The following is a 72,089-nucleotide window of genomic DNA, read 5'->3' on the forward strand; positions in this document are numbered from 1 at the left end:
TTCAAATATCAGAAGGGTGATTATAGAGAAGATGGGGATTGTCTCGGACGGCCGGAGCCGACTCGAGGTGATATACAAACTGCTCGGTTGTTTGGGCGGGCTGGTGAATGGAGAGGCAGACAAAGCGTATTGGTTGCAAAAACTTTACTTACACCGCTAGTAGCCACGACGCAGGTGGTCCAGTTGCTTAAACAACTCCACGAGTTGCTCCAGCTGGCAAGGCTTAGGCCAGCTAATCCGTCCACAAATTAAGCCGGCAGGGAAAGAGTACGTCGAAGGATTGCGCTTGGGACGGGAAGAAGAATCGATAGGTGATCAGGCTATCGATCAGCTCAGCCGCAAGTCAGATATCTTTAGAGGCACTCTGCAGTGTGCTCAAAGTTCTCTGACTTGGGCAGAAATCGCACAAAATTTTATACGGCCAGCAAGCCAATTACTAGCCACCACGCAAGAATAATTTAGAACTGGCCAATAGCGGGACACAAATTTGCATGCGAATGGCGGGAACTCTCTTGCACCGGGGTTTTCTGTTGCAGCAGAAAACTTTTGCTACGCAAGAGACTCTCATGTGGCGGGAAAATTCCATCGTGCCGAGGCACTAAAATCATTGGGTTGTGACAGGGATGAGTTTTTCTTTGTGGCTATAGGGGAAAGCACTAAGAGCAATGGCCTCAAACTTCAGCAGAGGAAATTTAGGCTAGAGATTAGGAGGAACTTTCTGACTATGAGGATGGTGAAGTATTGGAACAGGCTACCTAGAGAACCAATGGAATCTCTATCCTTAGAAACTTTCAAAAGCAGGTTACACAGACACTTGGCAGGGATACGTCAGTCAGGGATGATCCTGCCTTGAGAAGGAGGCTGCACTAGATGACTTAATGAGACCCTTTCCAGCCCTATGTTCCTATGATCCTACTATAAATGGGAGTAGTGTCTCATTAAATATATAGGGTATAATTTTCCTTTGTGCATCTAAGTGGCAGTTCACTGACCATCTACCTGGACATTTTTAGTCCCTGATTTATATCTCCATATTTTGGTTGCCCAGGAGGCTAGATTCAAATGCACTCTGGAAAGTTATCTAAATAATGTCTGAGCTATCATGTGGTGGTTTGAATGATTTAGGTTCAAGTCTATCACTGGAAAAGGGAGGTCTATAATGCATGTCTTTGGCCTCCTAGTGAGTGCCCAAACTACTCAGCTCTTAGGAACTAAAATATAGAAAAAAGCCTCGCCATCTGGAGTATAATATGTATTGACCATGTGTATTTTTCAGGCCTTAGACATCAGTACATGTCCACAAGAGGTGTGCATGCATAGCTGAGTATGTGTCTGGTCAGTGCTTATACTCAGCCTATGCACACATGCTTACACATCTGCACTGCAAGGGTAATAGAATTTCCGCTTGCATATAAGTGGCATAAATGGCATTTCTGGCACTTGTAGAGGTAAAAAAAACTGTCACTGAAGACATGCAAATGGGGAGAGGGGTGCATCTACACATGCAATTAATGTAACATGACAAATTCTGTAACAGTTTGCTCTAAAGTCAACTGCTTTTGGGAACAGCATCTACATGTGCACCCAAGACAGCAGCAATTTGAGCTGGAGCAGAACACCTCCTAGCTGGCAAAGGGTATGGTGGTGGTCAGTTCTAGGCTCTGGGTGCTGGTGTTGGGCGGTGAAGGGGCAGGCAGGAGCCAGAGGTCTGGTCCCTGGGTGGCTGGGCTGACTGGGTACAATTTACACCTGGTGGTCACCATATACCACACTTAATGACTCCAATGTAATATAATACTGTCCCTGACAGTACTAGCTTATGGTGGGGTTGTTTAGTTTATTGTGCCCTAATAATGGCACATGTATAGACTGTGGTGCCTTACTGAAGAACTAATTAGTCAAATTCGCAGTAAAGTGCACATGTAGATGCACCCAGAAAATAGAACTCCATGCAGAGGGCATGTCTACATGTGCAGTTAATGCACCTGAAGATTCTGTGCAGAACGTTCAGGCACATTACACATTACACTGTGCCTGGGCTCAAGTCTGAATGTGTACCCATGTCAAAAACAAATTTGCTCCTGATGGGAGCAGTTAAGTCTAGGGCTGCCCTGCCCTGCTCTGCCCCCTGTGGCAGCCAGGGGGAGCTCTAGGCTTCCCTGGGTGCCAGCTTCAGCCTGGCAGGGGGCACTGGGGGAAGCCCTGGGCTGGCAGAGGGATGGGAGGGTCAGGCCTGGACTTGGAGGTGGGGAATCTGGGGACAGCTGCCTTCCTGTTCCCCAAGCAGATCTGAGTCACACAGAAATAGTTCCTGGAGCAGCTCTGAGCCATGGGGTGGGCTTGGAGCTGCTCCAGGGAGCAGATGGGCAGTCATCCCCAGCTCACTGCCTGCCCCTCAGAGCTCCCAGCTCCATGTGGCTCAGAGCTGCTCTGGGGAATGGGCATGGAGCTTTTCCCAGTTCCCCACCTGCCCCACGGAGCTCGGGGCTAACCTGTGGCCCCCTGCTGCCTGGCCTGACTGGAAGCAATTTGTGTCTACACATGTGTTTTGGTGCATTTGTTTAATCTGCCATTTTCTAGTAGGTACTAGAAAATAGTGCATTAGACTAATTTACTGCACAGTAATTGCTGTGCATGTGTAGGCACTGATCCTTTACTGCACATTAGATTGGATTAATGTGCAGTAAAACATCTCATGTAGATATGCCCACAGTAATTTAAATGTACTGTGTCATTGGAGAATTTTGCCTCGCTGGCCTCTTTTTAAGATTATAATGCTTAATGGAAGATATACCTTAACTAGTTCCTGTAAGTGGTCAGTTAATTTTTATTTAATTTTAGCATTTTTACATCTCTACTCCTATGTGGTTGGTTTGTTGGTTGGTTGGTTTCCTCTGCTTTTTGTCTAAATCCATTCAACAAGATCAACTTTGATCCTGCCTACAGCAGTCCATTCCAGTGTTTTCTTCCTGCTGGCATTTGTATTTCAGGTAGCATTTCAGGTTTTGTGGTTGTCACTCCAGACACCATACCCATACTTCAGTTGATGAGCCCATGCAGAGTGTTTTGAATAACACCACTGCCTGCCTTTCACTTTATTGTAGGACTCTGCCTTGCAAAAGGTGTTATGCTTCTGCACAGCCTGGATCATGAGACTGATTGAAGAGCTTATTTTTCCTGCTTTATTCTTTTATCATAGAGGCCCAGATGCCATAAGTATTCGAGTATTACAGAAATCATCATAGATACATTTACAGATAAATAGCCAGCAGACTAGAGTACAGATATTACAAGCAACTCACAGGAATTATTAGGTATGAGTATATGCACAATGAAAGAGAAAAAAAAGGACAATTCTTTCTAAGACCTAATACTACAAACATGGAAGAGGACAGTGAAATTCCAGAGACCATAGGTCAAGGCCCGATGGCCTTGTTACATGTTACATTTGGCATGTGTTATATTTAGATCATAGAAGGCATTAATATGACTTAGAAAGTTTTCTGTGCAGTTGCAGGTTAGTGCTTATTATGATCTAAATATAAATTGTAGTACCGCACTGGAGGCTTGAACCAGCTCCGATGTGATCCCATGACTGGGACCAAAAATGACCTAAATTTAGATCTCAGCCCTGGGATCATAGCAAAGCTTGTTCAAGGCTCTGGTGTGGTGTAGGGGCAAGGAGCAACACCAATACAGTACAGGAGCCTATCCCAGTCCCTGCACCACATGGCAACCAATTCAAGTCTATGATGAGGCACAGCGTGGGAGGTGGGAACAACACCTTTGTGACAGCAATCCCAACTTCTACACTAAACAGGAGCCAGTTCATGGCTCCAGTATGGTACAGGGGCTAGGTGCAACACCTTAAGAGCATGGGATCCAGTCCCAGTTACCACACAACCCTGGAGCCTTGAACCAGCTCCCATGAGGTGCCAGGATTGGGTACCTGGGTTGTTGCCAGCCCCTGCATTACACCAGAGCTTTGAATCAGCAACACTCTAGTACAGTGGTGTGGTGGGAGCCTGACAGCTCTATGTCAAGCTCCCACCCTTCTGACCACACCAGTGTGTTGCTGGTTCAAACTTCAGAGCAGTAAGGAGGCTGAAAGCCTAGCAAACAGCTTTTTGGGGCTTCTCATCCCTTCTTTTTCCCCACCCAGAGTACACTGAAGTTCCCTAATCATATTATATCTGTAAAGCATTAGCTCAATATGCATTAGGTAATATGATCTAGAGATTCATCCCTCTGGAAAAGGCCTAACTTTACTATGCTATGATGACACTTAGCACGTGCTTCATTACCTGAACACTCAGGGCGCCTATATACGTGTATCGAGGCTGCTCAGGTGTGATGTAATTACAGTGTCAGAGCAGACTCAATTAATTGAGTCTGCTGGAATGTGGTAATTACTAGAGCTGTGCGAAGCTTCAGTCACTGATTTGATTCAGAGGAGATTCGGCTTGATTTGGCGGCCAAATCTCCAAATCTGAATCGAATCAGAAAACATAGAAAAAACATATAAAGCTGTGTCTATGGCCAAATCACTGACTCTCCAACTCAGAATCAAATCTTCAGATTCAGATTTGGCTGAATTGAATTGGGACAGTGATCCAAATCAGTTAATTGAATCACTGTCCCCCGAATCCAAATCTAAAGCAAATATTGCCCACTTTGCATACGCCTAGTAATTACCATGATCCAGCAGACTCCAGTGTCATGTGTATCAGTGTCCCTATGCTGAAAAGTGGCGGGGGGAGCACTTTAACTAAAGCTCATTTGATAAGCTTTAGTTAAAGTACTCCTGTTGCCATTTTTCAGCATGGAGCACTGATACACATAGTACTCCGGGCACGTTAATTAAAGTGCGCTCCCTGCTTTCTGGAACATGTGCATAAATGCCTTCGGACACTAGCATTGTAAGTGTAGTTAGCATGTGTTAAGTGTTATGCGTAATAAGGCCCTAATACATCAAAGCAGTTGCAAATATGCTCACCTTGTACATAATGCTATTATATTTGGTAGTCTTAATCACATTGATAATCATGTTTTTCAGTATTTCACTGGGTTCTATAAGATATACTACATTCTAGAGGTTAATTACTAACTGCCACCAAATAACTTATTTAACAAACATTATCTCCCACTGAACTCATTATGATTTATTTGAGTTTATTAATTATTTCAAACAATTTGATGCATTTTGTGTGTGGATTTTTCAACTCAAGGGATTGATCCAAGCACTTTCTTCTACGACTATGTGATAATTGGTATTTAATAAACAGATTATTTTCACGCTAGTGATTTTATTCCCTGACTGGGCATGAATACATGAAAACGTAAGAGTAAATGCACTCCATAGCAATTTAAAATATTATGTCTTTGAACACTTTCACAAGTGATCATTAAACGCCATTGAACATGACCAAGTAAATTCATGTAAAAGATTATTTATTTACAATAAAATGTCATTTACACACATCCATTCTGTTCCATCTCTGCTGCTAATACTGTATATATTACAACTATGCATTTTTATCAGACTTCCTTTCAGAAGTGATATATAACAAATAACTTTGTATCCTGAAACTTCTAACTTTTCCTGCACAGTGTCCTGACCTGTAAACCTTCATGCTGCATGTGAGGTGCCTCCTTAGTTTGGCATTTTCAGCACCAAACTTGTTTTAGTGCTTTGCTAAAGATTAGTTCACTGGTGTTATTATGTTAGAAGAAACACAAGATGACAATGTTGTTATACATGGGCTATGAGATTACCAGGTAAACTGGTCTCACTGTGGAAAGAAAACCTTTATATATGCGGAGCCTAAAGGCCAAGTTCATCACTGGTCAAACTCTACTGAAATCAACAATATTATAATATAGATTAATTTGATCCTAATATGATTCAATATCATTAAATATGATATTAATGCAATAGTAAACTGTAACAGAGGGAAAACAGTTATTTATATTACAGGCTTGCTGTCCTTTTTTTTTTTTTACTATCTGTTCTAAAACAGGAGGGGCAAAAAAGGCTAACATAAATTACAGCTTGAACTTTTGGATTCCTGAACAGTTCTGTGCCTTGTGGCAGTCATTCCTTAATATCTCCCTGTCACCTCTGGAGGTAACTCCATTAGTGAATCATTCCATGGTTTGATTATTCTTAATCCTGTTTTCTATTTGAGGCTTCTCTTTTCAGTCCCTTCACTGCCCTATTGTTTTGCCTTATGACTATTTTCATTGGGTAACTACTTCCAAGGACATGCAAGATTCTGGTTAGATAATTATAATGTAGCCTTCCTAACAGCACAAGAGTCTTTTGTCTTTTGAAAAGGCATGTTATGCCTACAACTGAAAGCAGAGGGACCCATTTCCTTCAGATTGACAATCTAACTTCACTTAAAAGTTTTCAAAAATAAGTATAAAGTGAGTTTTGGGAGGCTTCAAATTCCTTCAAAAGTACAAACCTTTTCTAGAAGAACTGTCCATTTAATTGTTATTGTTAAGATTACATTATATATGGCATCACTGAAGTCTTTATTAATGGCTTTGTTATTCCCAGTGAGACTTTAGATAAAGTTCTGCTTATATTCTGGGAGAAAATGGGATTTATAAGCTCACACAACTGAACCCTGTCAGTCAAATGCTACTGAGGGTAGTATAGATTGTTGCAAAGGCTATAAGTAGATGAATTCTACTTCAGGGATATGTCAGTACAGCTGTGCCATACGATGGGCATAAGGAAAGCACCAAATGTAGTTCATCATTGCAATGCAATTTAGTATACTTCTGGTCCTGAAGTTATCCTCAAGTGCAGATAGATGTGTTATATGTTTAACCCATAATGGTAATGTTGAACAACTCATTAATAGCCAGTGAAGATGACCCGTCATTTTGTGCCTTGTTTCTAAGGTAATCTAATGTGCACATTAGAATTCACTCAGAATTATGATGATTAGGAATTATAATGTGTAAATTGGCTAAGCAGTATGAATTATTGTTGATTTGCATTTATAAGTATATAATAGGGTGAGCAATGGAAGAGATTTAATGGTGCATCAATAACATTAGCTTTGGGTAGCCCAGCAAATTCCTCATTAATACTCTATGAATTTTTTTTTTTATAGCTGTAAAAATGAAAATGCTGCTTCTCATTCTGAAATAAACTTCAATAGTATTAATATTCTCAGGAATTTAAAGTATTGATATGTGTCACATTGGATTCAGTTTTCTCAAACCAGAAATATTTAGAATTTGGAAGTGGGGGGGAGGGGGATTGTAATTAAATGATTCACCTGGATGTATTTTAAACCCTTTACATGATTTCCATGAGCTAGCAAGCCAGTAGTTCATCATTGTGACTGATTATTGGACTGATCACTTCAGTTAACTGTGGGCTATCACTGACAAGAGGGGAACTCAATAAACCATGAATTAGTTTAGAGCTCTATTCAGCTCAATTTGTTGCTATAAGTTACCTTTTGTGAGTTACAATATCCACTTCCCAACTGAAAAGCTCTTACTAAATCACAGCAGCAGCCAATTTCAGTCATGACCCATGCAGGGCTGCCCTTTTCTTTGTGGTATTCAGCTGTCATTCAAGTCAATCCTTTTCATTAAATACACTGTACCCCATTCTATGAAGGCTGGTGAAAGACAACACATTGCAATTGCATATTACTATTCTATAAAATGAGTATGCACTTTAATCCTCATGCACATGTATTCTTACTGATAAACACAATGGTGCTTGTCCTCAAAGTCATATTCCCTTTGGAAGATGAAATACATGAAATGTACAGTGTCCTTCTGCATATAAGGTTACAACAAATAGCAAGAATACTCATAGTCCATTTGTAGTGAGTACTGGCTTTGGAATTCAGAATTAAAGAATTATGATGATAAATGTTCTCTCTGCTTTTGTGAGAGAAAAAAATCTACTACTAGAGATGTATTATATTTTACAATTATATTTTAAATTATATGAAATAAAATAATTGAGGGACGTACATCGTTTGTGTTGGCAATTTTACATAACTTTTGGAATTTCCTTCTATTCAGCATTGATATGATGGAATGCATTTCACTATGTAAAGATACTGCCAAATCAGAAATATATTTAAAAAAAAAACCAACCAAAAAGCCAGTTTATTTTCCCACTCTTGGAAAGCTACATTAAAACACATCATGACTTGTAGTTAAAACTGGTGAGAGACAGTTCTTGTCCATGAAGCTATCAATTCATTCTCTGGAGAGTTGATTAAAATAGATTTTCTAAAATAACAGAAGATGCAAATGTAGACCTTGATCCTAAAAAGATTAATGCAACTGCTTAAATTCCTGGCCTGTGAATGGTCCCACTCAAGTCAATGACCACTATGGGGTTTTTGTTGTGGGAACTACTAGGTGAAATTTGACAACTTCTGTTAAATGGGAAAGAAAATGAGGTGATTATAGTAATGTGTTTTGGACTTAAAATCTATGAATCAGAGTCACTTGAGAATAAGTGACCTCAAGCAGACACAAAAGTCACATGCCTTTCCAGTATTTTTATTTGAGTAAAATAATGTTTTTGTTTTTTTTCCTTCCCACCTCCCTTAATAGATTTTAATTTCTTCTTAGAAATACCGGGACACAGAAGATGGTAAAAGGCAATGCAAAACAAGTAGAAAAGTATTCTAGGTACATATAAAGTACAGAAAATATGATCAAGATATATTAGAATATCAGGAATTTAGACATATCCTGGTAATCTACTAAATTGTCAGGGAGAGATTGTACCTATGGCAAAATAAGGGAAACAATTTAACCAAACCCATTTTCTTCATTTTTTTGTATCTTTTTTTTGTACACATTCCAAGGAGGAAAGTTGTATTGTGCAGAAATCAGTAGGAACCAATTTTGTATCTTTCTGTGAGCTTTTCTATTATGAATGAATCCTCGAGCCCTTTATCACAAGCATTTGTGTCTGAAGTTCTTTCTTTTTTCCCCAATACAAAGTGAATGAACCTTCTCTCATTGTGTATATATGAACTCTGCAACACAAACTATTTCATAGCCACATTTATTTCATGTGTCTGTCCACCTTCTTTGAAAACACTGTTTATCAAAGTTAAAAAAAAAAACCCCAAGCACACAAAAAACCTGCCTAATTCTCAATCCCATCTCCAAAAACAGGATTGAAAGATTTTAGGAAGTATGCATCCTTCTGAAGAGCCTTGGCGCTTTTTTTTCCCACCTATGAAAAGGAACAGTATGCAAATGTCACACTTTTCATAAACATCAGAGTTTTTATCCACAGGAATCCCACAACGTGGATGAGTGCATCAACTATTGAGCTGCTGTATGTAATTGGAAGGAGGGCTTTTCCTTTTGCTACATTTTGGAAGGAAGCTGCAACTACTTCTGTGATCTGCTGAATGTTATGAGGATACCTACCATATCAGATATGCCAAGGGAGACAGGAAAAAGAATGTCAATTTTGTGGATCCAAAATTGACTTGGTTATGAAATCGATACCAAATTGTGCAGCATAGTTAGGACTGTGGAGCTGCTGAGCACAATGAAAAGTGGAGAAGGATCTGGTTCTACATTTAAACCCACCTCACATTCTCCATCCACTGTTCCCCTCTTAATCCTGGTGGTTAAAACACTCCTCTGGGATGTTGGAGGCAAGGGTCAAATCCCACCTTTGCCGGATTAGATTTAGACATAGGCCACATCGTGGCGCTGCTTTAGCTACTGGACTGTAGGGTGTCCTGAGATGGGATTCTCTCAATCTCTCCTGCTGAGGCTATTCCATTTTGTCTGTAATGTTAAATATTCATTTGAGCGGGGACTGGAACTTGATTCCTCCACATCCCAGGTCAGTGCTTTAACCACCTGGCTTTAGTGTCAATCTCTCACTTTTCCTCTCTCTAGCCTAATGAATATTTATATATGTAAATTGGAACAGCTTTAACAGGAAGCTCTGATAAAGTTACCTGCCAGAATTACCAAAGGGTCAGTAGTAGAGACATCCTCCTGGGAGGTGGGAACCTTGATTCAAATCTGTTGAACCCATGCAAGGATAACAACAGTTCAATTTCTCTTGCTGTGTGTTGTATTGTATGTGAGTTGGCAAGATTTGCTTTGAGAACATCTGAGGCTGCAAGTAGATGTTGCCTTTGTGCCTACATAGAAATTCTTATGGAGACACAAAGCTCAGGAAAATAGACTTTCTTGCCTCTTGTCATGAAACAAATGCCCACAACTGTAGCAAACAACAGTAAAATTAGTGCTGCTTTCTGCAGCAGATATCTGTTTATTTTATGAAGAGAGAGCATAGGTAGCCTGAAACTGCCTGTGCTCTTCAGTCACCCTGAGCAGGCCATCCTGGGCAATTCTGTGCCACCTGGGAATTGCCCTGCAGTATTGAGCCCCTGGAACCCCAGAAGCACCTGCATGGGTTTCTCCACTTACAGAGGTACACCCTGGGATTCCCCCAGCAGAGGATTCTCCAGGTGCTGCACCCCAGCTCAGGACAATGGGCAATGTCTGTGTCACCCAGTGAAGCAGAACAGGTATGCTAGGACACATCGTGGCACAGCTGATCACACTCTAGCCTAAGGGACTGGACCCAGCAGATGTGACAGTCTAGGAAATGCCTCAGAGACATAGGCAACAGGTAGGCACCAAGCTACTAAATAGTGTCAAGTCTTGATGACTTTGCACATGCCCAGTAGGAGAAATTCAGGAACCTAAAGACTTGAAGTGTCATGACTAGTGGGCATTCAGGATAAGTCTATGAAGTGTAAAGCAACACAATACAGACATACTGAGCATGTCAACACTTTTGTGTTGTAACTGCTTAGGTTTCTCGTCTTTTCATGGTAACTGTTAGACTATAACAAACTTACAAGGAGCAACTGCTCAGACAGAAAAGTCATCCATCCTTCCTTCCTTCCTCCAGGGAAGAATCTTGGGCTCAGCTACAGAGATACTCAGCATTTCTAAGAACCTGGCCCACATTTTTTCAGAGTAGCTAATGCAGAGTATAGAGCACTAGACATTTTTATGCTTTACATTTGTCTGCTTTCCCAGATGGTCTCCTAGCTCTACACATTACTTTTTTCTTCAGTTCCCTTCAGGCAAAGGGGTTTTCCCAGGTTTCCCCATTTATGACTGTGTGCATGTGGTCATTAAGCTAGAGAGTATTTAACTGGGCTGGACAGATTTTATAAAGTATTCAATATGCAGGCCACATATTGCAGTGTACAAGATATGCAGGTATCACTGTTATTTGGTATTTCCTTCTGCACCTGTAATTCAAAAACACCTTAAAACACTACTCCTTACCTAGGCCAATAGATTAAAAAGAAATGTTGATGTTTTAGGCCAATCCCTTTTGGGAGTTTGAGAATCCAAAACAGGTTAGCAAAATGTGCAAGAAATAAAATCTCTTTGAATGCTTGTCTTACTATGTCTGCAAAACATCTTGTGTAATGTGTACCAAATTTTCCCAAATCTATTCTACTCTGTTAACACCTAGCAGGAGGTATTTCAGGCAGACTGTTGCTGGTACTTTGTTGAAGCTGGGAACAGGATCAAAATCAACATTTCAAAAAAGGAGGTAATTTCTCAGTCTATTCAGGGAAGAGAGGTTCCCGTGGTCCCTTTCTTTATTCAATTATATTTCTAAAATTCTCAAGGACTGCCAGGAGCAGACTAGTCGATCTTTTTCTGGAAATCCAAGTAAATAAGTATGTGTTGAAAGTGGACACACTAGCATTTTTGCATATTTTGAATGGAATTAAAAAAAAAAATCAGCACAGTATACTCATTCATTACGCTGTGCTTAATAGAATAAAATTTGGAGCACTCATATCCGGATGTTTCACTGCCCCTTTTAATTAGTAGTGTATTGACAAATTAAGAATTACCTACTCAGCTGTTTTCTGCAGCTTTTACTTCAAAGGGTGGTGCTTCTCCACTCAGGTATAACACTTCATCAGTCCTGAACAGCTTTTTGGGAGGGCTGTATGTGAGCTCCAGCTGGCTCACAAATGCTTACCTATGCAATAGTTAAGGGACCAAACCCTGGGAACAATCTGGGTTTTGCTGTACATATTCAAATATCACATCAATATTTATTTGCACAATTAAAAAAAATGCAGTTTTTTTGTACATATTCTGAGTTTTTAATCGGTCCTCCAAAAGTAGGAAACTTCCACAACTTCCGTTAGTGGGTGACTATTTGGAAACACACAACATTATTTTCAAGAAGCATTAATACTTCACCTTATTCTTCCTTAAGAAGTTTTTTTCCCCCCACTAGATTTTGATCTGAGTTAGTTATTCTTAGAGTAGATGAAACAAGAAAAACTTGGACAAGCATAGAGAAGTTAATGGAAGAACATGAGAAAGAGAGACACTATTGTATCTATATCATTATATATTTAAGTTTCTAAAGATGAATTTCTTGATTGGATGCCCACCCTCAGCTTCTTTAGCCAGAACATATTCTTGTATGAATGCAGTAGGTACAAGGACTTAGTTTCTAGTTAACATGCTTCTACTATATTTTCTAAGTATATTGACAGATATAGTAGTTCTCTCTTTTTCCCCCTATCCATTAACACTAAGTATATTTTGTTAGCTAACCTATTTCACATATGTCAGTTCATTGGAACTATCAAAATGCAGTCTAAGACTTCCTAATTGCTTCCTTCCGCAGTAGATTCTCTCTACATTCATGTATGGACAGAATCAGCTGGTCTCCAAAAACAAAGTATTCAAGTTCTCCCTCTGTTTCTTTTATTTAAATTTACAACTGGCAAGGCCAAGGCTGTACTCCACACTGACATTTTCTGTCAGCAGAACGAAAATCTGAGGTGGTTTTGGCAGCTGCATGACACAGATGTTGAGGCTTGATTTTTTTTTTCCCCAGGCAGGGCATCTGGCTAGGTGGCTGCTTGTCTGGCTGGCTCCATTATTAGTGAATCTTTGTGGGTGTATCTACACAACCACAAGTCAAAGCGATGTGATATCGGCCTGCTTGTAAAGTATGTCTTAGCCTTAGGAAGAACTGACATAGTTCTTTTCAATGTGACTTTCACAGTCGCAGCACTGTTTGCTGTTGTTTGCCTAAAAAATAGAATTTACATTTTAAATAAATATCATTTAATTGAAAGGAGAAAGCAGTCTTTTTGTCTATTTTTATTTTAATTAGCCTTGGAATGAGCTATGTCTTGTGCATGACTTCCCTTATATAATATTTTTCCCTCAGACTTGTTTAGCCTCTCAGTTGCACAAAGAGGAAAACATGTCCACAGATATATGCCAGTTCTTTGTAAAATATATCCCAGAATATTCTTGCACCTAATGGCTCTCTAGTATCTTTAGCTTTGTTAAATCTTTTAATTAAAACATGTTAACAAAGCCTAAGAAAAATAAATGAAACTACTCACAAGGAAATTAAATTGAGAAGCTAAGCCCATTTATAATTATTGTATTTCAATTAGGCTGTACTAGGGCTGGGTGAAGAAATAGATAAAAAGAAGCTACCCTAACGCCTGAGTTTTATAAATATTTCCAGTGTCTTGTTTGTGAAGTCCACAATATTAATAACAACCTTTTAAAGCATGCAAGATTTGTCACGCTGACTACTGCACTGTGGAATAAAATCCCAATGCTAGGGTAAAGTATACACATTACATTTACACCGAGCTAAATCTGTGGAATGTAAGTGGTAAGGTTAGAATGTGCTGTAGGAAGTCACATGGTCAGGTTTAATATTGGTTCTTGCCTGTATAGCCCTAACTTGCCGCAATAAGGCTTGCAAGCTGAGGCATGGCTAGGAACAAGGACATGGTGGGGATCTTTACATGTGCGCTGGTGGTTGGTGGGGAGGGGGGCGTGGGAGCAGACTTTACTTACAGCAGCTCTTGGGAGCTGCTCTAATTAAAGTGCCTGTGGCATCTCATATATTCAGTGTCCTGCACTTCAAAATGGCAGCTCCATGAGCTTTACTTAACGTGCCCCCACCACCATTTTGAAGCATAGGGACACTGAATACATGAGATGCTGAGGCTACTGGAACATGCTAATTAGCACACTCCAGCAGACTCAATTAATCTAGTCTGTTCCAATGTGCTGTAATTGCAGTACATCAGAGCAAGCATCCCGCACATTTATAGGCACCCCAAGGCTCTATCCCTGCTCCAGGGCTGGGGGTGGGGGGAGCAATGCATTCTGGGATGCTGGAGGACTGCAAATTGTTCATTTTATTTCAGTGAAGTGGGCTGAAGTTACCTTAACATGAGCCGGGTCCAGAGTTAACCCTTGCCTGAAGTGGCATAACCTTGAGAAACTCAGAGGGCACTTAACACAAGGTAGTGAGGTTTAAAATGCAGATGCTTATGTTTTAAGTGCCCTTATTATGATCTAAGTGTCCAAGGCGATCCTATGCAACTTACTGAAGTGGTTAATCATCTCACTGTTATAAATTTGCACCTTACTTCTAGTCAAAATTTATCAAGCTCTTGCTTCCAGCCTTTACACCTCGTCAGCTTGTCCACTGAACTAAAGGATTCTCCATTATCAGAAATCTCATCCCTCTGAGGGTATCTTTAAACTGTGATCAAGTCACCTCTTAACCTTTTCTTTGGCTGAACTAAATAGACTGAATCTCTTTAGTGTCCCTACAGGTTTCCAACAGGTTAAACCATTTCTGTCCCTCTTTTTCTAAACTCTTTCCATTCCAAGGCATTTCTCACTACCTGATAAAATGGACCAATGTTTGTTGAGATTTTTTTGAGAATTGGGATTCACTTATACTTGGAAGAGATTATCATAACCAATAATTTTGACTTTTTCTTCCATTTAAGATGCATAGTTTTTCTAATTTTGTAAGTAACAATAAAAAATGTCTATACAATTAAAATGGTGTCATTAGATTTTCAAACTGAATCTCTTTTCTATATAATGTATTTAACTATAAAGGCAAAATAATGTAGAAAAATTATGTCAAATGTTCTTTCAACATTCTGATTTTTTTTTAAATTCCCAAACATAAAGCATGCATTTAGACAAACAGGACTAGATGCTATTCACCTATTCTCTTCTAGCTATTCTTGCTAGATGCTAGTCAAGTAAGTGGACTTAGGCCAGTAGGTGCAGTTCTGTTTTATTCAGTCCTGAAAAACAGTTCATACAAAAAGTGGATGGGTCCTTCTTTTTACTGCTTTGTTGTGATTCAATCTTAAGAGTCAAATAAATGTAGATGAATTATTGAATTTTCCAGGATGTGAATAGGGTGGAATAAAATAGCACTCAGGTGCCTAATTCCATTTAGACTCTTAATACGTAGAATAGAATCTGTCCTGAAATATTTACATCTGTCCTGTATTTCTGAGTATGCTAACTGTATCACTAACATCAGTGAGACTAGTCTCATGTATTAATTTAAGCAAGAACAATGCACTTGCAGGACAGTGGTCTAGACTCAAATAAATGCTAAGGTGCTAGTTTTCATTTCACTATTAGTCTTTATGAAACACTACCTGAACTTGTTTTTATTTAATTTATTCTCCAATTCATTGATTTCTTCCCCCCTCCTCCCCCCGCAAAAATTCCAAACTATATTAAATTGTCCACAGGAGTTGCATCAGTGAGTTTTAATGGATTTCAGTATATTGTTTTCATAACTTTTTGTCACAAATAGAAAATGTGACCATTGCCTTATTTTGAAGCCAAATTTACAAGTAAGCAAGATATCACAAGCCTGATCCTTTCTTGATGAAGAAAAATGAAATCCACCCATGAGGTGTGTTTTAGAGCACAATGCCCCCACACTGTTACCCTTTAATTTTAGTGGGGGAGGGTTAATGACCCTCCTCTAAATACTGGACATTTAAGCTTGGACTTAGTCAACTTAACATACAAAAATAAGGCTGGATGGGTCCTCGGCAGGTTATCTAATCCAACACTCTGCTTAAGGCCCCTGGCATATGCTCATTTAATAGTGCAATGAGATCTGATATGCAAACTTAACAATCATGCATGCTGCCATTACTATGTTTCAGTGCAGGAGGGGCCTGGGATCAACTGGTTGTTGGCCCCAGCCCCAGGACGAAACCAAAGTATTGAGCCTGCTCTGGTTAATCTGCCACATGTTCAATTTAAGACATGGTGAAACCCAATCTTTTGCAGAATATTTTTGTAGCTAATTTCTCATTTTGTGGTGCCACTAAATCCTTGAACTTGTGGTAGGGTTAGTATTTATGGCATAATTAAAATGTGGATTAAATTGTGGTTCAAAAATTTGTGATTAAAGGTTAATTGTGTCTTAGTTGTAACATCTACCAGGGGCCTAAACGATCTCAGCTACGTGTTTGTCTGACCTACTTTTGAAAACTTCAAGTAATAGAGTCCATGATTTCCCTTGTTGCAATGCAAGATCCTTACTACTTGTTCATATGCTTTGGAGAGTCTACACAAGATGTTTAGTGCAGAGTTGACTAATTAGCTCCACAGTAAAATGTCACCATCTACATGTGCGGTGCTGTTAGGATGGAGTAAACTAATTAACTCTGCTATAGGATAGTACTGTCAAACACAAGTGCTATCCTATGACAGTTATTTACTCCACCGCTACACATGTGTAGATGCTAATGGGGTTGAATGAGACATGAAGGTGCTCCAAGGCAGGGGTTGCCTGCTGGCTAGCCCCACACTGGAGCACTATCTTCACACATCCAGACTCTCTGCAGCATTTTAAGCTGGGTAGGAGCAACTGAGGGGTCCCCTGCCAGCCAGGGCTCCACCTCAGCTCAATGTGCTAGTGTCCCAGGCACATGTGCAAACATGCCACTAGGAAGCAATAAACTCTGGTGTGAATAGCACCAGAGTTTATTCAATGACATTAATGGCACATGTAGACATGTCCCTTATGAACAAGAACAGTTCAATCCCCAACTATTCTCACTTAGGTTTTTCTTCTCCAGACAAAATAAGCCCATTTTTTGTAACCTTCCCTCACATGTTATATATTCTAGACCTCAAATGAATTTTGGTACTCTCCTCTGGACTTTCTTAATTTTCTCTTTCCTATCTTGAAGTGCAGTGCCCAAGCCTACACACAATACTACAGGTGAAGCCTCACCAATGCTAAATAGAAAATAAGAATCTTTGCCTTGATTGGCACATGGCTCTCATGTTATTACATCCAGTATGCTATAGCCCTTTTTTTGCAACGGATTGCACTATTGATTCACAATCAACTTGAAACTTTCATTAAATCACAGGTCCTTTCTTGCAGTACTGCAGCTGTCCAATCATTTCCCATTTTGTGTTTGTACATTTGGTTGCTTCCTCCTAAGTGCAGGATTTAGCACTTGTCTGTATTGAATTGCATTTTATTTATTTCAAATGACATTCCAAATAAATCCAGTCCTCCACACTGTCTGCTACCCAATCCAGCTTAGTGTGATCTGCAAATTTACTAAGTGTGTGCCCAAATCAATTCTCCAATGAAGGTCCCTCATTCCACAAAAATGTGTCTTCTTGTTTTCTTTATCAAGCCTAATATAATCACCCACTTATCTTGTGAGTACATAGTTACCTCTTTGTACCAGCCCCTGGGAGCCTCTAGCCACTGTGGACACCAGCTGCAAATTACAACAAACTTATAAACTCACATACAATAGCATTTTCTGTTTATTAACTTAAAACTGGGACTCCTGGCTGCTGCAAGGAAGATAGAAAAAGCCTCTCTGACTGTCTTGTTAATATTGCATCAAGAAAATAATTCCTCCCTGATCCTAAAATACAGTTTGTACATCTACATGAGATGTTTACTGCAGAGTAGATGAATTCTCTCCACAGTAAATGTCTCAGCGTCTACATGTGCAGGGTTATTAGGCTGCAGAAAGCTAATAAACTCCACAGCAGGTTAGTACTTGTAAATACAAGTACTACTCTGCTGTGGAGTATTTTACTCCATAGCAGCATGCATATAGATGCTGACTTGGGCAAAAAGGTGCTTCAGTCAAGGGTCTGCCTATGGGTTAACCCCACAGCTGAGCACCCTTATGCCCCAGCCACCCACCCTGCAGCACATTGAGCTGGGTTGGAGCATCCCTGGGTTGGCAGGCTGACCCCCCAGACTCCGTGCCAGCTGGAGCTGTTCTGACGCAGCTCAACATTCTGCTGTCCTGGGCGCATGTGTAAAAGCAACATGCACTGGAGTTTATTGTTTCACATTAATATTCATGTGTAGATGTGCCCAGTTTGGGGTTAGAGTCACATCATTTTGGAAACAGGGAACTCAACAAGGTCTTGGAAAAGATTATCAAGGAGGCCATCCTTAACAGACTAGCTGAAGGCAATATCCTGAGGGATACCCAGCATCAGTTTGTTGCGGTTAGGTCTTGCTTGACCAAACTCATTTCCTTTTATGACCAGGTGACTTATCACCTGGACAAGGGGGAAGAGATCAATGTTGTATACCTCGACTTTAAAAAAGCCTTCAATCTTGTATCCCATGATCACCTCTTGGCTAAACTGGCTAACTGCGGCCTTGATGTCACCATGACCCACTGGCTGGGGAACTGGCTCCGTGGTAGGACCCAGGGGGTGGTGGTCAACAGGAGCCAATCATCTTGGTACACTGTGACCAGTGGGGTCCCACAAGGCTCTGTCCTAGGGCCTATACTATTTAACATCTTCATCAATGATGTGGACATTGGTGTCAGAAGCGGACTGGCCAAGTTCACCGACGACACCAAACTCAGGGGTAAAGCATCCACACGTGAGGATAGGAGGGTGATCCAGGTGGATCTGGACAGACTCATGAAATGAGTGGATGAGAACCTGATGGTGTTCAACACCAAAAAATGCCAGTTTTTCCACCTTGGGAGGAAAAACCTGCAGCATGCTTATAGGCTCGGCAGGGCTACGCTGGTTAGTACTACAGATGAAAGGGACTTGGGGGTCATGGTTGACCACAAGATGAACATGAGCCTTCAGTGTGATGCTGCAGCTAGTAAAGCGAGCAAAACGCTGGCTTGCATCCAGAGATGCTTCTGAAGCAAATCCTGGGATGTCATTCCCCCACTGTACTCAGCTTTGGTGAGGCCACAGCTGGAGTACTGCGTCCAGTTTTGGGCTCCACAATTCAAAAAGGATGTGGAGAAGCTTGAGAGGGTGCAGAGGAGAGCCATGTGCATGATCAGAGGTCAGGAAACCGGCCCTTATGACGAGAGGCTGAGAGCTATGGGACTCTTCAGCCTGGAAAAGCACAGGCTCAGGGGTAATCTGGTGGCCACCTATAAGTTTATCAGGGGTGCTCATCAGGATCTGGGGGAACATCTGTTCACCAGAGCCCCCCAAGAGATGACAAGATCAAACAGCCATAAACTCCACTGTGACTGATTCAGGCTGGACATAAGAAATACTTTCCTTACTGTCCAAGCCCCCAAGGTTTGGAATAGACTGCCGCCGGAGGCGGTTCAAGAACCTACCTTGAACGCCTTCAAGATACATTTGGATGTTTATCTTGCTGGGATCCTATGATCCCTGTTGACTTCCTGCCCCTGGGGCAGGGGGCTGGACTTGATGATCCTCCGGGGGCCCTTCCAGCCCAAATGTCTATGAAATTTATGAAATCTTATAATTACAATCATGTAGCAAATGGAAGTAATGGCTGCCTCTGTGCCCCAGGTGCCCAGCTGTATCTCTATGCTACTGTTTTTTGGGAAATCGTTTTGTAATTGGGTATGTCCCATATATAGCTCCATGTGATAAAAGAATTACAGCATACAATCTAATGTCTAAAAGGTGTTTCTACAGTAGAAGAGAAATTGATAAGTTAGACCCAAGCTCAGCAGAGGAGGTTAGACGTTGACACATGACTGTAAGAATGGTCAATTAAGCTGCTGATCTATATGGTGTTACTCTGTTGAGCTTTTCTCTTTTGGTGTGAGGAAACTGCCAAGTTGAAAGTTTAGTTCAGGATGCATGCTGAAAATACCATATGTACGTTCCCTCAAGATTTCTTGACCTCCATTGAAATCATGAAGCTATTTTAAAATGTTTCAAAGTAAAAGCATCCAAGTATACAAATTTTAGAATTCACCTTTAATTTAGGTCTGGAAACTGGCTAAGTTAAAAATACACATTTTATCAATGGTCAGTCCATCATCCTATTACAGACTAAGATAAAGGCTATCCTCTGTTCCATCATGGTGTCTTGATGGTTTGTCTTGAGGGTACAACATGGCAGGGTCTGGGAGGCTATTATTCAGTCTACCCATAATTTGATACCTGGGAGGTTGGAAGTAGGCAGGGAGCACCTATTCTACCTGCATTATCTTCACAAGGTGAAAATGCAGAGCCTGCACTAGCTGAAGTATCTGGAGCAAAGGCTGGAATATGGGAGGCAGAAGCTCATTCCAGGTTCAAATCAAAGTGCTATGGGGAATTTTTCTTTCCTGTATCATAGCTGTTGATGCAGGGAGGTTGAGAATGTATTCTAGTATTCTTCTCCTTGTTCATACCTTTCTCATGACTTAGCAGATTTTGTACCCAGGGATTTATTTCAAGATGTGTAAAGTCTGATCGACCTGGACTGTCCTCATTGCTATAACAGAGTCTAGTGTTGCTTTTTTCAGATAATCTTCAAAAAGATAAAGAGAATGCAGGCTAATATCAGCACTTCTGTGAGGAGGTGTTCAAGCAGGATAAAAAATAGATCTCATGAAGCTAAGTTTCATTTACTAACTTTTTGGATATCTTCAGGAAATAGGGACCAGTCACTAGGGCTGTGCGAAACAGCACTGTTCTGTTTCAACTTCCATTGCACCATTTCAAAGGGTCAGTGTTTTGTTTTGTCATTTTGTTTTGTTTCAAAGCCCTGTTCCATTTCATTTTGTCGAAACAGTTTCGCTGTTTCAAGGTGTTTTGATGTTTTGCCCATAGGCTATAATGGGGAATCATGAAAATGTGTAATGCTTTGTCATTTCTTGCCCAACTTCAAAGAAAATTGCAAGGATGGTAGCCCCTTCTGAGGGCATGAAGCTTGCCAAGTTTCAAGGAGGTAGGCACAGAGGTTTCTGGGAAATTGTACGTCAAACTGTTCAAAGCAAAACTCATGACACTTGCCAGCAGTGGCAGCCTCCTCTCATCCGGTGCACAGGTCTGAGGGCCCACACCCCCAGGAGGGCTATGGGGCTGTGCCAGACTCTTCCTAGTGGGGTATGGGCCCCTGGATCTACATGACAGATGACAGGAGGCTGCTGCTGCCTGGGGCTAGTGGTAGCAGCAATTTTCCCCAGTGCTGGGTGCAGGCTGTGCCCAGCGCCAGTCCTAGGTGGCAGTGGCAGCCTCCTGTCATCCAGCATGCAGATCCAGGGGTCTGTACCCTTGGGAGGAGTCTGACACAGCCCTGCAGCCCTCCCAGGGGTGTGGGCCCCCGGATCTGCACACCAGATGAGAGGAGGCTGCCACTGCCTCCTGAGACTGGCGCTGAAGCCAAGTAAGGCTGGCTTCAACACTCAAATTGTTTTGAAACTTTTGAAATGTTTCAAGTGCTCTCATTTAATTTTGAAGTGGTTTTGAAGCCTTTTGTTTCATTTTGTTTTCACTGTTTTGAACTTGAAATGTGTCAAAACAGCTTCGAAATGAAATGCCCAGCAAAATTTCCCACAGCCCTGTCACTCACCTGTAAGATGAATCCTTGCCTCTCTATAGCAAAAACCCTGAATACTGCAGGTCACATAAGGACATAATAACTGAGCTCAGGTGACAGCATCAGTGTCCTTTCCATTTCCAGATGCATTTCAGCATGTTGCAGATGTTATTTAAATCCCATAGTGGACTAGGAATCAATCTGAGAATCTACCTGTCACCTTGCACTGATTCAAGGTAGTTAGGATGGTCTGGAGAATTTATGCTATTACAGCTTAAAGCTGAATATGCTGAAAGTAATTGTGTGAGTCTCTATCAAGGATAACTTAAATGAAGTATAAAACCAGTATTAGTGAGATGAGAGCCATTCTCAGAATGTCCAGCAATGGGGCTCTGATATATGAAATATTGGGCCAGATCCTATTTCATCTTTATGTGCCTCAGTGCTATTTATACATCTAGATGTAGCTGCATTAAGTGCCTACTCTGTCTGAGTAGGTGTACAGCTGAATGTAAGTCCCCCAAAATGTGGTCAAAGAGAGAGAAAAACAAAGATTAGGAAGGAGGAGGGTGATAGCCCTGCTATGTAGTAGGAAGCAGCAGAGCTGGGTTTTAGGTGCCCCTCATACAGAAAAAGTTTGGAGATTACATTTCACACTTCAAGGGGAATTCAGAGGATTCCCCTTGTTTCCTTTTGAAGCTGTCCTAGTAGGCAATCAAAAAAAGAAGATATGTGGGACTGGGAGGAGCAAAGACTAAAGGGATTGTGGGCCAGTGAGGTGGGCACTGCCTTCCCTGAAATGAAAGGGGTCCTGGCTTCTGGGCACCTGCTGTCTTTCCTTTTTGTCCAATGAATATTGGATGCTACATGCAGAAGTCTTCTGGGGGCAGGGGCTGGGCACAAAATCAGAAATATTAGGGACAGCTTACAGCATGTGATAGCAAGATGTGGGGTAAGAGTTACCTCTGTGTGCTGGGATGGAATTGCAAAGCCTTGCTATTACGTATCACACATTGGTTGCTAAAGTGTTTCATTGCTATGGCTATAGGCTACTGAAATTAGTAAAATAAGTAATAATACTGGTAAATAGAAGAGATGATAAAGAAAAATCAGTAAAAGGACCTGAGATTTTCAGACTAAAAACAGAAGAGAAGAATTCTCAACCACATGGAGGGGTATTTTGTACAGAAATGTTTCACTCATAAATGTATACCTATAGATTAATAATAATAAACACTTGTCAGCTTTAGTAATATAAAGCATTTGAATATTTATTGCTTTATTTTTAGATGAGAACATGTATAATAATAGATACGATAATACTTAGAATGTAATAAATTATACTATATTATTCTTTAAATATGTTATAATGAATTAATTTAACCTACTGCACTAAACTATCGTACTAAACTATTATTTATCTTTTTCTTAATTAAATGCTGTTTACCAATCCTCCCTTGATTGTGTATATGACGTTGAGAGTTTGGCCTTAGCATACAGGACTTTTGGCCAGGGGCAGGCACACATAACAAAAGGATGGTTGAGGCAAAGCTACAGTTAGGGCACAGCTGATGTGGCATGACTGTATGCCAGGGGAGAATAAGAGAAGTGAGTGTTTGGTTTAACATTTTCATCCCTCCAGCTAAGCCTAGTTTAGACTGCCCCCTCCCCCAGTCCTCTCCTTCTCTCTCTCTCTCTTTGTTAGATTCACACTCTCTGCTTTTCCAATTGCTTTAGCCTGAAGCAGTTGACATTTACCCCAGCTAGATAATCGAGGAATAACATTTGCGTTACAGTTTAACATGACCTCTGCCTCTACAGCTCTTTTTAGATTACCTTCCAAAAAAAAATGGTTGCTGACACCGTAGTGAGGCAGGAGGTAGGGAAAAAAAAAAAAAGAAAAGGGAAGCTTATTATTGCAGTGGCACAGTCAATGTCATGAGAAGCTGCTCTGCCCTTTTCAGTTGTGGGTGAGCAACTATTAAGGAAAAGGTATTAAAAGGAGGAACAACTGTGATGCGAGCGACACACAGGTTAAGCTAAAAGCAGAGGTTAATGGATTGACTGTTACCTGTGTATGAGGCTTAATGTTGGCCTATACACAAGAGGATTGATTCTCGGTTGTATTTTTTCCATGAAACTAAATTACGGGGCTAATTTATTCCAGCATAAAAGAGTGAGATGGCTTTTTTTAAAGAAATACACAAGGACACATTTTCAATTCCAAATCTTTGCTCTTTAGTTCCAGCACATCAACATGTCATCGGGTGGGGTAAATGTAACAACATATTTAGCAAGAAGTACATAAAAAACTAAATGAAGCAGTTGATGGGGTTAGTCAAGGAAATTAAACAAAGCTAAGAGTAAAATGCTAAAATGGTTATTTAGTGTTCTTACTCAAAATGATAATTACTTGATTTCAGAAGACAATACATTTTATGGGAAAATATGGAGATGCAAATACTTGCAAATAATATGAGAATATGAAACAAGGAGTTCAGTGTCTTCTGTGTTGTGCCTTTAAAATTCCTTAATGCATTAAGTTGAACTGACATCCTAATTTCTATTAATATTGGATTGGATTAGTATATAAGGTATTATCTATGTGGAATTCTATACAACCAAAAATATTTATTTCACTTGTCTGTCTATCGGTTTAGCTACAGAGTGCGTGGGGAAAATAAGTTACCTCAACTAATTTCAGGATATACTAAAGGAGGCTGATATAACTGGATGTCATTATTCTTACTGTGTGATCATAAACATGCATTTTTTTTTTATAATGTTTATGCTGCTGTAACCAAAATGCACAAAATACCAGGGAACAGCCTGATTGAGTTCCTCGCTGTGTCTGAGCAAACGTAGCCAGTTCTTTCTTATCCCCAGAGAAGGAAACAATAGCACTACAGGGTAATATTTTCAAGGGAAAACTTTAGTACTAAGTTTGGTATATTCAGTATACTCTGAACCTTTTAAAGGCTGTTTCGTCACCATCACCATGCCCTGTGGAGTTCATGTCATCTGGTCCTTGGCATTTCCCAGGGGCCAAAAATTTAACAACAGGGGAGTGGTGGCAACATTAATTGCTGTGGCTTTCAGAGCTGGTCAGTGGCTACTGGCTAGGTCTAGTGCATCGGGCCAGGACACATGCCAGATTGCACACACAGACTGACTGGCTTGGCACCCTTCATCTGGACCATGGGGCCAAAGGGTAAACAGTAATCATCTAACCTTACATTTTTTAAAAAGTGTCCTTTATTTGACCAAGTACTGTAATACATACATTTTAAAAGTTTGAAAATAGTACCATACAATTTAGAGGTGGAAAATAACTGAAACTTGGCACATTTTTTAAATTAGCCTGAAGTGTTGCACCTGCCTTTTTCTATCAGTTATTTGTGAATTAATCATTTAAGTGAAAACTCATGTGAGGGTATAAATAATAGTGTTTATAAGTTTTAACTACTTGATTAAACAGGTAGATGTTTAAAATCCCTCCCTCCCTCCCCCCCAAAGAGATAAGTACTTTTGCATTTGCAAAAGTATTGGTGTGATCAATGGTGGCCTTAGGATTTTTTGGGCCCTGGGCAATTTAGTCATTTGGGGCCCCTTAGGGGCTTAATTTTGATGACCTATAAGCAAGATGGATATTTTTTATTTATATTTCACTTTGACTTATCCATGAAACTGCAATGAAAGTATCTTAATACAATATTGATATGACAAAGAAAGAGTATTTTTAACATTGTACTATATGCTACGTTTAAAATGTTGTGGCCCCCTAAAGTGTGGGGCCCCAGGCATTCTCCTGGTTTGATCTTCCCTAAGGCCACTACTGGCACAATTTTGATTTCTACTTTGAGGCCCATATCAAAACCTGTCCTGTCACTCTACACATTAACTTATTCCCTATAGGACATTTTCTAGTTCTTTGTCCAGTTTAGTTTTACATATCTCAAATGTCTCCCATAACTTCTCAGGGGAGACTATTCTGCAGCTTAATATGCCTCAATGTCAGGAAGTTTTTTCTTGATACTCATAGACATACTCCTGAATACTGATCTAAATGTTTTTTTCCACATCCTTAAGACCAAATTATGCCCTCAGTTACATGAAACCATTTGAAGTTAATATGATTACACACATTCTGCAACTTAGTGAAGAGTTTATCCCTTATTTATAGCTTTCAAATGTCTACAGACGGTTATTGTCACCCCCTTTAATCACCTCTTAGCCAAACTATATTTTAAATATTAAATGAACCAATATGCATATTCATTGAGGCTCTAACGTAAGGCTTTTTATTTTCTCAAGCAAAGCTCCTATTGAAATCAGTCATCGGGAAATATTTTCCCACTGACATTAATGAAAGTTTTGCCTGCTTAGCCCAAATTATGGAATGAAAAAGGTAAAATAATTTGTTTTTTTCTGTTCATACTCTAATAGGAGGGTAGCATGCAATACTTTTAGCGTATTACTGTTTTTCATATTTTGGCATTTGTCTATGCAATCTGTGACATTTTCTCTAGACTTGAGAAAGTCCAATAAAAAGACATTCTCCAAGTGGGTGTTTTGGAGATAGCTCAGGGAATGTGAGCACTTAGTTTTGAAAGTTTTTAACTTTGAAGAACTTTTCAAAGTAAAAGGAAAGCAATGCAAAAATTCTGGGTCCCCTGACTTTAGCTGACTGATCAAGGATCCTTGTTTTCTCTGTCTAAAAATTGCAAATTCTCTGATGAAAAATAGCAAATTCTCTGATTTAAACACCCAAAATCTGCAATTAAAATGAAACACCACTATATATATACAGGTATCAATTGAACACAAAGTTTTATTGATATATTTACAATTTAAAAGCAATTTGAAGTCTACCAGTGCCTCAATCACTATAATAAAATAAATTCTACCTATAAATTGTGGTGTTTATTTTTGGGTTTTTTATCATGGAAAATCAGAGTCCCCCCCCCGCCATCCCCTTTGCTCACCAGGATGCAGGTTCAGGCCCCTTACTCCCAAGCCACAGCCCACCTCCCCCCTCCCCAGTCCTTCTGGCACCCATCACTCCCCACCCACAGATCCCACCACACCCCAGCCCTGCCAGAAGGGGCCCTGAGCTGCCAGGGCTATGGGGCCAGGGACCTGGGATCACAGCCCCCTTTCCCCTGCAGCAGTGCCTAAGCCCCGGATGCTGTCCATGGGGGGCAGCTGCTGCGGCAGAGTAAATCATGGAGCTCATATCCCCCTTCCTCACAGGCTTCATGGCCAAAGCAGAGCTGGCGGGGAGGGGTGGGGCAGGTGCATGCTGCCTGCTGTGGGCTCATGCTCCCCACCCCACTGCTCTCCCACCAGGGCCTCCCTGGCCCAATGGGTGGGACTTGGCACAGCTGGGTGGGGAAGCTCATTGCCATCGCTGGGAACTCTGTACCACCCTAGCAAAGTGCCCCCTCCCCAACCAGAAGCAATGAGGGGCATAATTAAGTGCTTCCACCCTCCTCCCCTGTGCTGGGGAGGCAGGGTGCACTTTGCCAGGGCAGTGTGGGTCTTGCAGCAGCAAGGAGTTTCTTTGCCCAGCCCCACCCCACCCCACCCCACTCTGTCCTGCCATGCTGGGTCCCACCTGTTGGGCTATGGAGGTTCCAGAGGGAGGGAAGCAGGATGGGGAGGCCGAGCCCACAGTGGGCATCCTACTTCCCACTGGGGCCCTGCAGCTGCACATTCCAGCCCCAGGCCCCAAGCCCCAGCACACCACCCAACTGGGCAGCAACAGCAGCACCAGCCCCAGCCCTGCCCCAGCCTTGCCCAATTCCCTCCCTCCCTCCCTATGGGGGCCTCAATCCCCCTTCCCCCCACCAGACTTACCTGTGGGGAGCTGCTTTCCTGGCTGCCTGCAGCCATATGCACGTGTGGGCATGCACTTTCACATGGCACCCCCTGCCTGCCCATCCTTCTTCCGCTACCCCAGTCCCTTGCAGGCTGGAACTCTGCCAGCCTGCAGAGAGCTCTTTGCAAAAGTGGAAAATTTGTGTTTTTCTCAGTTGAAAGGGAAAATCCGTGGGGTTTTTTTCCCCATTTTTCCATGGGAAACAGAAAACCTGAATCCCTGCTGATCAGTAACTAGTATTAAAACTGAAAATATCTGGAACATTGCTTTGCCCAGAGCATTTCAAAGCAGGGTGCTCTGGGAATGCAATCACCTACAGTGTGATAGGCTCTGATCTGCAATCTTCACATGAGGCATAGGCCACCAAGAAGAGAGAAGAATGTTCTCCATTAAATAAACAGAAAAAGCAACTGCCAGGGGTGGCACCTGCAGACATTGTCACTCCAACACTCCTTTTAGAAATCACTTCCATATTATGAACAATAAGCCACCAGCCAGTTTTTCTCTCAAGTCTTTTTAAATGGTGTTGCTAGCCAACATTATGCCAGAAGTTAAAAGTGCAAGATTTAGCAGGGTCAGAGTAATAAAAGCTCTGCATGATGAATGGAAAGATCACATTAGTTCACCTAAAATTGTTATATATGAGCTGTATCCACTAAACTAAGAGAAAACTAATAACTTTCTAAGGGTCTTATTACATGGTAATTTTGGGTGGCTTCTGGAGCTCTTAACCCATGGATTGGCTGCACATTAACACCTTTTAAGTGGCTTAAAGCACTCTAGGGCAGGATTATCTCTCCTTCATCTATTTTTTCTCTTGTTCCATTAAGGTATAGTTACTGTTGACACTGGGTTTGACCCACCCCGATACCTTTGTTCTGGGTGGGCACAACCCTCAGACTGACCACAACACCTGCCAGTTGATAATAGGCGAGTTTATTGATATACAGTGATAGGAAAAAAAGCAATGCAGGCGAAGCAAATACAGTATACATTACCCACATTTTCCAGTCCCAGAATATATACAAGGCCATTCAGCCATAACATAAATGCCACCTTGAGGTCCTTTGCTTAAGTGTCCACCATCAGCAGCCTTGGAGGTTGGGGCTGATGCCAACTGCTTCTTCTTCTGTTTTTAAAACTCCTTCTTTTGTATTCTTTCTTCTCCTGGTGACTTCTGATGACTCGTGATCCATGGCTGTCGCTGGTTGATCACACAACAACCCATGTTGTCAGCCAAAACCCCATTTTCACAAACCTATCACATGTCCACCTCCTAATTTTGGACATTACCGGTGTTCTCCTCATTTGGTTTGTATCCCCAAAACCAGAAAGCTTCAGGCTTTTTGCATGCAGGCACTACCACCCTGAAACCCTGGAGCCAAGCCTATCTCTATTATGAAAATAAAGTTTGGATGTTTTCAGTTACCCACGATGTGTGACTTTGCTGTTTTCCTGCCTGGGTTAAATACCCAGTCTGCTTCTGAAGGCTGGGAACCCTGTGTGACTTTCAGACACAAGCTCTTTAGAAATCAATTAACTCTGCTGCCCATGTTGAGTCCTTATAATACACATATCTATCTCTATAAGACATCCCCCCCACAAAAAACCCAAACCTGTAAATGCCATCTTTAAGCCAACAGCGACTAACCACATCTATTCCACCTGAGTTGAAGTTCTCCCTAGAAGTTAGCCTGCCAGCCCAGGGCAGCTCCAACCCAGCTCAATGTGCTGTGGAAGGTCTGGCTGGAGCACAGGTGTACTTCAGTATGGGGCTAGGTGGCAGGCAGCCCCTGCACTGAAACCCCCTCATGCCCCATCCAGCTGGCTCAGTGTTTACATGTGCAATGCTATGCACAAAATTACACCACAGCAGAGCAAGACTTATGTTTACAAGTCCTACCCTGCTGTGGAGTTTATTAATTTTGTGTGCCCTAATAGGGGTGCACATGTAGATGCTGAAATGTTTACTGCACAGTTAATTAGACAACTGAGCAGTAAATTGCTCATATAGATGCACCCAGAAAGACCTAGATTCAAACCCTTGCTGTGCTAGTCATAAATCCTAATACCAAACAAATATGGCTGTTTAGAACACCAGTAGCTCACCATTTTTCTACTCCAGAGAGGTTTTAGCTCCAATAGCTGATAGGTAGATTACTCACCCATGAAGTAGAGGGAGACCCATGATCTAGAACTTCCATTTCCCCAGAAAAAGCTTGTCTCACTTTCTAGTACAGTGCTCTAAGCACCACACTAGAGGCTAGGCCCTTGTGGAGGCCCTGCCTCCTTTTGAAGCTGACCTTCTGGGTCAAGGGGTGGCCAACCTGCAGCTCCGGAGCCACATTTGGCTCTTCAGAAGTTAATATTTGTCTCCTTGAATCTTTGCATAAGCACACAGTGACCAGCTCCATTTGGAAGCTGGTCACCACGTGCTTGTGCAAAGATTCAAGGAGACACATATTAACTTCTAAAGCTGCATGAGGCTCTGGAACTGCAGGTTAGCCACATCTGCTCTGGGCAGTTAAGAGAAAGAGATATACAGAGCAGAAGAAGGAAAGAAATACCAGAAGGGTGAGATTCAGTGGGATGGCTGCTTCCCTCGGTGGGATCAGGTCCTGGCTTCTACTCTCAATTGTTCTTCCTACTGATAACTAGTAGAAGATCCTACTCCCCTTTTCTCCTCAAAACTCAAAACCACCATCACATCATTTCCATTGGAACTGCAAGAAGAACTTCAGACCCTGATCCCTCCACTACCCAATCCAGGGACTTTGTACCTGCTTCCTAAAGTCCACAAACAAGGAAACCCCGGCAGACCTATAATTTCAAAGCATGGAACCCTAATGGAAGAAATATCAGGTTTCATTGAATCTATCTTAAAACTGCTCATCACCAAAAGAACAAGTTTCATCCAAGACACAACTGACTTCCTGTGAAAACTCAAAAGCATAGACCAATCACCTTCCCAGCAATACCCTCCTAGCCACCATGGATGTCGCTAGCCTATACACCAACAACCCACACCAGGGTGGCATCCAAGCCTGCCTCAAATATCTACAAGAACAAGATTACAACTCAAAGTACAGACCTCAGGATATCACTTAACTCATACTGCATCCTCACACATAACAACTTCAGTTTCAACAACCAACATTTCTTCCAGACTATGGGCACAGCTATGGGCACCAAAATGGCCCCACAATATGCTAACCTTTTATGGTCCACCTAGAAGAAGACTGCGTCAAGAACTGCAACATCAAACCCTTACTATACCTGAGGTAGACAGATAACATCTTCATCATTTGGACTGAAACCCTGCAGTCTCTGATTGATTTCCACCAAAAATTCAACAATCATCACCCCTCCATCAGACTCTCACTTGAATACTCTAACACCAGCATTTCATTTTTGGACATCATGATCAATATCCAAGATCATAAGTGATGCCTCACAAATCTCAAAAGGGCCTTCAGCCAGCAAGGACACTCCTCCAGAGAGATAGATCACACTTTTGGAAGAGCCACCCAGATACCATGTGAAGATTTGCTGTAGTACAAAAAAGAAAATCCCCACAAATGGCAAATGGCACACCATTAGTGATGACATATCATACTTCCCTGGACCCTACATGGAACATCCTCAAACAATTGCCACCCATACTAGAAGAAGACCCCTTTCATAAAGAGATCTTTCCAGAACCACCCATCCTAGCTTTTAAACAAGCACTGAACCTCGCTAACCTCATCACTGGAAGCAAACTCCCTATGACCCAAACCACACTGAACAGATACAGACCATTCCAGAACAAGAAATGCAAGACCTGCCAACACATCTCCATCAGCCCACAATAATTACGCCCCACAACAGAGCCAACACCATGCCTGGATCTTACAGATGCACCTCCAAAAATGTTATATATCTCATCCAGTGCACCAAATGCCCTGATGGAAAATATGTAGGAGAAACCAAAACATAACTGCACACCAGAATGAAAGTACACTGCAAATCTATCAAAGACGAGAATACCCAACTTCCTATGGAGGCACACTTCTCACAGGACAATCACTCCCTCTCCCATCTCTCAGTTCTAATCTTCAAAGGGAACTTACAAAACAGCTTCCATAAACGAGCCTACAAACTTCACTTCATAAATCTACTGGATTAAAAAAATCATGGACTCAATATAGACATTGGGTTTATGACGCATTATAACCTGCCTGACACCTGATTCACCAGGTACCTGCCTGACCTGACCTCTTACGTTCTTCTTTTCCCCTACCTTTTCTCCCCTCCCTTCCCTTACTTTTCTGACTTTTGTCTCCCTGATTTTCTACTATTTCCTTCGTCATTGAAAGCCTCTTTCTTATTTTGTATTATTACCACTGTAGTGTTTCTCTTTGGTCTTCTCCCTCCCTCTCCTGCTTTACCTTTTGTTTTTCCTTTTTTACCTATTTATATTTTCACTGCATCCTCTCACACTTTGAGCTTTTCTCATTCCTGTTTTCCTGATCTCCAACTATTTCCTTTTTCACTGACAGCCTCTTTTCTACCTTGTATTCTATCACTGTAATGAAGTGGTCACTAACCAGTTGATCGCGATCAACTGGTCAATTGGAGAGTCTCTGACTTGGGGGGGGCTCAGCCAGTGCAGAGTGGGAGCTGCCTCACCCCCCACACAGATCAGGGGGGCATGTGCCCCCCTGGGCACAGGCGGTGGAAGGGGGGGCTGAAGGGGCTTAGACCATCTGAAATACGAGACAGCATTAGGGCTGCAAAGCAGCCTGATTGTGGGATCCGGTGGCTGCAGCAGAAGTGGGGAGGGAATGGGGCTGGGGCTGGGGCATGGGATAGAGCCATGAGTGATTTGTCTGGTGGGTGCCCAGTATGGGGAGGGGGTGAAAGCTCCCACTGCTGCCCGCACCCCAGGAGGACATGGGGGGGAACGTGCCCCTGGAACTGCATGGAGGTGGTGAGCTGCAGCTGAAAGCTGGGGCCAGGGCTAAGTTGGGTTCTTCCAGGTGTGGGGGCACTGGGCTGGGCAATGCTTGGGGTGGGTGGTGGTGGCACTGGAAGAGGGGCTTAGCCCCCACCAAATAATTTTTTCTCCTTCCGCTTATGGCCCTGGGCGTCTGCCAGAATGCATGCAGCAGCAGGAGTCCTTGCCTATGGTGGCCAGAAACAGAGGGGTTACTATCATGAGCAATAAATATATGCTCTTGGAAGCATTCAGGCAATTGTCTAGCAGTTAAGATTAGCTAATTCAAAGCTTGCAAGTTTGCAACCTGCAAGTGGAATTTGTTTGTCACAATTTAACCAAAATGTTGAATCTAACTGTTTGCACTGATCATGGGACCACTGAGACCCAAAAATAAGCAGAGCTACAAGATTAGCTGATCTAACAGGGTTTTTAAAGGTCAAGCCATAACAAGATCTGACCACTTAATATAATTAACACATTCCAAGGAATCCAGGAATAAGAAACTAAGGGCAAAGTAATGCTAATTTCAGACCTCAAAGTAATGTGGTGTAATTTGCTTATTGGGTGAACCCGAGTTCGGGCGGTAACCTTTCATGATAATTTCTAACTCCTTTTGATCCCATAGGGTAACAGCTATAGGGCAAGATTGTGAGTGGCTCTAAAGCCAACAGATTAGCATAAGATAAGACATAAAGGAACGCACATGTCAAGTGACCAGTTAAAAGGACGGAACAGAAGGACCATCGCTGTACCAAGCCTGGACCCCGGACTCCCAGTGTGAGTGAGGACTGGATCCTGACCAAGGGACCTTTCCAGTGACCCCTTGGACAGAGTTGATCGGGGACGCCTGACTTCACTGGAACAACTTGGCGTGCACCTGGCATAGAGGGACTGCTGATAAGTTGCCAACCCCATGTGGGAACTCTTTGTCATTCTATCTGTTGTTATCATTCACTATTAGCTCTTTATTACTGTACTATATGTTTGTCACATTAACCTTTCTGTTAACTGTTGTTTGCTAAGCTATAAGTAAATTTGCCTTTACTTCACTCCTGACTCACCTCCTCAGTCCTGAACCCAGCAGCCTAACGGCTGTTACACTCACAACGCCTAGCCGGCCTGTGACATCTGCCCCCCCCGCCACATGTGCCTGGACAATCCTGAGCTCCGACCCTCCCCTCGTCCTGACCAGCCTTTCCCCACTCACCCTGCCCCTGCCCCACTCCTTTCCTCATTGCAGGGACCTTGATCTGTCTCTTTCCGCACCCCCCCCCCCCGGCAGACCTGCTGGGTGGGGGGACAAAGCAGGTGTGATGGGGGATGCAGTAGATCCTGGGTTGCTTTTTACTTCAAACAGTAATCTTCACTTTAAAAAGATTGGAGACCACTGCTGTAATGTCTCCCTTTATCCTTTTTCCCCCCATGCTTTGTTCCCCCTCCCATCTCTGTTTTACCTCTCTGCTTTACCTTTTGTCTTTCTAATTTCTACCTATTTACATTCTCACTGACATCCTGCCACACTTTTAGATTCTCTCTTTTCTTAGTCTCAGAACAGCAGACTCCCTGTGTCTGAAGAAAGGTGACCATGCCCAAAAGCTTGCCAAGAACATTTTTCAAACTACTCAGTTGGTCTAATAAAAGATATCACATCTACTCAAAGAATCTTTCTTAGTGATTTATAAATTTCTGCACAACCCTCCATCCATTTGAGCCAATAATTATTACATGCAAGGGGCAGTGGCTCAGCAAAAGAAACAATGTTTTGGGAAGTGCCTGACCTGTAGCATGGCGGTTAAAGCATTTTGGTAGAAGTTATAGAAGTACACATTTATATCTTATGGGTGAAAGGCCTAGGACTTAGGTCTCTGGCTTCCTCAGTGGATACCCTAAGCACTCAGCTAAGCACCCCAATGCACTTGTGCACATATGCCCCCAGCCAGGGCATAGCCTTACTGCACATGCTCTGTCAATGCATTCAGGCTTATGAAGCCACAATGTAAAGCCAGGGTCAAAAACAGCCAGGTGGACAGCTGGAACACTGCCATTTTTTTACAAAAGGGAAAAGAGAACTCCACCCTCTATTTCTTTTTATTGAAATCTTACTTGCTTCTTATCACTTTCATTCTCATTCTTTCTTATCCTTACTCTCCTTTGTGGAATTTTTAATTCTTTAGGGTACTTTTCTTAGGTCTCAGATGTACAGAGGAACTCAGCAGTGGGTATGTCTACACATGCATTTACACCAGCTTAAATTTACTGTGCAGTAAATTACTGTGCACTAAGTGGGAATAGGTCAGAGTCTACATATGCAGGCGACCTGGATGTGCATTTAGTCCCAGGTCACAGCAGCTTGCCATAAGTCCCTGTGGCCACTGGGGGGAGCTCCAGCCTCTGGCCATATGAATGCCAGCACTTGGGATTAACTTTAGTCCCAAATAGAAGCCAGATCCAGCTGCCATTACTAACTTTAGTCCCAAGTTGAGGCCAGGAGAGGCAGCCAGCCAAGAGCCCTAGAGCTGGGCTCAGGCCAACCCCCTAGTGGCTGGGAAGACCCAGCAGAGAGGCCCCCTGGGTTACTGCCCAGTAATGCATCTTCATGTGCATTACCATGCAGTAATTAAGCAGGGGTAAATTTGATATGTGCATGATGCAGGTATCAAATTTGCACTCAAGTTGTCATAAATTGCCATATTTACTGCACAGAACGGGTGTGCATGTGTAGAAGTGTGCCTGTACTGCACAATAATTTTCATTACTGCACAATAAATGTGCATGTGTAGATGCATGCAGTAACTAGTGCCCAATCTTCATCTGCTGGCATAATATTGCCTAGGCCACTCTTTGGAATGGTGGTCATAAACAAATAGACCATTGATTGTGGCAAACTACAACTAGAAAAAACTCCTTTGGAACAGAAAATATGAGTAAAAGCTAATTAGTTCCAATTTATTTCTGTTTAGTCTCAGTTAACAGTGTCCCTGGACACATCTACATGTCCACTTTAATGTGTATTAGCCTATTTTAATGGGCTTTAAGAAGCGTCACTTAAACAACCGTGCACTTTCACTAATGCTCATTAAAATTGGCTCCGGGGTCGGACCCAGAGGGTAGTAATTGATGGAAGTCACTCATCGTGGTGTCCTGTGACCAGTGGGGTCCCCCAGGGCTCTGTCCTTGGACCCATACTGTTCAACATCTTCATTAACGATGTGGACACTGGAGTCAGAAGCGGACTGGCCAAGTTCGCCGATGACACCAAACTTTGGGGCAAAGCATCCACGCCAGAAGACAGGCGGGTGATCCAGGCTGACCTGGACAGGCTCAGCAAGTGGGCGGATGAAAATCTGATGGTGTTCAATGCCGATAAATGCAAGGTTCTCCACCTTGGGAAGAAAAACCCGCAGCATCCTTATAGGCTCGGCAGTGCTATGTTGGTTAGCACTATGGAAGAAAGAGACTTGGGGGTCATCACTGACCACAAGATGAACATGAGCCTGCAATGCGATGCTGCGGCTAGTAAAGCGACCAAAACGCTGGCTTGCATCCATAGATGCTTCTCAAGCAAATCCCGGGACGTCATTCTCCCCCTGTACTCGGCCTTAGTGAGGCCGCAGCTGGAGTACTGCGTCCAGTTTTGGGCTCCACAATTCAAAAAGGATGTGGAGAAGCTTGAGAGAGTCCAGAGAAGAGCCACGCGCATGATCAGGGGTCAGGGAAGCAGACTCTACGATGACAGGCTGAGAGCCCTGGGGCTCTTTAGCCTGGAAAAGCGCAGGCTCAGGGGTGATCTGATGGCCACCTACAAGTTTATCAGGGGTGATCACCAGTATCTGGGGGAACGTTTGTTCACCAGAGCGCCCCAAGGGATGACGAGGACGAATGGTCACAAACTACTACATGATCGTTTCAGGCTGGACATAAGGAAGAATTTCTTTACTGTCCGAGCCCCCAAGGTCTGGAACAGCCTGCCGCCGGAGGTTGTTCTAGCGCCTTCATTGAACACCTTCAAGATGAAACTGGATGCTTATCTTGCTGGGATCCTATGACCCCAGCTGACGTCCTGCCCTTTGGGCGGGGGGCTGGACTCGATGATCTTCTGAGGTCCCTTCCAGCCCTAATGTCTATGAAATCTATGAAATCTATGAAAAATAGGCTAATGTGCATTAAGTGCCACTTAAAAACCATGCTGTTTAGCTAATGCACATTAAGGTAGACTAATGTGAATTTTTCTAGTACCTCATATGGCATTTGTACACATGCTTGTGCCACAGTGCCAGGTGCTTTTAAAAGCGCCTGGTGCTGCAGTGCATGTATTTGTATAAACAGCGAAATGCATGTCAGCACTGAGAAAATGGTGGCAGCCTGCTTTTGAACTAAAACATATCGAAAGTATTTTAGTTCAAAAGCCCACTGCCATTTTCTCAGCGCTGATGCTCATTTCACCATTTATACAAATTCATCTGATGCAGCACTGGGCACATCAGCTCCCATGCGGAGCAGACTTGATTAATTGAGTCTGCTCTGATGCGCTGGATCTCTGGTGCACCAGAACAGACAAATGTATGTGTATAAATACCCATACGGACTACATTAAATGCACATTAACTAAAGCACGTTAATGCACGTGTAGATACACCCCTTATTTCTTAGGAAGTCTGAGCCTTAGATTCATCATGCTTTTTTTAAACCAGTACTCATTAGCTGAGTGTGTAAATACTGAAATGCATAGAAGAATAATTCCCATTACCAATGGGGTGATTCTAAGAAGAAATATTTTTATTTGAGGGTAGGGTTGTGGCTAGGGGGCAGATCTTACAACTGCAATCCTTTCATTGAGAACACCTGCATAGTTAAGGCATGCTCAGGAGGGCTAGAATCCACAGGGTTGCAACGCAAGCATATGACTGCAGAATAAAGGGCCTGATTCTGCTTGTGAAGAAGTGAACACACACAGTTCTTTGGGTCCTGAAGCTACTTAGCCCCTTGCAAAGATCTGTCCAACCCCCCACCCCGCCCAAAAAACAAACAAACAAAAAAACGAACAGCTAATAAAACCTCCTGAGGTCTAACTCCTTTAAAAGAAAAACAAATTAAACAAAATGGTTAAGTGAAAAAAAATCACGTATAGTTTGATTTTGGCTTCACCCTTGGTTGGCTCTGTTGCTTCTTGTAAATGCATTTAGTTGAAAGGTGATGCCAAAGAGTAAAAGTTAATCCATCTGTTGAGAAATCAAAGTGCAGATTTACTGGGTGATTGTTATTTATCTATAATCAGCCACTGACTTTTATGTGTGTTTGAATCCATACCACACAGAGAGATGATGAAAATAGCAATGTTTTTTTTTCTTTCAGTGTGAAGGTGAATATTGTAATAGTTGGTTTAGTTTTTAGTTTAACAACACACCAAGGCTGTATCTTGCACTTGGACACATTTATTTCAAGGTACTTAGAAGCTGACTTTTATGAGATTATTTAGGCAGTGATTATTTTTGTTGAGAAATGTGTCCTTTATCCCTCTCATTCATCCACTGCTAAGATATTTCTGTTTGTCAGAATGCCTCCATTTCTGATAAATGACTGAAGACTGACTGCTACACTTTATTAAAAAGTAATAACAATTTTTGTACGCACCCTTCACATTGTAAGGGGGGGACCATGAATCAAAGGACACTGCCTGTCTAGGCCTGATAAATGCATCGTTTACCAGCTGAGGAGTTATTTAGGACTGGCTATTAATTTAAATCACATTTATCTTCCCTGAATGGGGGGAGGTTGCTGTGATAGGACTGCGAATGACCAATGGTGCAGCTAAGTGCACATTATTTATTACTACCGCCTGCAAAGCGCTGCACAATATGTTTAAAAAAAACAGTGCCAATTACCATGGTTAATCTAGTCAGGGCAGTTACAAATTTCTTCCTAACACAAGCCAATTTTTACACTTGTACTACTTCTCCTTTAGAAGTTCAGAATTTGCTCAAAAATCTAGATCATTAAAAGAAGGTTATGCTGCTTCTCTAGTGTGTGATGGGTAATATTGGTTTAACAAAATATCTTCTTTATTATAAAAAGGACCATTTCCTTGTTATGCAGGGAGGCAGGTTTCTTAAGTCAACTTAAATCAGGTAATCTATGATTTCTAGGGCATTTTAAGCTTTGTTTAGTGTCTTCCAGGAAGAAAATCAAGATTTTTCATTTTAAATGCTTTTTTTTTAATACTAGGTGGGGAGGAGGGGGTATGTTATATACCAGTGCCATCAAAAAATCCTCAATGATATTTACATGCTGAAATAAGGTAGTTCTGAGGAAAAAAACCCATCCCATATAGAGCTTTTTAAAACCTAATGAGACAAGATGAAGAAGTAGAGGTGTGTCCTAATTTGGGATGTGTTACTTGATTCTGAAGCAGCTTCCTTTCAACTTCATTCATTTTTATTTTTTATAAAAGTTATTTTATGCCATGGATTCTTGAAAAGTGGCTTCTCATTGTTCCAAGTGCAGATCAACAAGATTATCAGAAAGGGCAACTTTCCTATGCTTCTATCATGATATATTTAACTGTCTCAAAAGGATCTGCTTCCCTCTTCCATTTTTACTCAGTAGTGGATGTGAATCCAGCTGACCCTGGGGAAAGGTGGTTGATTGTCTCCTAAAGTCTGACTGAGGAGTGGACTTACTAGAGATAGATGGTGTGGTTTAGAAGATGGCGCGTTGGTTACTATGGGTAATTTTCAGAAACTCTGCAGAGTAGCCACATTAAGAAAATGTAGCAGGCACACTGTGTGTCCAGGAGTGAAACTAGGGAGGCATTGTCATGTCTTATTTCAGAAGCCAAAGTCCTCCATGCCTTCAGGAAGAGTATTAATGAAAAGGTAGTGGCAATATGCAGAATTGTTCTCTCTCTCTTTCTATACCTCTTTCCCCTGCATTCCAACTTGTTATAGTGCCTGGCTGCCAAACTAAAGTCTATTCTGATATTTAATGTGAATGTTGTTTTTTCTTAACATGTCTTGATTGTTCATCTCCACCACAAAGGACACATTCTCTCTGCTAAGCCTGTGAACCTCATTAGTAAGCATATTGGTATGAAATTGCCCTTAGCTATCAGCGATGTTGCTGGTATCTGCATCTATGGATGTCTGAGCAATGAATAGCACATTGATAGTTATACTGGTGCACCCTTCTTGCATGCCAACTTTTTTTTTTTAACTAGGGAGTATGCAAACTATAGGTATTGAAGTAAAGCACTCTCCAAGGGCATGCCTTCAATATCCCATTAGACCCTTCTGATAGTGCTATGTCCATGAATCAGCTCATAATAATGCAAAATTAGGAGCTCACCCTGAGAAACAAAACAAACAACAAAACAGCTGCCTAATAAAACATGTTTGAAAAAAATGTTCAAGTTTTCACTGGTCTCTTACTTAGAAATGGTTGATCCATTTTTGGTCAAATAATCAAAAATTTGAACCTAAATAGTTTGATAAATTGCTGAATAAATCAAACATAGGCCTTTCTGAATTTCTGAATGCATGAAAAAAATCAGCACCATCATGCAAATTATTAATAACATCCAGAGGATAGTATATACATCAACTATTAGAAGTAAGAAAAAGATGACCCAGAGGTCATTTGAAAATGAGTGGCCAATGGGATTCTGTGTTAAAAAGGGGATGCAGTCCTGGCCTGTATAAAGGGAGGAATATCAAGTAGGTGATTATAGGTTATATTAGCTCTGGATTCAGCACTATTGTGATGGCTATAGATATACTGAGTCCAGTCCAGAAGGATCTTGAAAAAATGGAGCCAATACATAGAAGACTCACAAAAAAGATCAAAGCATTGGAAAATGCATAGATTCAAGGCATTCAGTCTAAGTAGCTTATCAAAGAGAAAGTTATGGGAAGATTTGATCCAGTGTATAAAAGTATTTCATACAGAATCCAAAATTTGGTAACCTTTAGTCAGGCAGACAACAAGTCTAAGTCAGACATATTCAGCTTGGGAATAAGTTGCAGATGATTAACTGTGAGGGTGATAAACCAACTGAACAACCTAGCAAGGTTTGCAGAGATTCTCCTTTCACTTGTAAATTCCAAAAGATATGCATTAATTCAGCCTGTACAGTGCAGCCTTATGGTCCTGTGGTCTGTAGGAAAGCAGACAAAATTACCCGAAGGACCCTTCTATTCTAAAATCCATGAACCATTCAAGAGCTGCACATTTCTCTGGAGAGCTGGGAAATATCTCCTTTCTAGAGGTTCACAACTCCTTCTTCTGGCTCTGCAGATTCATAATACTTTTGAGCTTAAATTGAGATCAGTGTAAATTTTGAGGGGACAAGGGAGGAAGGAATGAAACTGGAGTCCTTATATTAGCCGACAATATAATGCATTCTGTAAATACCACGTATATAATAGGAACATTTTAACAAACATTTCTGAGCACTCTCTTGATGCTGTCTTTTCTCACCTACTGAGAAGTGCTCTTGTTCCTAAGAGATCAACTATACAGCATTAAGCAAGCAACAACAATTATAACAACTACATCTTTAAAACCCTATGAATTATCTTAAAGATTTTATCTATTAATTGTGTCATGAGCCTAATATTCGCCACCTGCAAACTGTACAGGGCAAATGCTATGTGCACAGCTGGCAGCCAAACAGTTTCTCCTTTTCTGTAGTATAATTCTTCCCTTTCAACCCTAATGGGCCTCAAAAGCTTAAACCACAAATGTTGTACTTTTGCCAAAGTAGCTATGACCTTGCACTGCAGCCACATATCATTACAGAGGGGTGGATTTTACAGATACAGATATATACCCAAACATCCTGACTAATGTTCAATTCATAGAGAGTTTGAAAGATGGCAGAAGAGCTCAATTTTAGATCTCTCAGTAATTAAGGTCCAGCAGTCCTTTCACCATTCCCACATCTGTCCCGGAGCCTCCAAGAGCAGGGAGCTATGACTCTGTTTACGTACATTGATAAGGTAGAGCAGGAATGGGGTGTGCTGCCTGGATGGAACTGCAGATTGCCTGGGCAAAGGCTTCTTTCTGTGCAAAGAGGATCAGGGAATTACTAGAACCTTTGATATTTGAATCCATTACAACCAGGATGTTGACCTTCTCATGTCACCTGGGAAAGTAAGTATTTAAGCAGACAAAGGCTTTCCCAATATAAAACTGTATATCACTTTCATTTTTCAGGCCAGAAGACATGTACAAGTATGACAATATGCTAACCTCTCTGCCAAAAAAATCAGAATAATATGTATATTTTCATCTAGGAGAGCTGCTATCATTTCATGTAGGAGCTTCTCGCAATGCAGAGATGTGTAGGTTGAATATTCAGGGCAGGAGGATTTGCCCCCTAGTGTTTACATGTCAGCCATTATAATGTGAAGGATTGAAGATAGGCCATCTCTACTTATCATCCACATTTTATTCCAGTTGACACAAACTCTACAGGCAAATATTTAAAAACCACAAGATGATAAATAATTTTGATATTTGCTCTATGGTGTGACACTGATGATTTTGTTTTCCGCATAAAGTATGGAAAATCCCTGAAACAACTAATAAAAGCATTGTGCCCTTTCCCTGAGTAAAAGCTATGCAGAAACCACAGAAGCCACGTAGAATAAGTGCCCTGCTCATTCGTATTGTTTTTTATTTGCATCTTCTCTCCAGAAAGCTGTTAAAGTGCTTCTGCCACTCTCACTTCCCCTGCTTGCAGTTGCATGTAGTCAGCCCAAATTACCCAATCCCCCCACACATCCACAGCCAATTAATAATGTTCAGTGATGTATGAAGCTGAGTTTACATTAATGTAAGTTTTAAAATATATTAAAGTGCTTCATGTGTTTCAGGCTCTTTATAAATAAATGTCACTAATTTATGAATACTTACACTGCCCTGGGGGAGGTTGGAAGTTGGAGAAAGGGGGAAGGGACCACAATCCTACCTTCTTCCTATTCCTTCACACTTTCTTTGCATCAGTGTGCCACTGAGGGTACAGAAAGAGATTAAACATTACATTGCCTTCTCCCAAGCACAGAACATGCAGCTGCGTCTAACCTCTGTAAAGGCCACAGGAGAACTTCAGCACCCATCAGTTGTTGTTCCCATTGTTTATAGGAGGGATAACAATAAATAAGCACATGTCTGGATGTTCAGGGAAGAGGAAACCAAATAAAGGACTCAGACAGAAAAACAGTGTATTTTACTCTATTTGTGAGGCTAGTGGGTGGAAAAGATGCTAAGTTCAAAGTAACCAAATCAATAAAATGACGTTGATCTGCATTTAACTCATAGCTAATTGGACTTACTACACAAATAGAATTCTGTATTGCACCAAGGAGTGAAATGGGGAAAAGTGTCAGGGAAATAGCCACAAGAGGAAATTAATTTACATATAATATTTTAAAAGTAGCCACTTATTTGGTCTGCCTCAGTGAAGGCATACAGGGAGCATGTGTACTGAAAGCCATTGAGATGGCCTTATGAAATAATTTGTTCATCATTTACTGTCCTGTGATCAAGGCTACTGAATCAATAAGAGTCATGCACATCGATAGACGTCTTATGATGTTTATTTTTCATCTTCTTTGTCACATTTTGACTTTTAGACCATTAGATTCTTGGGACAAGAATGGTCATTTATTACATATTTGTACAGCATCTAGTACATTTGGGCCGTAGCTGCCTCTAGCCTCTAGGCAGTACCACAATCTAAACATTAAAAACTAATACTAATAATAAACACAAGCATAAGAGCTTTTCTGGATCAGGGCCTAAGTATACTAAGTAACTGGAAAATCACATTTACTTTAATGAAATTTATTTTTAAAAGTAATGACGTAAAGTAAAATGAGAAGAACTTGATCTGTTTCTTTCTCCAATTTTTTGCATAAATAAGAAAAGTTTGTCTCCTGGAAAGCATGAATTATTTTTCACTTTTTCACAAAATGAGGCAGAAGGCCAATTTCTTCCTTTACTCCCATTTGCTGGCCATTTTCTTTTTATTAAAACCCAAAGTAGGAACACCATATAAGCAGCTGTATTTCTCAGGATGAGTACCTAACTGCTGTTTCACTTTTAGCCTGTCTACAGCCCTTCCTACAGTCACATTTCCTGTGAAGTGATGCCGTGCAATATGCAGTCGCATTGTTCTTTCTGGGCTATGTGCAGACCATTTTTAACTAGCATCAATGCAGTCCAAATAATCCTCAGAAGTTGCTTCATTATTTATTAGAAAAAGCAATCTGGCATGCAGTGTGTTATCGACAGCTGAAATCCAATACTCAAAGGTCACCAAAACAAATACCAGAAAGAAAAGGTGTTAAGGCAAATAAAAATACACCTTTTTAATTTTGACTGAATTGATTAAATAACAATTGAATGGTGTCATAGGTCATAAGGCTTTGAGACATAAGGTCAGCTTAATAGAAAAGAGCCTGGGGCCATGTCACAGGGTATGCTCTGAGGCCTAGAACTGAGGCCACATCATTGTGCTCCTTCCTGCCCTTACCCCATGTTGTCTGAAATGAAGAAATGCCTAAACAAAATAGAAAACAGTCTAAATAGACTAGTGCTTATGGCTAAGGGCCACCCTCTGAGTCAATGATGTTTAGAGCTGATTTCTGTATTTGAAGTGAAAGTGCTGGGCACCTTTCAATAAACATTTATAAAATATGCTAGGCCAACAGGAGGGGGGAGGGGGAATCCTTTCTGCATCACCAGTACTCTCTAATGCATGTACATCTCATTATTCTTCAAAACAGCTTCACAATTCAGTCTAGATAGTGCAAGGCTCAAAAAAATGCACGAAGCAGAAAATGAAACACTCATTAATATATCAAAACCTAAATCACTAGGTATGTGAATCTGAGGATGCAGAACGATGTTATGTCATACAGATGCCAGGACATTCAAATGGCTACAGACTGTTCTTTTTTGAGGTTGTGTTGACTCTCATTTGTTAAAAGTCATATTGCCTCAAACAATAGTTCTGTCATGGGGTCTTTTGCCATTAGAGGTAATAAAGTCAAATGATATATCTGGGTTTTAAAAAGGGCTAGATAATATTATGATTAATAAACCCTTAAGAATCCTGCTGAATCTGATTCAGCAAGCAGCTTAGGTCTGCATCTAAGGTCCTTGGACAGGCATTCATTTTCTCCAGAGAGAGTCCCTATTTCTCAGAAGAAACCACAAGCATACAGAAGTTCATAATTTTTCTCCCAAAAAGGCTCCCAGAAAGACAACTCAGAAACAACCTGAGTGAAGTGGTTCCTGGGAGATTATCTCTCAGAAACCAGACATCTGGGCAGGCAGGTGACACAAACCTGACCTCCACAATCCCAGTGTGCTTTACTTCTCATCTCTTCACCCTCCAACAGAAGGAAGGAAAGTGTGTGTCACTGCCAGCCAAGCAGGGAGCAGAACAAGCTCTCTGAGTCTTTATGCTCGAAAAGCCCCAAACTGAAGCACCTGGGGGGGGGCGTGTTTTATGCCTGGCTTAGTCCCTGCCTGAATCACACTGCAGCACTTGGGTGCAGGGAAGTATACAAGCATTACACACCCTGCCCAGCCTTAGCTGGGCTCAAAAACAGGATGGGGGGTGGGGGGAGATAAGGGGGACCCTGGTGGACTCTTCTGTGCACAGCACAGATCCTGGCCCCACCATCCTTGCCCCTGCCAATCCTCGCCTGCATTCACTTAAAAGCCGGCAAACTCTCTGGGCTGTGTGCTCTTGGGACCCCTGGAAGCCCAACATCTGTATTGTAGGGTCTTTGCTTCTCTGTCTGAACTTCTGTACAGGTCAGTTTTTCTCTCAGGAAAACAAACATAGGAGAGCTGTCCTGGATGATTTGAAAGTGTGTATGTAGCCTAATTCTAATCATATGAGTAGCTCTACTGATCTAATAGGCAACTCATATACATATAGGTAGGCATGTGCTTAAAACGCTTGCTGGACTGACTCTATCAGCAGTACCTGAGGAGCCCTCAGCAGCTTTCTGATCAGCCTAGTTTTCACAGCTGTGGCATCTGACAGGTATATGGTGCCAATGGGGACAAAGAATACCATGCCCATGTCCCAGCAGAGGACAGGTTCCTCTTTGTTTGGATCCAAGCTGAATGGTTTTATGCTCCGTACACATCCTAATTTTCTGGCTCACAGGTTCATAATGGAGCAGTTATCCAGTAAAGCAGACTCTGAGATCTATTGGTTGTGGACTCTGTCAAATACCTTGGCAGTAGAGATTCTTAGAAGAAGGCTCCTTCAACATCATCTGTCCCTTCCCCATTCACACACACACACACACACACACACACACACACACATTCTGTTGTAGTCTGCCTCTTCCCTTATACCTGGATTAAAGCAACATCTCTCCCCTGAGCTGAAGTAACATCTTAAGAGTCAGCAGTGGAAAGAATACCTGGTATGCACAAGCTATACAAATAATAGGGGTTTTTATACTTCAGTTCTTATTTTAAAAAATATTTGGGGATGACATTAAATTAAAAAAAAAAAAGAAGTTTCCTCATTAAAACTAATCTAAAGTAAACTTTTCCAGGTGTTTTCATATGTTTGACTATTTTAATTAAAATAATAGCAAAAATGCTTTATTTTTATAAACAAAAATCCTATTTTTCCCCCCTCTCTCAGGAGAAATATTTCTTATATAGTCTCTGGATTCACAGAAGATTTCTGAAACTACTCAACCTGAAATTTTTCCCCAGCTTTTATTCAAATTGCTGAAGAAGTTGAACTCATTTGCAGAATTTCTCAGCTTCCCAAGAAGTTTTTGAAGTATGCTAATAGCCAAAAACTGACAATGAAAGAGAAATCAGACACTACTGGCTTTTTCTCTGAATCTTTTTTACAATTATTTAACTATTAATTTAAAAGTATCCATAAGAGCTAGTACAAGTCCAGCTTTGAACCTGTTTCTAATTAATATTACATGGATGATAGAAGAAGGTTATTTTCTGCCACATGTCCAGGAAGTTAGAACAACAGTGACTGCATAGAGAAGTTAGCAGAAATTCTGATCTCTTAAATTATTCTATGACTCTCTACTGGCTGAAGAGAAGGATAATTCCTCTTTGTGCCATGACCGCTCTTCCTTCTAACTCTGTGTCTTTACCCTACTCCCCACCTTCTTTCTTTATAGAGGGGCCTTTGGACAAGCCTCTTGCAATAGAGATAGATGATGGCACTTTTCTCACTGAGAAAAATAGATGTGTCTGTAGATGGCCTCCACCTTATCTGTAGCTTTGTTATTACCTGATACATTTTACTTGCTATATTCCTCTATAAGTCCTCTAGAGGCTCTCCTATGTACGCTCATAATCAAATCTGGAGCTTCTTCCTGGGACAGTCTTTCTAAATGTACTAGTTTTGGCTTATCCTACTCCCACCATACTTAATGGTTAAGCTCTTATTGGTTTCAGTGGGTGCGTTTACATGAGACACTGTGTTGCCATAGCGTCAGTAGACACAAGCTGTGACACTGATGCTATGTCACCATAGCAACAAGCAGCTCATCACTATGACAATGTAGCATGTAAAAACAACTGTGCGCCACCGGGACTGCACAGTACTTGCTACTAAATGACTGCCAAATGTGCAGTACCAAATGCACAGTCAGGAGTATGTGTAAACACACTCAGTGGTACCAGAAGTTGGCCTTCATGGATGCATCTACACTAGGCACTTTAGTGCACATTAGACAAATGTAATGCACAAGTAAAGCATCAATGTCTACACATGCAAAACAATTACTGGGCAGTAGATTAATCTAATGCACTGTTTTGTAGTACCTATAAATGCAGGTACTAGAAATCAGTGCATTAAACTAATGTGCCAAAGTGCATGTGTAGACACTGACCAAGAGCAAATTGCTCCTGGTCAGCCTAGGCAGCAGGGGGGACGGGAGATGGGTAGAACTGTCCTGGCTCGGTGGGATGCTGCCTTCCAAACACATGGAGACTGGGACATGTCCCTGTCTCCACATGGCTTTGAAGCAGCTGCCCAGCAGCCAGGACAGCTCTCCCAGCTGCATGGAGATCAGGTCACTTCTGGCAGCCAGGACAGCTCTCCCCAATCCTGCGGAAATCAGAACCAGCCCCCATTTCCCCTGCCAGCCCAGGTCTGGAACCTGGGGGAGCTTGCAGCTCCCCCTGACTGCTGCAAGAGGGCAGAGAAGGGAGAAGTAGCTCTAGACTGAGCTGCTCCCATTGGGAGCAAATTTGCTCCTGACAGGTGCATGCTCAGATGTGTGCAGGGCCACAGTTTTCTGCACAGAAAATTAAGGCATATTAATTACATATGTAGGCACACCTCATGAGGCTGAATCTGGGGACCGGTTGCATGTGTGACCTGGACTAAGAATTTGCAGAAAAGCAAAGTAATTTATTTCATCATTCAACCCCCCAAAACAAAAAACCACATGAAACAAACTAGATGTTTCAGTGTTAATCTCTGAAATCCATGGAAGTGGGGAAACAATGTACAATATGTTAGAACATTTGCCATAGAGATCCAGTATCTTTCATCTAACCCAGGGGTATAAAAAATGCAGCCTCTTTATCTGGCCCACTGGCTATCAGCGGTACCCTGGAATTTGGGGTGTGTGGTCTGCTGCAGAATCCAGGAACCTTTTGGCCCCATTGGGAATGGCCATCAGCAGTGACCCTGGACTCTTTCCTTAGCCACTTTTGGACTCTTGCCTCTAGAATCACAACAACTGCCAGACTCCTTATTACCAGTAGACCCTCTCATCACCACTGCCACCAGACTCCTCATAACCACTGCTGTAGTAGTTAGTGCTCATGCCCCAGACTGGGTCTAGTCTGCAAGAAGCCCTGCAGTTTGGATGTAGCCTAGGACCCTAGATTAATTTGATGCCCCTCATCTAACTGGTCAAACATTCATTCACATCAAACATTCACACACATGCATGCACACATGCATGTACACACACACACACACACACACATAAGCATATATAGATATATTTCAGTGAAATAAAAACTTTGGGAAGCAAGATATCAGGTCAGTTTCTCATCTAGTATAATACAGATTCTCACTTATTTCAATAGGGCAAGGATGTTTTATACCAAGTAAAAAAATTGAGCTAAATGTGGTTGAAGTCTCAAGTTAAGAATGAGCTATTAGAGCAATTTTTATTTTGTATGGGGTTGCAATGACTTCTAAGACCATCAAACTAATTTAATATACTTCAAGCCCCACCCCCCTTTTTTTTCCTTTTTGATGGTTTTATTTTAGAAAAACTCTATGGCTTTACAAAAATATTCTTAAAATGTAACTATATATATAGTGAAATTCAGCACCTAATGTGTCTACAAACATCAGAACCAAGAATTTGGATTCACAGATATCCCAACAAAGATGATTTATATAAAACCTACAAATCACCCATTAATAGAGAAGCTGATTGCTGCTCTTAATCTGTGAGTTCAAACAACAAAACGGTACAATTATGACTATATTTTCTAAACTTCTATAGACTGTATTTAATGCATAAAGAAACATCTATGCATATACTTTTCAAGCACTAACATCTGCATATATAGTGGATTGATTCTAACAGCTTTAGTCACTAGAAGGATAATTTTCCTGATCACAAGCCATTTGGAGGCATAGTTTTCACTTGTGTAAATTCTGTTTTTGCTTTTCATAGATGTTAAAATCTATCTTGTGTTTATGCAGTGTCTAACACTCAAAAAGTATGAGCATAAATAAACAGAACATAGATAAACATCCCTTTAAGGAACTGGACCATATTGTTCATATTGTTCATTTAGGTTAATAGGTGGGAGGTGATTTTTAGGGGTGTGTGAAGCGGGCCCTATTTGATTTGGATTTGGATTCAGCCTGAATCAGGGACAGTGATTTGATTAATTGTTTCAGATCACTGTCCCGGATTCGATTTGGCCAAATCCAAATCTGAAGATTCGATGCTGATTCAGAGAATCAGTGATTTGGACATATATACAGCTTTAAAAGTTTTTTCTACATACCTTGAGGTACCAGCACAGCTTGTGAATGCTGCAATGCTGGGTTGCATGGAGCATCCCACAGGAGTGCAGGGGGGGAGGGGGGGAGGGAGGGGGCTCCACATGCTCAGTGGCGAACCCGGAAGTGGACCAGAAATACTTCTGGTCCACTTCCAGGTTTACTGAGGAGTGCGCAGGGACCCCTTCATGCCCCCCCCCCAGCTCAGCGGTCAGCCACAGGGGGACCCCAGGTGCTCCCCCCAGATCCAGGAGGCACCAGTTGCCAAGCTGGGGGCAGGGGTGCAGAGAGGCTACCCAGCATGCTCCCCAACAGACACAGAAGTGGACCAGAAGTGCTTCTGGTTCACTTCTGGGTCTGCTGCTGAGCGCACTGGGGACTCCCTCATGCTCCTGTGGGACACTCCATGTGCCCCAGCATTGCAGCATTCATGAGCCACCTGCTACCTAGAGGTATGTAGAAAAAACATTTAAAGCTGTGTCTATGTCTGAATTGCCGAATCTTTCCAAATCTCTCCGAATGTATTTGGAGGGCTCCAATTTGATTTGGAGAGATTAAAGTGTCCTCTGATTCACTTCAGATTTGGATATTCAGCCACCGAATCGGGCTGAACCTCCGCTGAATTGCATCAGGGACTGAAGCTTCGCAGATCCCTAATGATTTCATAGATTTCATAGACATTAGGGCTGGAAGGGACCTCGGAAGATCATCGAGTCCAGCCCTCTGCCCAAAGGGCAGGAAGTCAGCTGGGGTCATAGGATCCCAGCAAGATAAGCATCCAGTTTCATCTTGAAGGTGTTCAATGAAGGCGCTTGAACCACCTCCGGTGGCAGGCTGTTCCAGACCTTGGGGGGTTTGGACAGTAAAGAAATTCTTCCTTATGTCCAGCCTGAAATGATCTTGAAGTAGTTTGTGGCCATTTGACCTCGTCATCCCTTGGGGGGCTCTGGTGAACAAACGTTCCCTCAGATACTGGTGGTCACCCCTGATAAACTTGTAGGTGGCCATCAGATCACCCCTGAGCCTGCGCTTTTCCAGGCTAAAGAGCCCCAGGGCTCTCAGCCTGTCATCGTAGGGTCTGCTTCCCTGACCTCTGATCATGCGTGTGGCTCTTCTCTGGACTCTCTCAAGCTTCTCCACATCCTTTTTGAATTGTGAAGCCCAAAGCTGGACACAGTACTCCAGCTGCGGCCTCACTAAGGCCGAGTACAGGGGGAGAATGACGTCCCGGGATTTGCTTGAGAAGCATCTATGGATGCAAGCCAGCGTTTCGGTTGCTTTACTAGCCGCCGCATCGCATTGCAGGCTCATGTTCATCTTGTGGTCAATGATGACCCCCAAGTCTGTTTCTTGCATAGTGCTAGCCAACATAGCACTGCCGAACCTTTAAGGATGCTGCGGGTTTTTCTTCCCAAGGTGGAGAACTTTGCATTTATAGGCATTGAACACCATCAGATTCTCGTCCGCCCACTTGCTGAGCCTGTCCAGGTCAGCCTGGATTACCTGCCTGTCTTCTGGTGTGGATGCTTTGCCCCAAAGTTTGGTGTCATTGGCAAACTTGGCCAGTCCGCTTCGGACTCCAGTGTCCACATCATTAATGAAGATGTTGAACAGTATGGGTCCAAGGACAGAACCTTGGGGGACCCCACTGGTCACAGGACACCACGATGAGTGACTTCCATCAATTACTACCCTCTGGGTCCGACCCCAGAGCCAATTTTCCAGCCAGTGGATCGTGGAGGACCCAAGGCGACAATTGACCAGTTTCTCCAAGAGTCGATCATGGGACACCAGATCGAAGGCTTTTTTGAAGTCAAGATATATGACATCAATCTCTTCTCCCTTGTCCAGGTGATAGGTCACCTGGTCGTAGAAGGAAATGAGATTGGTCAAGCAAGACCTACCTGCAACAAACCCGTGCTGGCTATCCCTTAAGATGTTGACGTCGGCCAGTCCATTAAGGATGGCATCTTTAATAAACTTTTCTAAGATCTTCCCTGGGATAGAAGTCAGGCTGATGGGCCTATAGTTAGCTGGATCTACTTTCCTCCCTTTCTTGAAGATAGGCACCACATTGGCCTTCTTCCAGTCTTCGGGCACTACACCAGAGCGCCAAGAGTTTTCAAAGATCCGTGCTAGAGGCTGGGCTATGATGCTCGCCAGCTCCTTGAGTACCCTGGGGTGAAGATTGTCAGGGCCGGCTGACTTGAAGGTATCCAGCTTCTAAAGATGTTCCTTCAGAAAGTCAGCATTAATGGAGGGCAGGGGATCACCGTGATTGTGTCACAGTTAAAAAAAAATAATTTAAGACATTTGCAAATTATCTTTATGAACTTTTGTTTGACTGCCAGGTTGTCACACCTGCAACATGCTTACTCCTTCTTTTGCATGGTCTATAAAAATGCCTATCAGAATTATAGTTTCTGTGTTCCATAAAGCAAAAACTCCTCCCTTGGGTACAAACAACAGCCCAAGTAGGCAGATAGTGATTTGGGTGAAAGTGGCTTTACCCTGGGAGTCCACTACATCTCACAGAGGAATGGAGCAACCAATGCTGATTCCCAATTGTCTTAAATTTTAGTAGGTACCAGATGTGTTTTCATATCGCATGATCAAATTATTCTCATCATCACAGCCACTATTGACAGAGAAGCCAATGATTGATTCAGCATGCGAATTCACATACCTTTTTCCAAGCTTGAGAGGTGGCCCTTCTGGGAAGAACACTGAAGCATGTAAATATAAATTACTAGGTATTGGAAGGTACCCATTTTTAAGGAAAAAATACATTATAAGTAAAGAGCTAATAAAAATAAGTAGTTGCCTTCTGTAATGGTGATGATGATCAATGTTGACAATCAACTGTGCTTCCTCTCAAATGAGTGATATGCTTGATCAACTAGTATGGACAAAATTTGTTCTAAAGATTTCTATTCCCAAACTTGTTTTAACATAAAGCCATGGTGAATATGGATTGGCCATGTCACATTAAAACTACCACTAACTTTTGCCATGACATTTTTCCCAGCAGTGCCATTTTATTTTGCTTGTTAACAAGTATTGTGCTGGCCTAAGACTGAATCTAACATAGGTGTCAGGCAATGCTACCTTTCTACCACTTTCTACTTGTGAACCTGCAACATTTAGGGATATATAATAAGCGTAGATAGATTGAATTAAATATGCTCTTGTTTTCACTGTTGCAAATTCAAAGTAATTCTACTTAACTGAATAGAGTTTGGATGCCTTCATGCTGGTTTAACTCAGTACGTAGTTGACCATTTGGCCTGGAAGTCCACACTGCCACACCTTAGGCCCAGTTCTTAGTTTTGCCAGGTTTATGCATTGTACAACTGGGAGGTGGGGCACATTTGAGTGGGATTTAGGCTACCCCTGTGCTCTCCTGATCTTACACCAGTCACTGGTTGACACACCACTATTATAATTTCAAGCAGACAAAGAGCAGTATCACTGAGACTGTGTAGAACATTGCTCCCACCTTCCAACCTCTGATACTTCCCCTACCTCTGATCCTCTCAGGCTCTATAAAAAAGTAGGGAGATGTAGGCACTGTAGATGTGTCAGTGCCAGCAATATGGTACCCAAAACTTCATCTCAAACCTAATTTAGACTGATAGATAAATTATATGATTTTCAGAAGTTCTCAGCACCCTTCAGCTCAAGTTATTTCCATGGGAGGTATTGGGTGCTCTGTACTTTCAGTAACCACGCCTGAAATTCAGTGTCAAAGGAGCTTGATGGAGTTAGACAACTGACTCCAATGGCATTTTAAAGGGATTTGTGTGTCACCTTCACATTCTTTTGAAAATCACAATCAACTTCAGAATTTAGGAGCCTAACTTTCATGTCTTCTTTTTGTAAATCTGGGCCTGATGCCTTAGAATCCATTGAATCAAGTACAGTATAAAATCTCTTTTCTTCCTTTCTAATATTTTTTTGCAATTCCTACACGCTACTCTATGTTTAATTTTCAAAGTTTATATAACATGTTAACATGTTGTTATATATAGGAATATACTCAACTTTCTATTTTGAGACATATTTCCTTATCCTTATTTTAGAATTTTTTTTTCATTTATATTCCTTAATTTTTGCATAACCTCAGTCTCAACTTTCAACTTACAGGCTTAATTACCCTGGATATATTTGGTGGTGTTTCATTCAGTATTGGTTCCTCAGTAAATAAGGGCAGGGCATCATGTCCTTCAAGTGGTTTAAGGGTTCATCAGTGTTTGCATAACCTCTCTCTGAACTTTACTGAGTTCTTCAATTAATTAGGTAACTGAATAAACCTACTCAGTTTGTGGTGGACAATGCATCTTTTTTTCTGTAAGCAAAGTTGTTTTAAGCAGTCATGCATATATTGTAAAGTATTTCTGTAAAAAAAAAAAAAAAAAAAGTTTTAATTATTGGTGCACTGTGTCAATTTTTCCAATTAAAAGAACAAATTGCAATTGACTTCGATGGCAGAACTTACACGACTTAAGTCATCACAACTCACCTTCCTTTTAGTTTATGGAGCAACAGAAGCAGACAAATTGAGAGCTCTTTTATAAAGTGAGTTTAGATATCATTCAAAAGCAGTGTGCACGCACACAAAAACCTCTAAGAGGTGTTTCTTAAGATGAGGCAGGAAATAGGAGGAGGAGAACAGGTGGGATCTGGCAGGGGCAGACCCGGGCCCTAGTTATTCTGTACCTCTGCAAACCATTAAAACATGTATGCAAATTAAGAAAGACTAGAGGATTAGCAGTCAGTAGGTGAGTCGGAGAGGTGACTCCCACTTCTCTTTATCCCTGAGTGGGTTACTGTTCCTGTACAGGGGTGGAACTTCCTCTCAAGCATGCATGAATAGGTCCTAGTTTTTAAAAAGTAAAAAGTTTAAATTTCAGAACAATTCACCTTATCCAGAATGTTATTATCCAAGATCATGGTTCAAGACTGACAATTAGAAGAGGAAGAGCCCTTCAGATGCCATCACATGGCCTAAAAACATCAGGAATAAAATTCACAGAAAAAAGGGAGGGGCTGAGGGGAAGGGAGTTATTTCAGTATGTTAGGTTTCCTCTCAAAATGTAACCAAAGCAACCCTTTAAAATCAAGCAGGAGGATGAACCAGGAATTTTTTATTAATTTGCCTCACGTGTCAAGAGTAGGCCCTCCTATTTGTCTCCAACACCCTCATTTGAACATATTTGCTATAACTCCATATTATCTCTCATCTGGTTTCCTTATTCTAATATTTTAGATAGTTACACCTAAGGATAATTAAATAGAATTAAAAGAAACATTTTCCTGACAATTTGAGAGACATGGAATCAGTTTAATTTTAGCTGAGCCTTATGTTTTGAAAAGCTTCCTTGCTGGCTGTTTCTTTCAGAAAGAGCAGTGGTTTCTTATCTCCTGTAATTTATAGTTATATAGAGGTATATACCTTCCCCAGACCTCATGCAATAGCCCTTATTACCCATAGCCACCAAATCATGCTATTTTTCTGAGAGGTACATCTATCAGTGTATCTAACAACAAATAAATAGATATATTTCTATCTCCACATATATTCCTGAAAATCTGCATTCTCTAAAAGGCCTACCTAATGGAAAACCAATACAGGTTTGAATTAAATATCCACTATGTCTCCTTTATTTGACAAAAATTCCCAGACCATTACTTCCTTTCACAGTTCAAATGTCAAGCAACCCTTGCAGAGCGGTCAGGGTGGCAGGCAGGAACAGAGGTAGACCCTAAACAGAAGTCTTTAACGATGACAAGCCTGGTTAACTCAATGACCCACAGTGTCTTTTGTCTCTCTTTCTCTCCATGTTAGCCCCTGCTGACTCAGATTGGGGGAGAAAAAAAGCCAACTAGAAGAGCAGTTGCTCATGCATAGTCCAGGGAAAATGCTTTCTTCACCCTTGTGCACAGAGTGCAAAAGGCCCTTCAATTTCCTCTGCAGTGTTTTTCAGTTTTTGTCTTTTTTTTCTGATTGACTAGCTTTATATTGATTGAAAAGTCATTTCCTTTGCCCAGTCTTCTGAAAAACAAAATAAATGTTTTCTGTGACCCTAACATCTTATTTCTTCTTTCATAGAGCTAAAGAAAAAAGTTTCTTGTCAATTATATTGAGGAAAAAATTATATTGTTGTTTTGTAGCACTTTTTTTTTCCTCCCTATGTGTCAAAAGGGAGCAAATGATGCATTAAAAGCTTAAAAGCTGAAATAAAGATTAGGTGTAAAGTGCTATTGATCCTTTTACATAAAGAAGCTAAGACAGATTCCACTTGGCTGTCAAGTTGCATTTTCAGTAAGTTACCCAGATGCAAGATTTAAAACTTCTACAAAGGAGTCTTTAAAGTGTTGTTGGAAGTATCAAAAAAGATTAGATGAGACAGCAAGAACAACCACTAGAAAATGTCAGTGATGCAGATGAGGCACTGTTAGGCCACTTTGTCCTAATATTATTAACAAAACCCAATGCTTTAATGTTCAGGGTACCTATATAAAGAAGTTTAAGCATGTCATTTCTTAAATTCTATTCCCTTCCTATCTGGTCAGCTAAGTATCCAGAGTAGGTCCTTTAAGTGGCATTCTGGTCATCTAAATGCTAAAAAGCCAGTTATGCCAAGGTTGGAATTGTATTCCTGGACATGTAAGCCTGCACATGAATGTCATCATTTATGTACAAAGAAATGTATGTGTGAAAGCTCCATGCTGGCTGTTCATTGCCAGACATGCACATATGCCCCCTATGGATTTAGTGGCCTTAGATGCCCCAAAATGTAGTCAAGCAGAACCCACAGCTATTGTTTTTTCACTCAGGAATGGGATGGGATTTAAGAGAGAAATCTTTTTTTTCTTTTTCCCCTAGTAGCTGAGTGGCTAAGGCACCTACTTGGGAAGCCAAAAGGCAGAGCTTCTAGACCTTATCACTGAGCAAGGACTTGAGCATGAATCTTTCCAACTTCTCAGCATAGCATCTCAACCACCATACCACACGTCAGCCATTGACAAGCTCTTCTCCAGTACTCCTTTTGAAGCTGCCTCCATTGGCAACATGGTGGTGATATATAGGAGAGGGGTCAGGAGGAAGCAAACAAGCTAGAGGTTGTGGGGCTCAGTAGGGTGGCTGCTGGCTTGAAAGGGATAGCTTAGCACTCGCAACAGCATCAGGTTTCACTGTACAGTTAGCAGAGTACAGAAGACAACCAGAAGTGAAGATGATTTCCTTCCTGTGTCATCTGAAGAAGATAGGCAACAGAATATACCAGAGTTAAATATCTGCCTAGCAAGTAGTGGAACATCAGGCCACCTTCTGTGTTGACAGAAGACTATGAGTTTTTCACAACCTCTATTTTAATAGCAGTAACTTCTGAATGATGATTAATCAAATTAGTCGAGAGGCCATTATAGTAATAGCAAAAGGGGAGGTCATCAAGGGGATAAATACAGCTCAAAGGAAGAAGAGAGCAACCAAATAGAGAGAGCTTGGAGATGAACATCAAAGGTGCTATTGGAGCTGACAGCTCAGAGGAACCGGCTCTAGTAAACTTACATGGTATTTAAAAAAAAAAAAAAAGAATGATGATGTTTAATATGAAAAGGGTGCACCCAAAATGAAGTAATTCCATATGAGAATTCAATCTAATATATAGCAGTTAACTGATAAATGAACTCTAAGGAAATTGGTAGCAGTGAATATAAAGCAGAAGTTAAGAAATGCAGGCAACTGATGTCAAGTTAAAGTTATCAGTAAAAAGCCAACAACTAGTAGGAATAAATCCATAAAGAAGAAATAGTGAACTATAACAGGATTTAAAGAAATGAAGACATTGGTGTAAATTCATGACTAGGTAGAAAAGTAATATTGATGATAATAGTGAGGAAAAGGCAGAAATATTCAATAAACTTTCTGTCCTGAACATGAATGATGTATTTATACAAAATAGTGAGATAGAAATACTGTGTGTTCCAACAGGAGCAAAGGAAGAAGTAAACATCATCAAATGAAGTCAAATATTTTAAAATCAACAAGTACAAAAAAAAATCACTCTAAAGTTTGTTTTTTAATAAGATCACTCAGCAATTCTCTTCACTGTCAATGTAAACTTTTAATGTTTCAAAAATGGAGGGTTGTAAGAGATCTAGTGTTTGATTAAGATTTTAAAAGGGCAAAAGGGATGATGCAGATCATTATTAGCCAGGTGACCCTGAACAGGAAACCGTAACCCTGTTATGGGGCAGAAAGGACCAGGGAAGAAAAAAATCAGCAGGCCCCTTTAAAACCAGAACCTTTGTAGCTCAAAGGGGAAGGGAATTACCTTCATCAGAGTAAAGCTGTGCCAGAGCAGCTGAGGTGATAGAGGTCCTAGCCACTAGAAAGAGCACCCAGTCAGACAACACAGGGCATGCAGTCTGCTGAAGGTGAGGGCAGAGACCTGAGGAGAAGCAACTGGCCCTGAGCTAGGGTCTTACCCCTGCAGAGCTCAGCTTGCCAATAGCCAGCTGTAGGGCCCAGCAGCAAAAGCAGATGCTGAAATTAGCCACATTTGGGCCAGGTGAGCAGGAAACCTGTTCAGCTGACCAGATGGGAAGGGGCATCACTGGGATATAAACTCTTCTCTAGGATAGAGGAGAAGAACTGGTCCCTGTGGCAGAGAAGGATGGAGCCCTTCCAGAGGACAAGGATGAATGCAAAGTTAGTAAGAGGGGCTTGCAGCCCAAGAGGGGGAGTCTCTAATGATGGAAAGAGAGTGAGTGACTGCACAAGGAGCACTGGGCACTCTTTGACCAGGTACAGATATTACACTTTTAACAGTATAAGTGGTTGGAAACTGGTCTATACCAGTAACAGAACAGAAGTTCAGCACACAAAACTGTTCTATACATGTAACAGAACAGAAGTTTGGAGCACATAGACTGGTTTAAAAATGGGGAAACTGGTTCAAGATTTGCCCCTTCCCTGCCTCCCCACCAAAGGGTGAAAGTGTAGTCTGTTTACTACCAAACTAAATTACACTGCTTACACAAAATCACGTAACTTAAATCAATTCTGCCTCAGGCTTTTTGAATGTCAGTACCTAGCCTAAACGTTAACTTGGGAAGGATTCTGGGGGACTGAAGGTACCCAAAAGACTGAGGACTGTTTATGTTTACCCAGGAAGAGGATTGGGGACTGTTTATGTCCATTGCTTTTCTTTTTTCTTTTTTTTCCCTCTGCTCATCCCTTAGTAACTCCCAGTGAACCAGGGTGGCTGTGAGGGGAGGTACAGAGGTTGCAGATCAGAGTACTCAACAACCCATGATTTATTTCTCCCCTCTCTTTTCCCAGCTTATCCTTTCCTCTTTTTTGTAGCTATTTATGGGAAAGAGGCAGGCAGAAGCATCTTCCAGGTCAAGGTCCCAGAGGGGCCAAAACCCTGATGGGCCAAGAGCATAGAACAAAGCAAGGTGGTAGGACCCTGCCCAGAGGCTGAAGCCTCAACCAGAGTGATACATCCTATCAAATTCCTTTTTTTTTTTTCTTAAGGATTACAAGTATGATTGTTAAAGGTAACTGTGAGCACATGTACACAAGACATAACTGCACAGTACACAAATAATACTGCACAGTAGCATGTCACAGCATGGACACTGCTAACCGTACTGCACAACAGTACTATTAGGCTACTGCACACAGTAGCGGCACTTAAAAGATGTTCACCAGTGCTACTTCAGAGTAACTCCAGTAAGTGTGCATTTATTTAGTACTTGCTAATACAAGTACTAAATAAATGTGCAGTAACAACTACACAGCAGCATCTCATGTAGACGCACCCTGTATGTACACAATATACTGAGTTTCCACATGGCATTTGACTGTGTAACACAAAGCACAGTGGTGTAAAACATTTCAGTATTCAAAATAGGAAGTTTACTGAGCATTTTAAAAAACAACATAGATCTTCAGTTTTGGATTCCATGAGTCAAGAAAGATGTGAGCAGTTTGGAAGGGATCCAGAGCAGTGCAACAAAACTGATTTGAAGCCTGGGAGGTAAGATTTATAAAGACTGACTAAAAGAAACTAGGGTTATTTAGTCTGGAGAAGGAAAACTGAGGGAGGATAATTAAAATGCAATTTTATACAGGGTGGAGATGGGCTTTTGTCTGCAGTCATAGGGGACAGGTCTAGGAGCAGTGGTCTCAGGCTGCAGGAAGGGAAATTAAGAGATTAGGTTCGAGTTGAGGAGGAACTTTCTGACTATGCGGGTGGCCAAGCAACGGAACAGGCTATATAGAAAAAAACTGTGGAATCTCATTGAAAATTTTCAAACACAGGTTATACAGATACTTGGCTTGGATGGTTCAGTTGGGAATGATCCTGCCATGGGCAGGGGGCTGGATTAAATGACCTCCTGAGGTCCCTTCCACTTCTACTTTCATAGAATCATAGAAAATTAGGGTTGGAAGGGACCTCAGGAGCTCATCTAGTCCAACCCCATGCTCAAAGCAGGACCATCCCCAACTAGATTGTTCCAGCCAGGGCTTTGTCTAGCTGGGCCTTAAATACCTCGAAGGATAGAAGGGCACCTCTCTAGGTAACCTGTTCTAGTGCTCACCCTCCTAGGGAGAATTTTTTTCCTAATATCCAGTTTAAACCTACCTTGTTACAACTTGAACAGCAATCATACTTTCCTATGATTCTATCTCAAAACATAATTGTATTGAGAAATCATCATAAAAAGAAGTGTTTCTAGTGAGATTTCATAGAGATCATGTTATTAGTCAAAAGCTATTCAGCATCTTTGGGTGCTGTTCCACATTTAACTTAAATACATGTTAAGGGTCCTTAAAACAGGAGGGTCCACACATTAGGGCAGTGAACATGTGCTAGAGGCCCTCTGAGCATCTTAGAGATAATCCATAATAATAGTTTCTTCCATTGAGGATTATCTCTAACTAGTTTTGGGCAGCTTGAGTAGCAGTCACAAGTAACTGCTACACAGGCCCCAAACCAGTTGTTAGTGGTCTTCCAGCATGCCAAGAGGCACCACTCCCAGTTGCTCTATCTTTCTTAACAGTGACTATGGCAGCAGCTGGGGGAGCACTCAAAGGTAAAAATCTGGCCCCTATCCCCTACCTCTGGGGCTTCCCCTCTGCCCTCCCCTGGCTATCACAGCTCACCTCTACCCACATGTCTATGGCTGCCAGTGCTGTCCTATGGGAGGAAGCAAGGAAGGAGAACCAACCTACCCAGCAACCACTGCCACCACTGGGCCAAGAGTGGTGGCAGTGGGAAGCAAGTTCCCCTTTGCTGCTTGATCTTCTGGGACAGCACTGGCAACCACAGGTGATCTGGGGGACACGCTCAGTATGGATGAGCCATAAGGGCAAGGATGGAGGAGGGGGATCCCTGGGGTGGGGGACAGGGTGGAGGTAGTGGTGAGCCTGATCTGGAGGCTGACTGGGGAGCAGTGGGGACCCAGGCAGGGCAGGTAGGGGCTGGCAAGTCTGGCAGGGCCCTGCCAGCCACCAGCTGCCTACAATCAGGGACACCTACCCTGCCCCAGAGAGCAGCTGACCACCGCAGGCACACAATCTTATTTCACTTTAAGAAGTGTCCACATTAATGATGGCATCAATTTGGAAGTTATGTACATACAGTATTGATCTTTTAATAGCCTAAACAGGGGTGAGTAGGGTACTTGCCCCAGCTGCTGATTTAGAGGAGGGGAAAAAATTACAGCCTATGATGCTGAGAGTACTACACTACCACAGTAGCAGCAGCAGTGTGCAGAGAGACCACAGCATGGCAACAGCTGTCAGGGTCAGGTGAAGCTCTCCGGTGTTCACCACTCTGGCCCTCTACTTCCCTCCCCCAGCAGCAACTTGCTAGGAGAGAGCAAGCACCCTGTGAATGAATTCACACAATGGCCCAATTTTAATGTACTGCAAAGCACTACAAGGTATCTCACCAGATCACAGGCTTGTGTCATCACAGTGCACAAGCTTGTAGAATACCACTGTGGATGAAGTTCTTTGGAGGACTGTCCAACCCCATTTGGCTAGTTCAAGCTATGCTAGCCCATGCTAAGCTAGTTGGAGCCACCTCTATAGTAAAGATTACCTATTAGATACTCATATGCCTTTACTTAATATGGGTTACAGCAGCAGCATTTTTAGCACAGGCTAATTGTAGTCCAATAGATGCATACTGAGGTTCCCTGAAGTGCTAGTAGTGTGGATGTAAGCATTTAGAGATTTCATAGATTTTGGGGGGTTGGAAGAGACTTTATTAGAGCATTGAGTCTGACCCCCTACCCTGGGCAGGAAAGAGTGCTGGGGTCATATAACTCCAGCTAGATGTTTGTCCAGTCTTCTCTTAAAGACCTTCAAGGTAAGGGAGAGCACCACCTCACTTGGAAGCCCATTTCAGATTCTGGTAACCCTTACCATGAAGAAGTTCTTCCTGATGTCTAATCTAAATCTGCTGTCTGTCAGTTTGTGGCCATTGTTTCTAGTTACTGCAAGGGGCACTCTGGTAGGCTTGGTTAAGTCTATGCTTCCGCATCTTCACTGTCATTGTTACTCATGCTAGCTAGGTGAGAACTGGAACCATGAGGTTACAGAGGCAGGCTCCATCTTGCTTGCTGTTCATCTGATCCCATAACTCTTCCATTCTTGATTGGCCAAGCTTGCAACCAAACTTCTACAACAGAAGTGTATATGGTATTTTAAACTTTGATGCCATCTCTGAAAGTAAGAAAACTGGACAAAGCTGAGCAAGGGAAGATTTTACACATTCTTACCCAATTTATTTGGGACTGTAAGAGGAAGCCAGTGTTTTTATGATTTGAATCCTTATACATGCTTACTCATTGATGACAATAAGTGCTGGCTGAATAAGCCCTAAAAATGCCCTGCTTATCTATTCTTGCAGGCACCTGACTATCTGGGATAAATAGTGGTGGGGTCACTCCAGGGTTATTCCTAGCAGCTGGTCTCAAGCACACTGGAGAGCAAGATCCAGGAGACTACCTGGAGAGTCTTGACAAACATATTTCTGAGTTTGGATGATGTACATGGGAGTAGACCAGGGGGCATGCTGTGCTGCTGACAGGCGTGAGGAAAAAACCCCCCAAAACATACTTTACTGGAAGAGTCAGCAATCAGGTATTAGATAGAAGTGCCACAAAAGCCCTGCTAAAGCACCTAATCTATATAGACATTGGGCAAGCTGGGTTCAAGTAACATGATGCCTTTTCTGGGCATGCACTGGGCTTGGCATGGTGATGCATGGAGTTTAAAGTAAAGAACCGGTGTTTTTTTGTTTTTTGGGGGCGGGGGGGGGGGTTGGTGGGGGAGGGTTACGTCTGTAAGCTGCCTGCGGAAAGGATATTTAGCATGCTGATTGCTGTTCTTGTACTTGTACCAATTTGGCTACAGGCAGCAGAGTCCTTCTCCTCATGAGCCACCAAGCGTTCAGCTATTAACTCAAGGGCCAGGAAGAGACTTTATTAGAGCATTGAGTCTGACCCCCTACCCTGGGCAGGAAAGAGTGAAAGAGAGGAAAGAGGAGCCCTGCTAGAGGTGGAAAGCCTAGATCAGGGGTGACAAACACACAACTCCTGGGCTGGATCCAACCCAAGGAGCTGCTTCATCTGGCCTGCTAGCTGCTGTGTTATACAAATTGCCAATTAATCAGATCAAGAGCGAGACCTTATAAAGGGGGATAAGGCAAAATGCCGCATTTATTGATTGACAGTTGGGTCAGTGAATTTGGGGTCATGGCTGGGGGCTGGGGCCCTGTAGAACATGACCCTTACCAGCAAGAGCCCTCCCAACACAGCCCTGCTTGGTCTATAGTTGCCTGGCTTGTGGTTTCCACTTCCCTCATTGCAGCATGTGGGCACTTGTTTCACAGCTACTTTCCATGATGCCTCTGCCTCTACTGCTGGTGCTGCTGCTGCCACTGCGGACCCCAAAGCACTAGCCCCATGGATCTAGCTAGCAAGGAGCAAACTAAACTAACAGAGGTTCATATCCAATGGTCACCACTTGCTCCACAGGACACAGGAGATGCTGTTTTTGATTGAGAATGAGGACCGTTTTACTCAGACTTGCATGTATTGAACCATGGGAAGAAAAGAATACCTGCATATTTATTTTTAAAAATCATTCCAGTTACACATAACTCAGCTTAAATGGAGTGGCTAAGTTAGTGGGAGGGGAGGTGTTTTCTTATTGCATCCTCCAGAACTGTTTGGGGCATTTAAGCTTCCAGAGGGTGAAATGATTCCCTCCCAGTATTTTCCTCTCCAGGGTTTTTGATGCATAACTAGGCTTTTTTTTTTTTCTCTTCCAATTTGTCCAATTGCTATTATTTAGTTCTTTTTAACCAACTCCTTAGGCATATTTTTTACTTCTTTATTTTTATTTTTATTTTTTTTTCAAAATTCGGTACAGGAACAAAGGAATAGATAAGATAAATTGTAGGGCTATCTTAGTATCCTCCATCTTACAGTGGAAGAAAGTGGAAGAAACCCTCAAGTAAATTAGCTGCCTTTGAGGACTATTTCAGTCAAACATATGTGTATCTAGTCCTTTGGAATTAAAAATTTCTGGGTTTCAAAAATATCCTATGGCAATCAGTTTCAAAGACTAATTGGATATTATATGAAAAAATATTTCCTTTTATCCATTTTAAATTTCCTTATCCCTGTCTATTTTGGGGGTGGGGGGAGAATAAATAGAAGTGCCATTTGTACCTCTCTGTACAGACAGTATCTTACATAATTTCATAGTGTGCTGTCACTGGATGTAAACAGTTCCTCACTGAAGATTTCTTCACTGAACTGAACATTTTCAGCTTGCAGCTTTTAAATGATTCTTCAAACTTAATTTTCTTTCTGAGTGTAATTCATGTACTCACTTCTGTGAAATCCTTTCTCCAGATTATGATTCTGCTATATCCTTTTTGATCAGGATGAATTTTACTAAACACAGCTCTCCAAGTGATGACACAATATTGATTTTTGTGATGAGCTACTGGAAGGCAGGAGATGAGGGCACATGGTAAAATTATATAATATACTATATGGTTCAGAAGGCAGGGTACCAGATGTTCTTAAGGCTGAGATTTCTCTGGCTTCTGATCAAGAAGCCATCACTTGATGCTCCCCAGCCAGTTACCACCCTTCTCCAACCTCCCCTTTTTGAGGAAGGTCATTGAGCAGGTAGTTACCCAACAGCTCCAGGTGCATCTGGAGGCCATCATTTTCCTGGACCCTTGTCAGTCTGGCTTTCATCCTAGATATAACACACAGACCGCACTCAAGGCTTTGGTCAATGATCTTTGCTTCGAGATTGACAGGGAGAATTGTGCCCTGCTGATCTTACTTGATCTTTCAGTGGCCTTTGATACAATTTACCATGAATTGCTGATAAAGCATTTACAGGATCTGGTGGGTATTTGCAGGACTGCTCTAAATTGGTTCCTCTTTCTTAGCAAGAAGTTTATAGGGGGTGGTGATGGGTGAATATTTTTCATCCCCTCCAGACCTTTCCTCTGGGGCCCTCCAGGGATCCATTTTGTCTCTCCTCCTGCTCAGTGTGTAGGGAACACTGTAATTCAGGCTTCAGAAGATTTCAGGGGAAAGCCCAAAATTTACCATTTCCCCCAAAGCCCTAGAAAACTGATTTGGCTGGAAATGGCCTGAAACTGCAGTGGAAACGGAGAGTGGGGAAAAAAAGTTAAAAAAAAAAAAAAAGAAACTTTTATGAAGCATGAATAAGAAAGGTAGCAGAGCCCTGAAAACACTGTGGAAGCCCCAAGTGTTTCCAGGGGCAGCCTAGTACATCCCTAGTATACCCCTTGCCAGGGCTCAGCCAATCAGGTTGTTCAATTCCCTGCTTTGGTGGGGGTTTAAAAGCCCTGCCCAGGGTGAAGCAGGTAAGTACCCCCTGCCGTAGGGGCTGTGGACATAGACATGTCAGGTGCCTGTCTCCACAGTCAGGCATGGGGCCCAGGGTGCCCTCACAGGGACTTTCCTTTGCCTGGCATGGCTCTCCTGAGACCCACTTTACTTCGTTGTAGACTGAACAGGTTGAACCAATTGACATTAAATGCAGATAAAACAAAGGTTATGGTGGTGGGCAGACCCCATGATGTAGGAGGGGCTGCCTCACCTATCATTAATGGGTGGACAGCCTCCTCTTCTCACTCAGGTTCATAGCCTTGGAGAGCTCTACTGCATCTGGATCTTGAGATGGCAGCTAGGAGTGCTTTTCACCAGCTCTATCTGGTGAAAAGGATGCAACCACTTTCTCCTCCCCTCCCCCATAATCTGATCTAGCCATCATTCATCCATGCCTTCATAACCTCAAGGCTAGATTACTGTAATTCACTTTATGTAGGGCTGCCCTTGCAGGTTCTGGGTAGTCTTCAGCTGGAATAGAACATGGTAGCCTGCCTTCTGATGGAGGCAGGTCACCAGGAGCACATAACTCCAATCCTCTGGTCTGAAGTGGCTCCCATTGGATTTCTGGCTGCAATTCAGTGTGCTGATTTTGACCTGTAAGGCCATAAACAGTCTGGGCCCTACCTAATGGACCCTGATGCCTCAGCATCACAAACCTTATGGTCAGTGAAGAGCAACCTCTTATAAGTACCATTAATACATGAAGTCTACTTGATGAAAAGGTGGACAGGTTATTTTTCTGCAACTGGTCCTCAGCTCTGAAACTCCTTCCCTCTTGAGGCTTGCAAGAGCCCCAGACTGAGCATCTTACAGAAGCACTGTGAGGCCTTCCTGTTTGGGCAGGCTTTCACCAAAAAAAAAAAAAAAAAAAAAAAAAGTTGAGAAGTTATTATTGGGATACCTACCTTATCTTTATGTACTATCCCCCTGTAACAGAGGACCCTAACCCTGTTACTCAGCCGAAGGTGAAAGAGAGAGAGAGGCAGGAGCCAGGAATGTAGAGGAAGAGGACCAGTGAGAGTGAGCCAGGACACTATCCCTTTAAGAACCTGTAGCCACTGGCATGAGGGCTATCAGTTCATTAAAAGATAAGACTTGTCTGTGGGAGGGTGTTGCAGGTGATTGGTTGGCTGAGAGTGCCCTTGGATGCTTAAAAAGTCTGAATGGAAGCTGGGCAGGAGGAAGGGGAGGAAGCGTGAGGTCCGCCTACCTAGAAAGCAGGGAATCTTGGGGACTTGCAGGTACACAGGAGCTTTTGTCTTGCAGACTGCCAGGACCTTTCATACATTCATAGATATTAGGGTCAGAAGGGAGCTTAGAAGATCATCGAGTCCGACCCCCTGCCCTGGGCATGGAAGAGTACTGGGTTCAGATGACCCCAGCCAGATGCACGTCTATCTTAAAGACCCACAAGGTAAGCACCAGCTGAGAGCCTAAGAGGAGATGCCAGCAACGGTAACACTGCCCAGTCTATGACACTTTGATGCTATGAGTAAGACGAGTGCTCTTAAAGAGGTAGCGTTCCTTTTTTTGTTTTTCTTTTTTCGTGAGCATTGATTCCGATGGATTGAAGCAGAGGGATAGGTTTATGTAAGGCAGCAGCCTGCATTTTTGTTGGACTTCACCAGGTGGAGTGGGAGATGGCTGTCGGGGGAGTAAGGAGGCCATGGTGAGGCATTGGTGAGGAGCAACAGGGGGTAGTACCCTGCCTGGGGCAGGACAGAGAAAGACAGGTGGGGCTGGAGCTTCTAAGCCAGATTCAGGAAGAGTGGGCCTTTGGTGGAAAGAGCCCAGCTAGAAAAAGGAGTGGAGGCCAGGGAACAGCCAGAACCCCAACAAGCATTTAAAGGCTGTGGCAGATTGAATGTTAGGCAAGAAGCTTCCTAAGCATGATATATGACAACACCAGCAAGGCATGGGCATAATTATGGGGGAGGCAGGAGATCACAATTAATACCTTTAAGATGAAATTGGGCAAGTAGTCCTGAAAGGGATGACTTCTCCTGTGGAAGGCAGTGTGAAACTCTGGGAGACTGCATACCATATTGGGCACCTAGAAGTGGCCATCCCTTGTCCCTCTGCTGGCAGCCTCCAAAATTTTTATGAACACTACATTAAGATCAAGTTATGGCAGGAGAGATTGGAGGTAGAAAAGAGACTGGGGAAGCCTGTAGGAAGGCCAGTCCTATCACTAGTGGACCTCACACACTCTGATTGGACAGCGTGGGCCTCTTACACTCTTTTAAGTTGTTTTGGTCCTCTTGTCACTCTCCTGTTTTTATATTTATTCTGTTTTCTTATTGTAAACCACCACGAGCTTTCATCAGGAAGTGCAGCATTTAAATCAAATCAAATAATTCATTAAATAGATGTTTATTTTTTTTACTTTGAGTGCATGTTTTCTTTGACCTGCTTACACAAATGTGAAATTCTCTCTCATGAATAGCTATGTATTTTTTCCTTTTTTCTTTCCAGGGGCATTGGACACTGATGGCATCCAAGTCTCTCTCCCCTTTTCCTGTGGAACACAACAGTTTAGCTCACTGTGAAGTGAACTGCTTAAATCCAACTTATGTTAGGTTCAATTCAGGAGAAACTAGGTGAAATGTAATGGCCTTTGAGATGCAAAAGATTAAATGATTTAATGATCCCTCCTGGCCTAAAACTATGTGAAGCTGTGAAAACCATTCAGGATTCCTTCCGCCTGCTTTCTGCTCCCTCTGTCTCTTTTATTTTGTACAAAAGTCATTATCATGCACATATTTAAAATATACATGCATAACTTATCAGGGAACTAAAATGAAAATGTTTTGTTTCCTTCCATAATAACTAATCTTAAAATTAAGTTCTTTAGCCTTCATGTTCCTATGAGCATTTAAGAGAATTCATCAGAGTTTATAGCCAGTTTCTAGAGGAAAAAATGACTAAGGAGGATCCTTATCTTTGTTGGTAGGGAAGGAGGGACAACTGATGTGTAACAAAACTTACTTAACATGTTGGAAGTCTGTTCCATATCCGTGGGTATGTCTACACATGACAGTATGTCGCCATAGTGACGCACTATGGCAATGTAGTGTCCACAGGTGTCTACACATGACCAGCATCTACTTTACCATAGCGGTACGCTCCCCCATTTATAGTGCACTGCTACAGTGAAGTAGCTGCTTAAAATAACTGTGCGCTGTGCATATGGCACAGTATAGCTACTACTTCATGTTTTTGTACTTCCACATGGAAGTACTAAAGCATGGCACAGTAACAACATAACCATAGGATAACATGTAAATGCACTCTGCAACTTGTATCTAGCACAATTATACAAGCACCATCATTTACCCCATTTTTATGCTTGATTTGCATCTAGCAGTTTAACAGGAGCTTAACCTCTTTGTCTGGTAGGAAAAGTTATAGCCCCTGCTTTGTTTGTACAGAAATAATTTTCTGAGAATTTATTAATGAATCAATTAGTTTACAAATTAAAGTTAAAGAAGAGCTAGATCTTTTAAGAAGTATATGCTAGTCTCTAGTCGTGTCCCCCAGGGCTCAGTGCTTGGATCCATGTGCTTTAATATATTTATTAATGATTTGGATGAGGGCGTGGAAAGCTCAGTGATTAAGTTTGTGGATGATACCAAGCTGTGGGGAAATGTGGGCAGATCAGAGGATAGGGTAAAGATCCAGGATGACCTTGACAGACTGGATTCATGGGTGGAATGGAATCAGATGAGGTTTAACAGGGAGAAGTGCAAGGTTCTTCATCTGGGTAGGAAAAACCCACATCACAACTACACAATGGGTGGTGGTCCACTGGCTGATATAGCATCTGAATGAGACCTGGGGGTCACAATCTACCAGAAGATGAACATGAGCCAACAGTTTGATGAGGTTGCCAGAAGGGCAAATAAAGCTCTGATGTGCATGAGCTGATGTGTGGTCAGTAGATCCAGGGAGGCGCTCCTCCTGCTGTACTTGGCATTGGTGAGGCCTCAACTGAAGTAGTGTGTCCAGTTCCGGGCACTGCACTTCAAGAAGGATATGGTGAAGCTTGAGAGAGTACAAAGAAGGGCCACTCATATGGTTAAGGGCATGAAGGATAGGCCCTATGCAGGGAGACTCTGGGAACTGGGCCTGTTCAGTCTGATTAAGAGAAGGCTGACAGATAAGGTGACAGCTGATTACAAGTACATCAGGGGTGAGCATCAAGATCTAGGGGAGCAACTCTATAGGAAGGCATCTCAAGGGAGGATGAGGTTCAATGGGCATAAGCTAACAGAGAGTAAATTCAGGCTAGACATAAGAAAGAAAATTCTCTGTAAGGTTCACAAGAATCTGCAACACACTCCCAGCAGAGGTGGTACAGTCACCCTCCTTGGAGATGTTCAAGATGAACCTAGACAGGCACATTGTTAAGCTTGTCTGAGCCTGATAACTTACTGCACATGGCAGGGGACTGGACTTGATGATCTTACAGGTCCCTTCCAGTTCTATGATTCTATGTTTCTATAACAGAGAGGATTCAATTCTGCTTGGCCCTTGGATGGTGATGAGTACACACACCTGGGAAGTAGGTGATGTGGGTGTGATGTGGGAAGATGACTCTAAACCACAGGTCTCCTTGGTCCTGTGCAAGTTGCCCTGGCTCCAACCTTTACACTGAAATCAGTAGTGTTATCTGTCAGCTAGATATACTAGGGTCTGCCTTTATGAGTTTCCTATGGCCAGAATGGCAATGCTGTGTGTCTCTCTATATGCAATAGGACTGACCTCTGGAAGTGAGAGAATGGGAATCAAGTTTCGTTAGAATAGGATCACTTTTCTGTGGCCTGATGAGTAAATTTTAGGAGGAGAGCAACTATATTTTAGTTACCTTAAGACAAAGAAGGGCCCCAGCCTTGGGGCTTTCCTTTCTATGCAGCCATTTGCCCCTAGAGTGGTATGTCAGAACATTCAGTCTGCCTGACATCCAATGTTGTTGTGTGCACAATAACCTAATTTTCAGAAGGCTTTTGATTTTCATTTGCATGCACAGTTCATCACACACAGTGCTGGTGAGGCCTGTACTGGTGTACCATTTCCAGTTTTGGGCCCCACATTTCAAGAATGATGTAGACAGTTGGGAACCAGTCATAACTTGGGGGAAAGGCTGAAAGATGTAAAATTATTTAGTCCAGAAAACAGGAGACCCAGGGGGGATTTGATAACAGTCTTCAAATACCTGAAGAGTGATTATAGAGAGGAAAGAGATAGATTATTCTCTGTGGCCACTGGGATTAGGACTAGGAGCAATACATTCAAATTGTAGCAGAGGAAATATAGGCTTAAAATTAACAGGAACTTTCTGACTATGAGGGTGGAGAAGCATAAAGAAATTGTAGAATCTCAGTTCCTGGAAATTTTTAAGCTTAGGTTACACAGACACTTGGCTGGAATGATTTAGTCAGGGATGGTCCAGGCTTGAGCAAGGGGCTGTCCTAGATGACCTTATGAGGTCCCTTCCAGTCCTACTTCCCTATGATCCTAAGCTTGACATCAATGTGTACAATTTAGTTATCAGTTTAAAAATGGTGTGCATGCTATAGGAGCCTTTAAGAACAAGCCTCCTTTGTGCATGCATGAAAATGTTTAATTAAACCATTAATATTTTCCGGTGAACTGCTTAAAATCAGGCCCAAAGTGTTTAACTACTAACAATTTAAACTTGTTGAGGTGTGTCACATTCACATTTCACAGCACTAGTCTGCCAATCAATTCTGCATCTGTGCTTGTGCACTTTATACATAAAATCATGAAGCATACCTTTATCCCATTTTAGACAGCCAGTCCTTCTTTCTAAACCAGATTTAAATGAATACAAGTTTAACAAATTTAGACAGTGATTCTTCAGTCAGAATCAGATGCCACATCAAAGCAGATACAAAATGTTTATCTTGTACTTAATGACTGTATTTTGCAAGCATTTTACAGGTAATAGTTATTCATTGAGACAAAATGAAAGAAAACTGGCAGAAATAATGGAGAATATCTTCCATAAAATATTTGAGCTTCAAGGAAAAAAAATATATAATTTGCAATCACCACACAGACACGAAATCTACTGAACGAATATCTTAATACTTAGGGGCTGTGTATACACAAGATACTGACTGCACAGTCATTACTTCGTAGTCATTTAGTACTTGTATAAAAAAGTACTAAATGCACAGTAACCAGAGTTACTGCACAGTAGCATCACTGAATGGCTTTTTTGGGACACTGATTGCGCAGTAGCATCACATCACACTTTCTGCCATAGTCACAGGCTACTGCTCAGTCAGTACCTTATGTAGACTCAGCTAGTCACTATATAAAATAATTGTTTTAGTTTTAAAAATATTTTTCTTCTATGAATCAGGCATACTAACATTAGTAACTACCAAAATGTGAAAATTATTAAAAACTCTGGAAACCAAGTGACATGTATTTCATAAATTCTCACTGTTCAGACAATTGGTATTTATTAAATTCTGCAGTCTTTTATGCCTCTGTG

The sequence above is a fragment of the Alligator mississippiensis genome, chromosome 3 (genome assembly GCF_030867095.1).
Source record: "Alligator mississippiensis isolate rAllMis1 chromosome 3, rAllMis1, whole genome shotgun sequence".
NCBI lineage: Eukaryota > Metazoa > Chordata > Crocodylia > Alligatoridae > Alligator > Alligator mississippiensis.